This window comes from Leptodactylus fuscus, chromosome 2 (genome assembly GCF_031893055.1).
Source record: "Leptodactylus fuscus isolate aLepFus1 chromosome 2, aLepFus1.hap2, whole genome shotgun sequence".
NCBI lineage: Eukaryota > Metazoa > Chordata > Amphibia > Anura > Leptodactylidae > Leptodactylus > Leptodactylus fuscus.
In genome coordinates, this window is record NC_134266.1 from 220,464,159 (window position 1) to 220,536,247 (window position 72,089).

General features: G+C 42.8%; 1 protein-coding gene across 1 annotated transcript; it reads right to left on the minus strand.

Moving 5' to 3' along the window:
• Window positions 1–4,274: 4,274 nt before the first annotated feature.
• STAT2 (signal transducer and activator of transcription 2) lies at window positions 4,275–58,230 on the minus strand. Its single transcript, XM_075265706.1, has 23 exons — window positions 58,064–58,230; window positions 44,941–45,085; window positions 40,158–40,253; window positions 38,665–38,757; window positions 30,405–30,483; window positions 28,123–28,208; window positions 25,820–25,968; window positions 24,383–24,541; window positions 23,246–23,338; window positions 23,044–23,103; window positions 22,311–22,331; window positions 22,132–22,219; window positions 21,695–21,754; window positions 21,526–21,609; window positions 21,262–21,360; window positions 19,853–19,988; window positions 19,648–19,697; window positions 17,967–18,061; window positions 10,660–10,799; window positions 10,269–10,457; window positions 9,425–9,482; window positions 6,857–6,999; window positions 4,275–4,601 (listed from the first exon to the last, which is right to left on the minus strand). Exons 1-23 carry the CDS (start codon window positions 58,192–58,194, stop codon window positions 4,492–4,494), a joined length of 2,364 nt encoding a protein of 787 aa, XP_075121807.1. The 5' UTR covers window positions 58,195–58,230; the 3' UTR covers window positions 4,275–4,491.
• Between the last annotated feature and the right edge of the window lie 13,859 nt (window positions 58,231–72,089).

Below are 72,089 nucleotides of genomic sequence, written 5' to 3' on the forward strand. Positions count from 1 at the left end.
GTGTATGGAAAATTGCTTTCTACGCTAGGGTAACAAAGGAAAAAAAAAAAGGAGCTGCGAGAACCTACTTTTTACTAGAGATGAGCGAACACTAAAATGTTCGAGGTTCGAAATTCGATTCGAACAGCCGCTCACTGTTCGAGTGTTCGAATGGGTTTCGAACCCCATTATAGTCTATGGGGAACATAAACTCGTTAAGGGGGAAACCCAAATTCGTGTCTGGAGGGTCACCAAGTCCACTATGACACCCCAGGAAATGATACCAACACCCTGGAATGACACTGGGACAGCAGAGGAAGCATGTCTGGGGGCATAAAAGTCACTTTATTTCATGGAAATCCCTGTCAGTTTGCGATTTTCGCAAGCTAACTTTTCCCCATAGAAATGCATTGGCCAGTGCTGATTGGCCAGAGTACGGAACTCGACCAATCAGCGCTGGCTCTGCTGGAGGAGGCAGAGTCTAAGATAGCTCCACACCAGTCTCCATTCAGGTCCGACCTTAGACTCCGCCTCCTCCGGCAGAGCCAGCGCTGATTGGCCGAAGGCTGGCCAATGCATTCCTATGCGAATGCAGACTTAGCAGTGCTGAGTCAGTTTTGCTCAACTACACATCTGATGCACACTCGGCACTGCTACATCAGATGTAGCAATCTGATGTAGCAGAGCCGAGGGTGCACTAGAACCCCTGTGCAAACTCAGTTCACGCTAATAGAATGCATTGGCCAGCGCTGATTGGCCAATGCATTCTATTAGCCCGATGAAGTAGAGCTGAATGTGTGTGCTAAGCACACACATTCAGCACTGCTTCATCAAGCCAATACAATGCATTAGCCAGTGCTGATTGGCCAGAGTACGGAATTCGGCCAATCAGCGCTGGCTCTGCTGGAGGAGGCGGAGTCTAAGGTCGCTCCACACCAGTCTCCATTCAGGTCCGACCTTAGACTCCGCCTCCTCCGGCAGAGCCAGCGCTGATTGGCCGAAGGCTGGCCAATGCATTCCTATGCGAATGCAGACTTAGCAGTGCTGAGTCAGTTTTGCTCAACTACACATCTGATGCACACTCGGCACTGCTACATCAGATGTAGCAATCTGATGTAGCAGAGCCGAGGGTGCACTAGAACCCCTGTGCAAACTCAGTTCACGCTAATAGAATGCATTGGCCAGCGCTGATTGGCCAATGCATTCTATTAGCCCGATGAAGTAGAGCTGAATGTGTGTGCTAAGCACACACATTCAGCACTGCTTCATCAAGCCAATACAATGCATTAGCCAGTGCTGATTGGCCAGAGTACGGAATTCGGCCAATCAGCGCTGGCTCTGCTGGAGGAGGCGGAGTCTAAGGTCGCTCCACACCAGTCTCCATTCAGGTCCGACCTTAGACTCCGCCTCCTCCGGCAGAGCCAGCGCTGATTGGCCGAAGGCTGGCCAATGCATTCCTATGCGAATGCAGACTTAGCAGTGCTGAGTCAGTTTTGCTCAACTACGCATCTGATGCACACTCGGCACTGCTACATCAGATGTAGCAATCTGATGTAGCAGAGCCGAGGGTGCACTAGAACCCCTGTGCAAACTCAGTTCACGCTAATAGAATGCATTGGCCAGCGCTGATTGGCCAATGCATTCTATTAGCCCGATGAAGTAGAGCTGAATGTGTGTGCTAAGCACACACATTCAGCACTGCTTCATCAAGCCAATACAATGCATTAGCCAGTGCTGATTGGCCAGAGTACGGAATTCGGCCAATCAGCGCTGGCTCTGCTGGAGGAGGCGGAGTCTAAGGTCGCTCCACACCAGTCTCCATTCAGGTCCGACCTTAGACTCCGCCTCCTCCGGCAGAGCCAGCGCTGATTGGCCGAAGGCTGGCCAATGCATTCCTATGCGAATGCAGACTTAGCAGTGCTGAGTCAGTTTTGCTCAACTACACATCTGATGCACACTCGGCACTGCTACATCAGATGTAGCAATCTGATGTAGCAGAGCCGAGGGTGCACTAGAACCCCTGTGCAAACTCAGTTCACGCTAATAGAATGCATTGGCCAGCGCTGATTGGCCAATGCATTCTATTAGCCCGATGAAGTAGAGCTGAATGTGTGTGCTAAGCACACACATTCAGCACTGCTTCATCAAGCCAATACAATGCATTAGCCAGTGCTGATTGGCCAGAGTACGGAATTCGGCCAATCAGCGCTGGCTCTGCTGGAGGAGGCGGAGTCTAAGGTCGGACCTGAATGGAGACTGGTGTGGAGCGATCTTAGACTCCGCCTCCTCCAGCAGAGCCAGCGCTGATTGGCCGAATTCCGTACTCTGGCCAATCAGCACTGGCTAATGCATTGTATTGGCGTGATGAAGCAGTGCTGAATGTGTGTGCTTAGCACACACATTCAGCTCTACTTCATCGGGCTAATAGAATGCATTGGCCAGCGCTGATTGGCCGAATTCCGTACTCTGGCCAATCAGTGCTGGCCAATGCATTCTATTAGCTTGATGAAGCAGAGTGTGCACAAGGGTTCAAGCGCACCCTCGGCTCTGATGTAGCAGAGCCGAGGCTGCACAAGGGTTCAAGCGCACCCTCGGCTCTGATGTAGGAGAGCCGAGGGTGCACTTGAACCCTTGTGCAGCCTCGGCTCTGCTACATCAGAGCCGAGGGTGCGCTTGAACCCTTGTGCACACTCTGCTTCATCAAGCTAATAGAATGCATTGGCCAGCGTTGATTGGCCAATGTATTCTATTAGCCTGATGAAGTAGAGCTGAATGTGTGTGCTAAGCACACACATTCAGCTCTACTTCATCGGGCTAATAGAATGCATTGGCCAGCGCTGATTGGCCAGAGTACGGAACTCGACCAATCAGCGCTGGCTCTGCTGGAGGAGGCGGAGTCTAAGATCGCTCCACACCAGTCTCCATTCAGGTCCGACCTTAGACTCCGCCTCCTCCAGCAGAGCCAGCGCTGATTGGCCGAATTCCGTACTCTGGCCAATCAGCACTGGCTAATGCATTGTATTGGCTTGATGAAGCAGTGCTGAATGTGTGTGCTTAGCACACACATTCAGCTCTACTTCATCGGGCTAATAGAATGCATTGGCCAATCAGCGCTGGCCAATGCATTCTATTAGCGTGAACTGAGTTTGCACAGGGGTTCTAGTGCACCCTCGGCTCTGCTACATCAGATTGCTACATCTGATGTAGCAGTGCCGAGTGTGCATCAGATGTGTAGTTGAGCAAAACTGACTCAGCACTGCTAAGTCTCTGCATTCGCATAGGAATGCATTGGCCAGCCTTCGGCCAATCAGCGCTGGCTCTGCCGGAGGAGGCGGAGTCTAAGGTCGGACCTGAATGGAGACTGGTGTGGAGCGATCTTAGACTCCGCCTCCTCCAGCAGAGCCAGCGCTGATTGGTCGAGTTCCGTACTCTGGCCAATCAGCGCTGGCCAATGCATTCTATTAGCCCGATGAAGTAGAGCTGAATGTGTGTGCTTAGCACACACATTCAGCTCTACTTCATCAGGCTAATAGAATACATTGGCCAATCAGCGCTGGCCAATGCATTCTATTAGCTTGATGAAGCAGAGTGTGCACAAGGGTTCAAGCGCACCCTCGGCTCTGATGTAGCAGAGCTGAGGGTGCACAAGGGTTCAAGTGCACCCTCGGCTCTCCTACATCAGAGCCGAGGGTGCGCTTGAACCCTTGTGCAGCCTCGGCTCTGCTACATCAGAGCCGAGGGTGCGCTTGAACCCTTGTGCACACTCTGCTTCATCAAGCTAATAGAATGCATTGGCCAGCACTGATTGGCCAGAGTACGGAATTCGGCCAATCAGCGCTGGCCAATGCATCCCTATGGGAAAAAGTTTATCTCACAAAAATCACAATTACACACCCGATAGAGCCCCAAAAAGTTATTTTTAATAACATTCCCCCCTAAATAAAGGTTATCCCTAGCTATCCCTGCCTGTACAGCTATCCCTGTCTCATAGTCACAAAGTTCACATTCTCATATGACCCGGATTTGAAATCCACTATTCGTCTAAAATGGAGGTCACCTGATTTCGGCAGCCAATGACTTTTTCCAATTTTTTTCAATGCCCCCAGTGTCGTAGTTCCTGTCCCACCTCCCCTGCGCTGTTATTGGTGCAAAAAAGGCGCCAGGGAAGGTGGGAGGGGAATCGAATTTTGGCGCACTTTACCACGTGGTGTTCGATTCGATTCGAACATTGCGAACACCCTGATATCCGATCGAACATGTGTTCGATAGAACACTGTTCGCTCATCTCTACTTTTTACCACTTTGACATACAACCAGCCTCAGTAATAAAAGAGGAGTGCGGTCATGCTTTAATATAAGGGGAAACTTTAAAAAACTTGGAATCTCCTGTTCATAGATGCATGTTGGTACCTGTACTTCCTTCCAAGTAGTATATATCACCGAACAACAAACTTTCTCTTACTCTCCCAAAATAACAAGCAGTTCTTCAGTCATTCTGTACATTATTCATATTTAATGGAAGGTGGTAAAAGAATCCAGGGACCCGTCATTAGAAATTGGGGGAGGAGGTGAAAGCATTGGATCGTTGGCTGGATCTATGAAAAAATTATTCATTGACAACCCTGAAAAATATAAAATATTCCATATTGAGCACATGGCTTCACACAATATCAAAATACACACATTTTATGTTCCTACATACAACAATGACAATCTGACAGCTTAATCTTCACCATTGCCAAATTGCAGTTTTATAATGACTAAAACAATTATCTCATCCAATACTGGACTTCATGGATGCCTTTTGCTTGCTGACCCTACAACAACTTTAAAACTGATCTGTTATCATCTGCTATTGGTCCAATTGCACATAAGTATCAAGGAATATAACGTATTCATAATTGTGTCCTCTGTATATAAGAGGGAAATGCTAGCTTCCCCCTATATCTTTCCTACCTGATACATGTCTGCCAGTAAAGAGGGCAGGGGAGGTGCGGGGTTACACACAGTACATGTAAGGAGCAGTAATGACTACAATATGGTGGAAAGAAAATGTCTATCTACTGGCTGTTACAGTACAAAGGTATACACAACCATTTTTATCTTTTACAATATGGTGAGCAATATAATTCTGCATCAATATTCACAAAAAAGAAAAAAAAATTCAATATCTTAGGTGACTAAAAACAGAATGAAAACGGAAATCTCCCATACCTCGCAACCTGAAGTGGATGAACATATTTAGTTCCTTATCCCTCTATCTGTAGTCACTTATCAGTCAAAGACTGCCGGGGACCAGGAGGAGAAGACAGAAACCGCTTATAACTACTTCAGTCTTCTCCTTGCCACACTACATAGCGCCCAATAAGGGCCATGCAGTGTGAATATTAAAATTAAAACCCTCAGCTAACAACAAGGCAAAACAGTCTGTGTTATTCCTTGATGACGTTTTCACTAACCCAAAATACAGTCTGACTACACCCCAAAGGCCCATTCAGGGGGCCTCAGATTTCTCTTCATTTGAGTGCTTCGGAGACGTGTTCTGGGTGGCTGTGCATGGCAGCATCTACTTAACGTTTTAGGGCAACAGCAAAGCCAATAACCAAAAGTGAAAATGTGCATTAGACTCCAGGCCCTGTGTAAAGTGATCTTTTTTTGAACTAGCAAGCTCCCCGCAACATATTTGCACTTGGGTGCCTCAAAATTACCGTATTTTTCGGACTATAAGACGCACTGGACTATAAGACGCACCTAGGTTTTAGAGGAGGAAAATAGGGAAAAAAAAATTTGAAGCAAAAAATGGTAAAAAGGCCACATTGACAGGTGACCCTGCAGCTGTACGGGGATGCATAGAGTGTTTTTTTTGCGGGGCCAGCTGTACTTTTTAGTTATACCATTTTGGGGAATATCTATTGCTTAGATCACCTTGTATTGAAAAAAAAACCGGTGGTTTATGATATATATATATATATATATATATATATATATATATATATATATATATATATATATATTTATTTATTTTTTTCTAGGGACAGGAGGTGATTTAGAACTTTTATTTATATTTTTAAAGCTTTTTTTTTTTTTTTTTTACTATTTTATTCCCCCCCCCGGGGGCTTGAACCTGCGGTCACTTGATTGCAAGTCCCAAAGACGGCAATACAACTGTATTGCCGTCTATGGGACATTCTGTCTATTAGTATTACGGCTGGTCATAGAGACCAGCCGCAATACTAATACAGCAGTGACAGGCCTGGGAGCCTCATTAGGCTCCCGGCTCTCACCCGAACAGGTCGGCTCCTGCGATATCGCCGCGCAGGAGCCGGCCTGCAACCTCACAGGTACGGGGCCGGTGGGGACCGGCCCCGGGGGAGAAGGGGCCACCGATACTGACCTGGCATCCGCTGTACTAGAGAGGCGGATGCCGGGGAGGGATAGACGCTGGCACAGGTGCCGGGCCTGAGACATCGCTGCGCTCCTCTGCCCTGCATGAAGCCAGCAGTGGGGGGACGGAGGAGCGGAATAGCATCACTCCTGCCGCTGCTGGCTTCATGCAGGGCAGAGGAGCGCAGCGATGTCTCAGGCCCCGGCATCTATCCCTTGCCAACATCCGTCTCTCTAGTACAGCGGATGCCAGGCACCACATTCGGACTATAAGACGCACCATTCTTTTCCCCCCAAATTTGGGGGGGAAAAAGTGCGTCTTATAGTCCGAAAAATACGGTAGTTGCAATCTCAGCGTCCATCAATGAAGTACATGTCAACCTTCTGGAGCTGTTGTGTAGCCTACAAGGCCATAATTGCCTAATTGCCACTAAGAAAAGTACCTCCACCCACAACTCCGAACATAGAGTAGTATTATAAGCTCTCAACTCACGACTTATGTCATCGTCCAGGATTGCTGCATTCTGGGAATATTGAGACTGGTGATGAAAGAACATGTCAAGGCCATTTTGTGAAGTGTCTGGTAAATACTGGGGTGTTCCAGAAGCCACACTGCTTGCAGAGTCATCCATATTCCTAAAATAAAAACACATATGTATGTATGTATGTAATCTCTCTATCTACAAAAGAAAATCCAGACAGCATACCCCTGTGTGAACAGGTGCTAAGCACTATGGCACTATTCAGGTACAAAAACTGCAGCACCACTCTGCACACAGCACAAGGGCATATGGAAATAGAAATCCAAAAGGCATTTTGTTAAATGCGGAGACAGTCTGGATTGTCTGATATGGAGAAGGCAAAGAGACTCCAGCAAAAGCTGGAGTAGCTGGATACCACCACCTCTCAGACCCCGTCGTCCCCCTACCTGAGAGGCCCCAAGTGGGGCAAGACCTTCATGCCAAGAAGGGCTTGGAGAGGAAGGCCTAGAAGACTTAGTGCAGGACCACCAGGCAGGTCTAGGCTTGAAAGAAGACTTCCTGGAACAGGAGACCCAGAAAGGCTGTCTTCAGAGCAAGAGATGGAGCCACGAAAGAAGCAAAAAAACCTGAGAACGGCTGGCAGAAGATGGATGGCACTTAGAACGCATCTGGGGGAGGAAGAGCCTATTACTCCCTGTGGTCCCAGAGATAAGCGTCTTTAGGCCTTTGCCAAAAAGTCAGCCCGGTTCATCCCAAAAAAGCAGAAGGGCCACACCCGCCTTCTTGGAGGCGGACTCAGCATTCCACAAATGAATCCAAAAAGTATGGAGTATAGCCACTGTGTTGGCAGCAGTCTAGCAGATCTAGGAGGCAACGCACAGGTACTTGGAAACCTTCAGGATTTCAGAGACGAGCAGCTGGCTGTCCTTGAAGGAAGCTTCATCAGAATGGTTTGTCTGGAGCAGATTGGCCCAGGAAATGCAGACCTAGCTGACCTCCGAGGCAGCAAAGAAAGGCCGCAGGGTCACCCCGAAGAGGGACTCCACCTTCGTGTCCAAGGGATCACTGAGCAAGGCGGATTCTGCAGAAGACAAAATAGAAGCCTTGGAGAGCTTAGCTATTGTGGGAACCACCACTGGAGGCTCTTAATGATAGAAAGGGACACATGGGTAGTTGGCCGACAAGAGAGCTCAGGTCAGGCTGGCTTGATAGTGCAACGTGTGCTTCCTTGAGCTCCCCCTAGCTGAAAATGATGATCAGTGAAGCTAAAGACATGTAATACATCTTATCCTGACATTATTGCCCCTAAGTTCGCCTTCCCTTGGAAACACACAGGTCAGGGAAAGGGAAAAGATGTACAACTTTCTAGTAGAAGACAGAACACGGTCTTGGTGAAGCCACTGTTCCCTCAAACGCCCAGTGGATAGGAAAGGAAGGCATTCAAGGCTGTAACCTTACTGGCTGAGCCACAGACTGTTTGTTGAGCCCCTTTGATAAATGTGGCAGAAGGAGGTGTCCACTTGAGAGGACAGATCTGGATCCTCAGAGATCTATGGGTATCTCTGATCGCACAGATGAGCTCTCACTTAACAGCAGATATAGATGAGCCCAGCTGATGCTTGGGTTGGAGTCAGAGGCTTTCCTAGGAGAAGCAGACTGAACAGGGGAAGACAGGGAACCACCTGTTGGAGTGGAGCTGCAAGCTGAGGCCCTAACTGGGGAGTGTCAAGAGGAAGGGGAGGAGGACCGTGACCTATAGGAAGACCTCCAGATCTTTATGTGTGGAAGGCTCCTGGAGCTGGAACGAGAACTATGACAGAGTCCAGTGAGATCCCTAGACGCCACCGACCGAGCGGCGATCTAGGAAGGTAGCCGTGGCAGTGCCTGTGGCAGGGTATAGCCTGGAGGTAGAGCCAACAGTTTTTCTTTCCCTAGTGTATGTCTCCAAGTGGCCAGGTCTATACCCATGGTGCTGAGTTTCCCAGTGAAATAAGTGAGAAAAACTCACGTTAATAATAATGGAGGCTGCGGTTCATCCATTAGAGTTAAAACAAAATCCAAAAAAACCCAGTTTACATAGATTGGGGAGCATCTTCCTCTGTGAAACCTCCTCATTAATATTAAATTAGAGATAATACTAATGAACGGCTAGAAAGTGACTACTGACCAGGTGATGAGACCTGGAAAATAGGAAAAGCTCAGGAAACCGCGGTGAGTTGACATGTCTGACCATGACAGATATAGTCTACATACAGATAAACATAAGGACAACCATTCACAATAGATGGGCACAGCTAATATACGCCTCTTCTATGCACCTGCAGACTTCAATGAACATTTGAAGACTCTTGTGTCTATGGTAAAGCACATCTCTACACATTCTAGCAGCTCAGGCAAGATGGCTACCACCATAAAGATGCATCCACCATCAGAAAATAACAACAGATTCAGACCCTACATGAAAGAGTAGTCATCTGGCTGATTTGCAATAGTTATCGATAAGCATGTATATAGCAAAAGCACAATTAATCCATAAAATCTAATGGAAAATCAAAAATCTAATTCTTCTCATTGCTTACCTTTCAGAAACCATGATCAGTCTGCGCTTCATGTACTTCTGGTATTCCTGTAGGTTTACTGTAGGAAGTAAAATAAATATATGGTTTAAGAAACATTTTTGCCTGAAAACAAAGCTAATGAAGATCCAGTTACTCAAGAAGACCACTTGACAGTGTCTGCATTCGACTACAGATGTCCTTGTTGATATATGTACAGTGTAAGAAGAGGGAAGCAGAAGGCTCTGTACACTATGTAGAGGCCGTGCCACACTATTACTGCTTGGCTCCTATTCATTTGACTGGGAACTATGCTGCAATGGTGTGGCACAGCAACTACACAGTCCACAGAGCTGCCTGCTCCTGGCTCTGCACATTGTACAGATATCAGTAGACTGATTTTGGGTGTTGGCTGTTGAACCCCGCTAATCTGACACTGATGACCTGTCCTAAGGATAGGTGATCAACATCCACTTTTTGGACAATACCTTTGACCCACTTTCAAGCTAAAGAGCTTTTTACACAGCCTGATAATCTGGTGATTGCTGGGAACAACCACTCCAAGGAACACTTAGCTAATAGTTCCCTTGTCTAATTGTCCTGCCAGTCAGCTCACCAATAAGAAACCTCCTCTTGTTCGACCAATTTCAGCTTTTATGTGGTATAAAAGTGTCAACACTTTGATGTAAACAAGTGTATCTGAGCTGTACGGTATATACTGTCTATAAGTTATTATAGTCTCTTATTAGAAAAAAGAAAGGAAATATTGTGAAATAAATAAGTTTCCGACCGATTTTCATCTTTCATTTTCCTGCTGAAAAAAAGTTGTTACGCAGATTTGACAGGACTGCAAATATTAGGTGTTCACCTTCACTTTGTTCCTGGTAATACTTCCCAAAAGCTTCATCCTTAGGGATATTGGGATATAGATATTTCAGCGGGTTCTCTGGAATGTTTTCCTCAGCGAGAAGTTGGTAATTTCGGATGATCTCATAAAGGGGAATGTGGGATAACTCCTTTTTGGTGAAAGGCTCAACAGATCGAATTAAGTAGGTTCCTGTGGAGACACATCACCTTTTGATACCGCTGTTATCCATAATGCCACAAATTTCCTTTACATCAGATTGGAATATATGATGTGTCTATTTAACGTTCATCAACTAGAACACTTCACCATGATATACCGTAAATTCTAACTGATGTCACAAACTAGAATAATCCATTCCCCAACATGTTTACTGTATAAAGGTATAGCATACCATTAGGCTCATGGTCCACCCAGGAACATGTAATCCCTCCATCGCTCATGCTTTCGCTAAAGCGCAGGAGGAAAGTGCCCTGCTGCATGGTCTTCAGAAGAGCTTCCTCTGTACTCCGACTCACAAATCCCATCACATAGCTGTCACAATGGGAAAAAAAATGCTGAACAAGGAAAACCATTAAAATTAACTCCCATTTTAATTTTTACTATTGTATTGGGGGTGTTTGATGAGCTTTTTTGCAATATACTTTATTAATCTGTCAAGTCTGAGAACATGAATCAAGATTCTTATACTTTATATTGTAGAAATACTAATTTTTCCTTAATGAGGTTGCATGGATCTGAGACAAAGGATCTTAAAACCAAGATGGAGCTTGGTTGCTCATTGACACACCCTGTAACAGAATTCCACAGACTGGAGCAAGGAGGTGTCTGGCTGGACATTGAAGTTTGGAGCCAATGGGAGATGGACAACAACTCAGGAATGTCAAAGGGGGCAGTAACCCATCCTTTCTTTGTCTCTAAAGTGTGTGTACTTTCAATAAAGAGCCAGTAATGCTGAGGAGGGCAAAGAGCATGGCTGGTTTGATACGGAACTCTGTGTCTGTCTCATTATTGGCGATTTGTGCACAAACATGCTCATTTAATTTGGACTGACTGATTGATCCAAGATATAGTCAATTTGACTTTAAAAGTTGGTGCCGAAACCCGGGACTGCCTTGATGGAAACCTAGGGAGGCCTCTAACTCACGCGGATTATTTACAGTTGAAAGCCCTCATTTTCCGAAGAGAGTCCGGAATCTCAACTGATCACGGTGAGTTTACTTATATTGTATATATGTATTCTCACTTGTGAATCGGAAAATGGTGGTTAGTATCTGTGATAGTTATGATGGGTTATTAGTCTGAACCCCAGAAGGGATGGGGGTTGTCTGGGCCTTTCCTCTGGCAGTTGTATGAACCAGGCATTACTGCTCTGTCCCCATGTGGCTCAATCAGTCAGGGTTCTCAGTAGATGGACTGAATCTAAAAGTTGAGAATGTATATGGTCCATGTTTAAGTCAAAAGAGCCTGTCCCTGCGGGACATGAATAACCCCCATGATTTTATTGTGAAGAGTGCAGGCAAGCAGCATGTTACAGGCAATGAAAAGGTTAACAGCACGTGAAGTTGTAGTCAGTCCCAGAGGCGTAGTGAGAGACAATAGACTGTTCACAGCATGGTTTAGAGGCGTGTCCTATAGCAAGAGAGGGATTTTTGGAAGTTGAATGTGAATCCTTGTAAAACCAGTGACAAGTTCAGCTATAAACGACCTCACTGTATACTACTATTATGATGTTTAGAGGATTATATGTTTAAACTTTGGTTGGGATCTAGTAAAGTAAATTGCAAAAGTATAGTTTAAGAGGTTCTGAACATCTGTGGTGATTATAACGTGGGGTTTGCTATGAAAATATTCAAAAAAGTTGCATGGTGTTCAAAGGAACATGGTTGGGCATACAAAGGGTTAATCTCAGTCAAATGTACTGACTGTGTATACAGGGATATATCCAAGTATATGATGGTTATGTTATATTGTTTGTCTGTTATTGTCTTTAAACTGTTGCATCTACAAAAGAGCATAAAGGTGATGATTAAAAGTTTTGAATCTTTATAGCATGGGTATGGGAGATCACGCAGGGGGAACTGGCCACTCCCCTTTCGTCATCTCCGCAATCCACAAGTTGGGGTTTTCTCCCAAGTTGAAATTTTTGTGCAAGAGTTCAGGGAACAAAGGATATTCTGATTTTGTTTATGTGTCTATGTTCAATGGTTGTGTGTTAAACTTGTGTTGTAACTTTATATTGTGTCCTGTTCTGTTAACTATGCTAATCACACTTTTCTTTGTCTCAGCAGTATATATATATCCATATCTGTGCTGTGTAAACATTCACTGTCCGCCATTAAGGATTTGGTGTCATTGTTCCACAATGGAATGCAGGAGGAAGGGTGTCGCCCTGGTGTTTCGACGCCATCTTTGATTTTAACACTGGACCCTCCCAGACGTCCACAGTATACTCTGCTCTGTTACCTTCTGTGTTATTTTGTGATGAACCATGCTCCTATTAATCAGGATTGTTCCCCATTGTAGGATAACGGTTATGAAAATTTAAAAAAGGTGTCCCAAGTTTTGAAATTTAAAAAACAAGCAACATGTGTGTGTGTATGCTGATTGATAAAAAAGATGTAGCACAGATTATTTTTGTAATGATGTTTTGGTTTTAGAAAGTAAAAAGAGAGGAAATTTATTTTGTTCTATACTAGGTGAATTAGGAGCCTCCCCTATATCTGTTGTGTGATGTCCTTTGTGTGTAATTGTGTTATGTGCTCTGGAGACTGATGTGATCCTTTGTTCAGTGTTTCTGCCTTCTCTGCTAATGAGATTGTATGAATGTGTTTCTGTTCCTTTAAGAAGTATGCCCTGGAGCTTGCTGAATCCTGTAGTCCTCCGCACACACAGATGTCAGAGGGAGGGGGGCCCATAGCCATGTGGGCTGTAACGCTTGCTTGCAGGAGAAGCTGCTGTTAACACAGGAACAGCAGGGGGTCTTAAATCTTGCATTGCAGACTTGAGATAACAGTGGCTGGACAAGCTTAGCTACAGTGTGTTTTTTCTTTATGGTTCCTACAAGTCCTTTCTAACTGGTTAACTATTAGGCCCTGAGTTGTTTCTAAAACGCCCCATCCTGTTTATTATTGTTTGTAGCTGTTAACAATAGGTTCAAGGGGGGAGTAACTGAAATATATAAGTATTTTCTGCTGACAATATAGAATAGAACAACATGATTATGTGTCATAAGAGATTGTTAGTTATTTGAATGATGAACCTATTGTTAACTTAGATTTTTTGAGTTCTTTGCAGATTTGATGTTTCTTGATTTGGGAAAGATGGTGGATCCTGCATCAGATATGCCACAGTCCCCGTATATGAGGTAAATCAAGCGTAAGGAGACCTATTATGGGACTTCACGGGTCTCAGCTGAACTTGAAGCCATCACTTGAACATGGTACAATGTCTGAGGGTAGGTGGTTGATATAGTAGAATTATGGTCCGATCTGGAGGGCAAGAACGTTTTGTGTGATGGAGATTCTGCCGCTGCTCATAGGTGGGTATAGTCAGAAGTCAGGCCACACACCAAGGCTGATAGGAAAGAAAGTAGGATAACATGTGGGCAGATACTGCCATTAGCCCAGCTGCATAAGCCTAGGGGACCCAAACGTTTTTAGCTCTCTTTTCAGGTTTTACGACACTGATGCACCGAAAATGGTCCAGGAGGAAAGGAGACTTGGAAAGAGGATGTACAAGTCCTGGTGTCTGGTGGTAAGAGAGTATGTACTGAGAACATTGTCCCCACTTATGGCATAAGTAGCTTCTTATTAAGTGCACTGTTTAGAAGTAGCCATGTGTGACCTGGTGAGCGGAGGATGGGCAGCTGCAGGATCTAACATCACTATAGTCAGATATATATGTAAGCCCATATAGCATGTGTTAGGCCAAAGAGTCAGGCCTGAAGCCCTTGTACCTGTTCCAGGGATTGCAGGTTAAGTATATGCTGTTGCTAAAGGTGAGATGGTATGAGTACATGCTTGTGTGTAGTTGTCTCTCTTCAGGATGGCTTGGGGCATATCTGGTGAAGAAAATCACCATAAACGAGACTGCAGATAGACGGCTACTGAAGATGTAGTGTAAGTAGTATCCCCGAGAGCATCAAAGTGCTAATGGAACTTACCATATGGGTAATAAGGAAAATACTATGCTATATTATGGGTATATAATAAGTGTTTCACACCCCTATGTAGTTCCCAGAGTATTGGAAAGTATTTATCACTTGTCACTTGTATTTGTTTTTTGTAAGGTACATTCTAGACAGGAGAAATTAGCCTTAGCCCTATATTTGGATTGTGTTTCCAAATTGTCTCAGATGTAATATGATGTGCTGATTGACTATGTGACGAATTATCAAAAACATATGATTAATTTATATTCTTGAGTTTTTCCCTTCCCTCCAGAGTCTGAATCAGTGGAAGGAACTTATGAACTAAACCCAAAGATTGGATGGAGATAAAGAGATGAGATATGAGATCCTGAGAGGAGAAATATCAAGGACTGTTGGATGAATCTGCCTTATGTTCCTGTTATGTTTTATGCAACATAGAGACTGATCCTTTTAGTGATATCAATCTGTGTAGTCCCGTGTCTAGAGGGGATGATAAACGAGGTTGTGGATTTAAACAATGAGACTTGAGGCTGATATGGAGACAATTAAAGTGTATGATGATGTAAGTGAGAAAGTTTAAGTGAAGTGAGATAGTTGGAAGCCGTCTGTTTATTTAGGAAAGGTATTACGTTTCATGTTATAACATATTACTGGACGGGAGTGTTAGTCCGAGGAAGGACAGAAAACAGACGTCCATTGGACTCTTAAAGTCCGTTAAGCCAGTTAGTGGCTTATACATTCCCTGGAGGAGTGTAAAGAGATAGGGGGCAAGGTAGTTTTATAGTCGGGTCAAAGACCGGGCGGCACGATTCTTTAGCCAGACGGGGGAATCTTGTGCGTGACTGTAAAGCCCGACACTGGTGAAGCAGCTGCACTGGTGTCGTATCTCATAGTAATTATGTTATGGTGTTTAAGCGTAAACATACTTTGTCCAGTGAGGCACAGACGGCAGTAAAAGTTGGTCGAGACTAAATAGATGGAAAGAAGCATGTTTATGGTCCAGTTTCCCCTCGAGAATACACGGAGTTGCTTTAGGGACAGTTAGGATCTGACCTTCCTATGTGAAAGCCCTTTAAGTGGGAGCTTATCTACAAGGGATAAGTTGTCATGTAAGAGGTGAAGTGGATCGAAACACATTGGAACAGATCAGGGGGTTCACGAGCTCAGGGAAAAATTAGTATTTAGGGGGGAATGTCAAGTCTGAGAACATGAATCAAGATTCTTATACTTTATATTGTAGAAATACTAATTTTTCCTTAATGAGGTTGCATGGATCTGAGACAAAGGATCTTAAAACCAAGATGGAGCTTGGTTGCTCATTGACACACCATGTAACAGAATTCCACAGACTGGAGCAAGGAGGTGTCTGGCTGGACATTGAAGTTTGGAGCCAATGGGAGATGGACAACAACTCAGGAATGTCAAAGGGGGCAGTAACCCCTCCTTTCTTTGTCTCTAAAGTGTGTGTACTTTCAATAAAGAGCCAGTAATGCTGAGGAGGGCAAAGAGCATGGCTGGTTTGATACGGAACTCTGTGTCTGTCTCATTATTGGCGATTTGTGCACAAACATGCTCATTTAATTTGGACTGACTGATTGATCCAAGATATAGTCAATTTGACTTTAAAAAATCTATCAAGATTCCTTTTTAGTAGAAAACAGGCTGTAAAGTTTCTATTAGCAATGCTCTAAGTATTGACAGGGAGGCTCTGTTCATACACATGTACTCAATGTAGTACATAGAGCTAAAGCATTTACCAAAGAGGGGATGGTCACTTCACATGGCTGTATCTCTGGTTTTATACCACCCAGCTTTCTCAGCTGCCAAGATTTAACTATACTAGCTATAAAAGAATTAGAGACATCACTAGTAAAAAACTAAATTGGGAATGTGATTTTATATGCAGAATGAACTATTGCATATTATGTTGAAATTACCAACTATTTTTAACTAGTGATATCTCAGGTTCTGTTATAGGGAGTACTGCAATCTCAGCTTTCTTGAGAATCATATATCCAAATCATTTTTTTAGGTTGTATAAAACCTGAGATACAGCCATTGGAAGTGACCATCCCACTTGGTAAATGCTTCAGCTCTCTATATTTACAATACAAATGTGTACAGACTTTCTCTATTAACAGCTCAGTTATAGGGTTTCTAAAAAGAATGTTACAGCCGGTTTTATAATAAAAAGGAAGTTAGATAGGAAAACAAATTACGTTATGAAAATGGTCACCAAACACCCCGACAATAGTGAAAAAAAATAAATGGGCGTTACACTTTAATTTATTGAGATGATCAATTTACTAAGTGTGTAAACCAGACACCAATCAGCCATAACATTAAAAACCAATAACCTGATATTACTATGAAAGACCCATACAGAAGAATTAGGGATGCTCTGTGCTCTCATACCTCTCTTCCATAGCAGTAATTGACTTATTATGCAATTTGAGCTACAGTATCTCTTTTGCAGGAACTGACTGATATCTAGCAGGCATGTTCTAATGTTCATCAGTAAGACTCGGGAGCCTATAAACCATGATGTGGGTATACTGGTTGCCCTTAGCAATTGTGACTGCCATAAATCCTTCACCTTCCAGGTCGGTGGATTGAAAGAAGACATCACTATTCTAGGATTTAAAGGTCTCAGAGCAGGCTACGGTATTAGAGGAGAGGGTCAGAGACAGATAGGACAAGTCCATCACTTAAAGCAGTATATGTCCAGTCTCTCTATTCTGGATAGACGATATTGCGCTTCACTGCATGTGCCCCATGGTTTCTTTTGGGTAATTTTAAAATAGTTTTAGACTCCATTCTTGGATCGGCTTACATGGAGGACAGGAAGGCTAATGCTTGGTTCACATCTGCGTTGGTACTCCATCTGGGGAAGTCTTTACGGGGACCCCCTGAATGGAATACCAACTGCAATTGCAAGCACTGTGCAGTAAAAGCACACAGACCCCATAGACTATAATGGGGTCTGTGTGCTTGCCGCTCACTGTCCGCACAAATCATATGGACAGGAAAGTAGATTGTGAACTACTTTCCTGTCCTCATGATCTCTGCGGAGATCTGGTGGCAAGCACACAGACCCCATTATAGTCTATGAGGTCCAAGTGCTTTCACTAGCACACCGCTTTCAGTTGCGTTCAGTATTCCACTCGGGGGGTCCTCATGCGGACTTCCCTGGACGGAATACCAATGCAGATGTGAATGAGGCCTAAGGCTGCGTTCACATGGGATTTTAAGAAGAATAGCAGGTTAACCCCCCCTCCCCTTCCTCTCCAAACCCTAAAAGTCTGTTCTAAAATGTAAATGAATTTAACTCTTTCAATGTCCTCATAACTAAGGTCCTCCATGTCCCATCAGTTTTGTGACTCTACATTTTCTAACTCCCGAGCATCCTTTCTGTGAACTGGTGCCCAGAAGTGAACTGCATATTCCAGATGTGACCACATTAATGCCTGATATAACGGGAGACCAGAAAGAGCAACTTTCACTTAAGATAAAAATAAGTATTTGATGAAAAGCTTCTTAATACTTACCCATCATTCCAGATGTCTTCCAGGTGCAATTTCACAAGAGCCAAAATTGCATCAAACCACTCCCAAAATGTGAAGGAAACTCTAGGCATAGTGTCCTGTAAAAAAAAATTAAGTACATATAGTCGATTTGTTAACTGGTGGTTCCCCTCTAAATTGTGCGCATCATGTGAAATTTATACAGTCTTACCATTCAGCTAAACCAACCTGGTATAAAGAAATGGCAAAAAAAAAGTCTTTAAGATGATCCACCTAATATAGGAGCTGAATGTACATTTCCACAAAGCAGAGCAATGCTATACCTCGCACCACTGGACCATTTTCACATTGTTTTGCAGTTGATGTATTGTAGTTGTCTAGATGTCAAGATGGTTCCCTTAGCTCTTGTCTTGATGTAGTTAGTTATCCTTGTGTCCCAAACACTGTACTTACTTGTGTACTGCCCCACCGGTTCACAGACCACTGATGTGATGTGGCTGTAGCACAATGGACTTCAGTGGTCTCTTGACATGGATGAAGTCCATTGTGCTACAGCCACACCACATCAGTGATACTGTCATAGGGAATCCATGCCAGAGGTTTGCAATTATATGGGCATATAGATGCATGCATTCAGCTCTTCTGTTCATATACATAATATTTAATTCCCAAACTGGATCTGTATAGAGCTTCGCAGAACCTTCATCTTGCCTCACCCAGTCCAAGCATTGGGAGCCTATCCATGTTATATTATAGCTTACATAAGATGAGCAATGTATACACTTACCCTCCCACAAAGAAAAGCAGCTACAGCTTTCAGAATCTGCCAATAGGCTTACTAAAGTGTTAAAGTAGTAAATACATTCAGTATAAAGATTATTGATGATCATGGGTCCGATTTTGAGGTAGCCACCTGGCCTGAGTAAGTCAGACTACAGGAGTGTGTAGATGATGACTTCTATGGGAGAATGTTCTAGGCATGTTCTGTGACATGTGTGGAGGTCACTGTACAGAGTGGGTGAGGAGGTGACCCTCGCCTATTGTCAATGGTGTGCTCTGCCTCCAGCCATATAATATAGGTGTTACCTTTCCTGCTAATCCTGCTGGTGATGATAATGAGGTGACTGCTCACAAGTGATCTCTACAGAACAGGAAGTTTTTGGCTTTAGTTGAGCTCAGTGTTTAGTGAAAACTGCAATACTTAAACGGCTTTTAAATATAGATAGGGATAATATAAATAGAATAAAATTTTAAAAAAGTAAATTTTTTTTTTAAATTAATTGCAAATATTAAAACTATCTTTCAACTATAGTTTTTAGAATTAAGCACCAAGGTTATGTTAAATTTAATTTAATAATTTAATATTAAATTCAAGAGGACCATTTACCACCTACACCAGCTACAACTCTTTGCATTCATCCATAGGTGTCGCTCCACTGATTCTTGAGTTGACATTTCCCTAGCCCGTACTGTTCCTGAGCAATCGGTGCTGTTAATTTTGGCACACAATATGCTTTTTGGGTTCTCTACTGTCTTTATAAAGCTTTAGTAGCATATTAGGTGCTGAAACTAACAGCACCGATTGCTCTGGAACAGCAAGGGCTAGAACAAAATTTCCAACTACGTTGGAATCAGTAGGAGTTGGTGAAAGGTACTCATTTACAGTAAGTGTATTATTACGTTTACAGCTAATATGTATTTTTACCTTTGAAAACTTACTCCAGGTCACAATGCTGTTCTCATTTGGCACCGACCCTTGCAATAAGAAAACAAAATCTGTCAAAGGACCGTTACACACAAGTGTGAATGCACTATAACTTAAGCAACAGATAAAGCAATATGAAATGTGCCTGCACCATTATGAATGAAATAGAACAACAAATTAGAATAAGACTGAAAAAAACCTGTACCACAGAGCTTCTTTCCCAACATTTGCAACTGGTCTTTATTCAGACCCCGACGTGTACAGCATGAGAATTGCCAACTAAGAGCATCTGCTATCAGAATCCATTTTGCAGCAGGAGGTTTGACGAAAAAAGTCACATCCTAAAAACAAAAACCATGAATATACGTTAAGGACGCCCATTTTTGATGTATGACACCCATATAAGAGAGGCTAGGTTCACATCAGCGCCTGTAGAGCCGACTGCTATAACAGTGTTTTCCCGCGGACAACGGCATTCCCCATAGACTATAAGGGGTCCTTCAGGTGTCTGTCGTGTTTATACCGAAACCAGTGGAGAGACTTTTCTCAGTCAATTTCTGGCACAGATGTGAACTTAGCCTTACAATCAAAATTGAGGACTACATTAAATTTCATCTATCTGCAAGTACAAAGTTATTGGTTTTAGGTTTACTGCGACCACGGCATCTGAATGGTTACTTTCACTTTCTATTTGATCTTTTGTAACGGGGTGTCCCACCTGTGGCGCGATCACAGGATGATTCCCGTTATCATAGCAGCTGGGAGCCTTCTGAAGGCTTCCGGACTGCCAAAGTAATGTAACTACTGAAGCTTGTGTGCAGCAGGCTTCAATAGTTCCATAGCAAAGCTGTCATAGACTGCAATACAGTAGTATTGCAATCTATGGCACAGGTGATCTAAAGATCACATTTTTAATCCCCCTGGGGATTGAAGTGAAAAAAAAAGTTTTTAAAAATAGAAAAAAAAAATCCCTCAAAAAACCTAAAAGTTTAAACCACCCCCTTTCCCTAAATCACATATAAATATAAATCAGCAGGAAGTCTTGAGCCACAGTTTCCTTGGCAAGATCGAGCAACCCCTTATTTTTTTTGTGTCCTGCTGTAATCTATGAAAAAAATGGGAAGCAGAAACACACGGCAAATTTCAACATATCAACATAATTGATATGTTGTAAATGATTATGCCAAGAAACCCCTTTTACACTGTTAAAATCAACCTATTCACCACTTATCAGACATCACTAAATTAGCCCCACAGCCCACCCAAAACCTTGGTTGTATATGCTGCATTGTACTCATTTCTTATTGATGCTTCAATCTGCTTCATTATTCCATTCAGAAATAAATCGTATCCCTGATAAAGTGCAGTATAAAAAAAAAAAAAGCCTAAAAGCTGCTCTAAGTTAGCATCTCCACACCACAGGTAGGCCTTCTGACAACCATATGCGCTAATATGGAGACGAGTTCTACTGGTTAGGTAAACCCTAAGGTCCAGAGCCTCCTGATAAGTTTCTATATATCCTACACGCTACAGAAATTCCGTTGTTGAACCCAATGATTCTGTGCGCTGGGGTGTCAATGTGGTATACATATACTAATCCACAGGCCCACTTACCATGGGGTTAGTGCTAAGTAAGTTGAACCACAACACTGATGCCCATGCTCGTACAAACTGAGCAAGGTTGGAGATCACAACAAAAGGCAAAGTAGTAGCCTATAAAAGACATGACAAAGGCATTAATATGGAAAGATGTGTAACGCTATAACAAGGGATGGTAAAAAGTGACAACACACGAAATGACAGTCATTCATTCCAAAAACAAAGAACAACACAGTTTAGTTAACTCTTTAGTAACTGAACAGACCGGCCACATTGTACCTCTATGTTTAACGTCACTCCCTCGTGTTTGAATTGAGTCTGAAAGGTAATGCAGTGAAGCTCTTCTACCACACTCAACGAGCCCTAGACACAGAAATTCCAAAAAATTATAAGAAATACAATAAGATGCAAAAAAGTGAGTATAGCATTACTAAGATTTATTACTTACATCATTTGCACCTCTATTTCCCTTTCCTCCTCCTCCTCCAGCTCTTTGCTCTTTTAGTGTCTAAAAAAACCCAAACATGCATATCTTAGCTATAGTGAAGCTGAAGAACTGTTCACATGCTGTACATTCAGTGTATATGCCAGGAATTCTCTGAATGTATCAATAGGGCCATATATAACTGCTGGATACTAAATGCTGTTGACAATCTTTTACAGCCTGCCATTTAATGTAAACTTCAGTGTATACACGTAACTTCTAAGTGCAATGCAAGGCAAAACCTTATTGTTCCATCATCAGTATAAACATCATTACTGGCACCCAGAACTACAAGGCTACATATGGCAATATTTTCCGTGCCTCCATGACAAAGTACAAGTAAAAACAAAAGCAAATAAACAAACAAACAAAAAAAAGAATGCCAACGTAAATGAACATACCAAATGTTTAAGCTCTAGCGCCAGCCCCTCCCCAGATACATATTCTAAACTCTTGTCTTGTGGACCCAATAAATTAAATCTGCGATATCTATAAAAAAAAGAGAGAGAAAAAAAAAAGACTGTATAACAGATAATGTGGCAATAACAGGGTGTGATGATGTGTGATAAGAGGGTCTTACCCTTTGATGTCCGGTGGACTCCTGTTAAAATAAATAACATCAAATTTAGGGAACGTTCACAGGTATGTCGCTACGCCATGTTGGCATGAGAAGTTGTGTAACACTACTTCTAACTGCCAGAAAATTAGTGTAAATGATGATAAATCTGGAAGAGCCAACAGTCCCACCCACTGCATACCCCCTTTTCAGAAAACAGCGAGGATGGTATAAAAATGCCACTTCTGTGCCAATGGTGCTTAAAAAGTTGCAATCCTGTAGTTTGGTGTAGGTAGATGATAAATTCCTCCAATATCTTATAGACTGCAACACGTTCAGTATTGTAATCTTTTTTTGCTACCAACTGTGAAAAGGTTATAAAGGTCTAAAAGGAAGACAGCTTCTACCTACTGCCAAGAACAAAGCATCATTCATGGAGACTCAGAAGACCCAGATACATATTAAATAGCTGACTGATCACACCCTGTTTTCGTCTAATGTGTATGGGCGCAATAACAATTTTGTTATTTGAGTCTCACAACATACAGACAATTTTCTTGAGAAATAGCCTAAACTATGAACAGTCGCCAACCCCTCTAAAGTTGTTCATGTTAGCGCCAGTGCGCTTGTGTGCCCGGCACTCCTTTCAATCAAATCATCATCAAAACATGAACAATCTAAGGAAAATAAAATCATAAAAAAACTTGTGTAACAGAGCAAAAGAATTCTGAAGGCTGTGATTTTAACAGTGACGTACTTATCTATTTTATAAGAGACCTTCATTTTCTGTGTGAGCTCCTGAAAATTTACAAGAAATCTAAGAGGAAAAACAAAGATAATTCATATTAACAGGAAATTCTTTTTCTTTTCTACGTCTAATTAATTCAATTCATTAGGCCAGACATTTCCATTTTTGTATCGCCACTCAGCATCTCGAAACCATTAATATCTAAACTCACCTGACCCCCACAGAGAATTGCGTACTGGTTTTTAGTACCAAGGGTCTCTTGCAAGGGTAAACCATAATTGGTTGCTTATTTACAATGAATGACCTGGAAGGAAAAAGGAAAAGGTTAAATAACTGAATAAAAGATACAACATAATTCTCACTTTTAGAAAAGGTACAATTAAAAAAAAAAAAACACTTGTGTCCATCAAGATCAAGAGGACTTGAATATAAGGTTTATTTTCTGTAACTGATACAGGGGACAGTTAAAAACTTAAAAAAAAATATATACATAAGTGTTGTTGATTAGAGATGAGCGAACAGTAAAATGTTTGAGGTTCGATATTCGTTTCGAGTAGCCCCTCAATATTCGACTACTTGAATCGAATATCGAACCCTATTATAGTCTATGGGGGGAAAATGCTCGTTTCAGGGGTAGGCAACATTCGATCAAATTATACTTACCAAGTCCACGAGTGAGGGTCGGGCTGGATCCTCCGAGAAGTCTTCTCCGTGAGGAGTCCCCGCGGCATCTTCCGGCTCTGAATTCACTCTGCCAGGCATCGGGCCTAGGCAGAGCCGACTGCGCATGCTCGCACTACAAGCGGACATGCGCAGTCGGCTCTGCCCAGGCCCGATGCCTGGCAGAGTGAATTCAGAGCCGGAAGACACCGCGGGGAAGCTGCAAGGAGAAGACTTCTAAAAGTAGGAGAAGAACCAGCATCGATTGGCCGACTGTATAGCATTCGGCCAATCAATGCTGGTTCTGCATCGAACCTTTACATTCGAATAGCGAGTGGTACTCGATCGAGTACGATTATTTCGTATACTGTAGTATTCGACTGAATACCTACTCGATCGAGTACTACTCGCTCATCTCTATTGGTGATGTTTTATTCTAAATGTTCGTCTAAGCCCTTTTGAAGGCATTGCCTATGACTATTGTACAGATTCACTGATATGGTAAAGAAGCCTTGTTGCCTCTGGATATTAAAGATCTTTAATTTTTTTAGTTTGATATTACATTAAATGGATTATCACCCTACTGTATGGGCAATTTCATTTTGTTTTCTTATGCAAGTTAATCCCATCCATTAAAGATACTCATATCAATTATATTAGTATTCCAGTAATGATAGCTTCGACTTACCTCTGTAGAAGACCCAATAGCATTTCGCCAAGTTTTTTCTGTAGTTCTGGAGGGTCAACTTTAAAGGGGTCTCCCATATATGTCAGTTGCCCTGAAAGCTCACTAAGAATACAAAGGATACGCCTTAACTGGAAAAACACTTCCACGGTCTTGGTCACCCTGAATAATAAGTGGTAAGACAGTCACTAAAGTGGGTCAAGTTAACATTAAAAAAAAAAATCTAACATAAACTGTATTAAACCCAAGAAATAAAGATATAACCCAACGATTCTGGGTTAAAGGAATTTTACTCTGCCTTTAACCTTTAATAAATTAGCAGGTCCTAACCACTAACACTTACAAAACGAGTAAGCTGAGAAAGTATAAATACAATAACAGTTACAGGTAACCAAATCCAATGTACAGTCTATAGGCTAATAGTCCTATGATGGCAGAACACAGCAGGTTGGGGTAATTCTTTTAAAAGGATCAGCACAGGGGCTTTATACCAGGAAGAAGTTATGGTCATAGTGACCTGACCACTGTTATAAGATTTGCCTCTATGCACCTTTGACACAGGATAAATTTATTCCAGGAAATATTGAATCTGACTATGTGGACCACCAATGCTGGTGGTCTCAGGTGATGGGAAGACATTTTAGTCCATCAGCGAGGCCCAGATCTGTCCTGATACTAGTATTATTTTTACCAGTTTATAATAATATATTCCGCAATGCTTTACAGATATTGTCAGTCACTGTCCCGTGCAAATACAGAGAGAACATACAAACATCTTGCAGTTGTTGTCCTTGTGTTAACCACTGAGCCACCATGCTGTCCATAGACCCAGGGTCATATGAGGAGGAAGATAAGCATGAGTAAGCTCGGACATCATGGATGTAAGGATTTCTATACGTTGTCCAGACCTTTGTGACCACTCTGGTTGTGGTCACCCTCTCATTGTTTTTATGCTTTCTTGGCTTACTCCATTTGGAACCATTACTGGTTAGTACTGGTATTAAGGCTGGTCAGGTTTTGGTTTTTTTTTTTACTTTTGATGAAGATGGTATATCATTGTGTGTGTGTAACATTGGGGTTTATTTTTTCTTCTTCCTGGTACCTCCTTTGCAGATAATGACAACTGGAGCAAAACAGACAACATGCAAATGCAAAACTTTGGTAATATATACTCTCTTCTAATGAATAAGGGCCAATAAATGTATATTTTGCAAATTGAATAATAGGTACAATTTTCTTTTAGATTTCTTCCCCTTTCATATTCAAGGGGAATTGGTATTTAGTCATTACAGAAAACTTTATGCTAGCCAATCTTGATTATTAGATTAATGATGATTAATAACCCTGTCTACTCAAAACAGAGATACTCAAAGCATAAATGTGTCGTACAGAAACCAAACTGATAGAAATGCAAAGAAAACCAAAAAGTCTTCTACTTGCCAGATTTCCAGCTGGTTGAGAGAGGTGTTTGTGCCAGCGCCAATGCAAGATAATCTTTGCCTTTGAATCCACTCATTCAATTCTTCCAGTAAAAAGCCAAGAAGGGTCTCACACAGTCCTAGGAGTTGTTTTACCTGGTCAAGTATCTCCTTTTGTTAAAAAATAAATTAATAATATTATATAATCATATATTAGTTAAAAAATGGCAGCACTCCAATTTAATTTCAATGTTTTACCATCTTGTATGTGAGTGGCCAGCTCTCTCTTTTGCACCAACTTTTTAACTAAGATGAGCTCCTTTGGATTTTACATACATACAGTATATTATACTTAAAATGGGGTTATCCAAAAAATATTGATTACCTCTCCTAAAGACAGTACAACAATATGAGATTCGTGGGGATCGGACACCCGCCACCCCCATCAGTTTTCAGCAACTGATACACCGAGAATGGAGCAGAAAGTTGATGGTTCTCTGTTCCAAGTAGTGGCTAATCTGTGTCACTGCAGCTCTTGACTTGGGTTCCATCGCAATGAAGGGGAACGGACCTGCAGTACTTGGCTTAACCACTTCAGTACCGGGCCAATTTGTGGTCCAGGACCAGACACATTTTAGGTTTATTTTGTATGTGCGGTTTTGAGGGCTGTAACATTTTTCTCATATGTCTCAGTCAACTAATTTTTGCATCTTTTTTCGGGGACACATAGGGCTTTATTTTTATGTTGTTTTTATTTTCGAATGCGTTTTAATTTTTTTTTTATATCCGGGAAAATATAAACATAATAGGAGGGAAATTGTGTCTGGTTTACAATTTATCTTTTTTTTTTTTTTTTAATTTAATAACACAAAGCGCCACTGAAAAACTTTATAAAATAGTTTTTCCTCTCCGTTCCGGTAATCTTTATTTTGTATGGTGTCGTCGGGGGTGGGGCTATAACCTTTAATAACAGCGTTTTATTAGCGTATTATTATTTTTTATTATTATTTTATTTACTTTTTTTTTTTAAAACTTTTTTATTTTTTATTTTTTTTTCAGATTGTGTCCCCATAAGGCGAGAAGAGACCTTTGGGGACATCTGATCACTTTTTTTTTTGTATTGGAGGCTGATTTTCCCTGCAACTGAGGCTGGTACATTTAGCCTCAGTTGCAGGAGGAATACAGCTTCCTGCATGCTGTATACACAGTATACAGAGCTGATCTGGGTCCTACAGGACCCAGCAGCTCTTGCAAGACGCTGCTCCCGGCAGATCACGTGACCGCCGGGCCAGAGGGTGGCCTCATCATGGCGGCGCCCATAGCCATGTATACAGCGCTCATTGAGCGCTGTATACACAGCGATCGAGATGGCAGGGAAGGGAATAAACCTTCCCTGCCATCTCTCTGGGAGCTCCGGCTGAAGTTACAGCCGGCTCCCAGCTTCAGTAGCTGCACGATCTCCGTGCAGCTGCTGTGTTCTGACTGGACGTACCAGTACACAAGGCAACCACTTCCCAGACGTTTATAATCTATGGGCGGTCCGGAAGTGGTTAAAACTACTCAGAGAACAAAGCTGACTGCTTCCTGCTTCATTCTCTGAGAACACCTGATCAATGGGGGTGACAGGCGTCAACATTTTTAGTCCCTTTTACACCTGGTAAGAGCATATATGCATTAGTTTTATTATAAACAGACTAAAGTATAGGTTTACACACAGCAGTTATGTAGCATACCTTTCTAGGACAGTTCTATACCTCTGAATGAGGCTTGCAGAAATTCATGCACATGTTGCAGAACCATCCTAACTCAGATGCACGGAACAAATTATTAATCTCAAGACATTCTTAAATCTGCCATGTGTGAAAATATAAAACTGCTGCATTTCAACATATAGCAAGTATTATACCTAGTGCAAAGAAAACATACACGTATTACATACAGTATCTGTAGTAGGGCTGGACAATAAACTGGAAAAATAACCAAAATCAAACGTATTAATTGATTTGTCATCCTGTCTCAAGCAACCACTGGCTAAAGTTTATTTAACTAACTGTACTCTATCCTATCAGGATTGCCGATATGGAATACCTGAAAGCAATAGTGGTGTGGCACATAAATAGGAGGCGAGGTGAGGAGTGTCCTAAAATAATTGTGCATTAATCATAACTGAGGTACAATATTCAATTAATTACGATTTGGGTCATAATTATCCAGCCCTAAACTGCAGCAAAAACCTGGCAGCCATACCAGACAGCCATACGGCTTACTAGACGTTTTCTAGACAGACATTGTAAATAACCTGCAGACATCCACGACTTTTCTTACCCTGCGTTTTTTGTCTAGCTCATTCATCTGTAACTGAATTTCAGCGAACCTCTTCTTGAGGCCTGGATCTGTAGAATTTGCAGCGGCTGTAAGTAACAAAGCAGATGTATTAATGCATAGATTACTTACATTACCACACATGAAGGCGCCAATGCTGGCAAATCCTTCTGATTGGTTCACAACAGCATACCGTGCTCACATAATATTGCCATTGAATACCCAAATAATACTGGCACACTGCTCACTTATTACAAGTGTTTTTCAATACCTTTAAAGGTATGTTCACATGGAGTTTCTTTTCACATGGTTTCTGCCTCTAAAAACATCTTACTCTCCCTCTAATTCATTTCAATGTAGGTTAATAATGAAGAGGGGTGGGGGGAGCATCACATCTTAGGGAGGGTTCACACGGAGTTACGTGCCGCGTGATGTGCTATTTTGCACGTAACTCCGTGTGAATCCTCCCTTAGTCTTCAAGTGGAATCCACCAAAAACTCCTAAAAAAATTAATGGGAAGCAAAAAAAAAACAAAACACAAAAAACTCTGAAGAGGTATTTGAGTCAGTTGTTGCAAAGACAAATGCTTAACCACTTCAGTACCGGGCCAATTTGTGGTGCAGGACCAGACACATTTTCGTTTTTTTTTTTTTGTATGTGCGGTTTTGAAGGCTGTAACATTTTGTACATAGGGCTTTATTTTTATGTTGTTTTTATTTTCGAATGTGTTTTTTTTTTTTTTTTTTTTTTTTATATCCGGGAAAATATAAACAAAATAGTAGGGAAACTGTTTCTGGTTTTCAATTTATTATTATTTTTTTATTTAATAACACAAAGTGTCACTGAAAAACTTTATAATATAGTTTTTCCTCTCCGTTACGGTAATTTTTATTTTGTATGGTGTCGTCGGGGGTGGGGCTATAACCTTTAATAACAGCGTTTTATTAGCGTATTATTATTATTTTTTATTATTTATTATTATTTTATTTACATTTTTTAAAACTTTTTAATTATATTTTTATTTTATTTTTTCAGATTGTGTCCCCATAAGATCATAAGAGACCTTTGGGGACATCTGATCACTTTTCTTTTTTTTGTTACAGAGGCTGATTTCCCCTGTAACTGAGGCTGGTACATTTAGCCTCAGTTGCAGGAGGAATACAACTTCCTGCACGCTGTATATGCAGTATACAGAGCTGATCTAGGTCCTGTAGGACCCAGCAGCTCTTGCAAGACGCTGCTCCCGGCGGATCACGTGACCGCCGGGTCAGAGGGCGGCCGCATCATGTATCGCTGTATACACAGCGATCGAGATGGCAGGGAAGGGAATAAACCTTCCCTGTCTTCTCTCTGGGAGCTCCGGCTGAAGTTACAGCTGGCTCCCAGCTTCAGTAGCTGCACGATCTCTGTGCAGCGACTGTGTTCTGACTGGACGTACCGGTACGTCCTGTCACAACAAGGCAACCACTATCCGGACGTATATTGTCTATGGGCGGTCCAGAAGTGGTTAAATAAATGCTAGAATTTTTAGGAAACAGAACCCAGTGCAAGGCAAACACCTCTTCAAAAATTGCTTACAAAAAAGCATTAGGCTGCGTTCACACAGAGTTCTTTGGTCAAGAAACTCAAATTCCTCCTCCAAAAAAACGCCTTCAGAACCATACAGTCCTATGGTGAGACGTTTTTAGGAGGAGGAATTTGAGTCAGTTTCCTGACCAAATTCCTGAGCCAAACAACTCCGTGTGAATGCACAAGTCTTCAAGCAGATTTTATCCTGCCTGACAAAAAGCTCAGTGTGAACATTCCCTTATATCCACCTCAACATTTTTTTTTGAAACGTCAACAGATAGAGGATGTCACTACGGATATGGGCGGGTTCACACCAGCGCTGGATCTCCGTTATGCAGGTTTCCGTTTTCTGTCGGCAGAAGACAGAAATCGCCATTTACTGTCCGACAGTGAGTGTCTTCTGCTCTCCGCGGTGAAACTGTTTTTTTTTTATTTTTAATCGGACACAAAGTTTTCAAATGAATGGGTTTGAAAACTGGCTGTCGGTTTCCGTCTCCTGCCCAGTTTCTCGGGCAGGAAACGGAAACCTGCATAATGGAGATCGGGCACTGGTGTGAACCCGCCCTAACTTGTTTTTTTTTGTGCAGTCATTTTTTTTTCTGTACAGTTTTCTAAGCAGCACATCCTAACTGCATATTTGCCTATCCCTTAACATAACCCTTATATGATATCATTTGTTTACTTACAAGATAAAAAAAAATCAGAAAATTACTCACTCTGCATTCTGTAAGTATTAAATTTGAAGTTGAAGATTTCCTGCTGCTCTTCCAAAAACTTAACTTCTTGATAGAGAGACTTAAAAAAACAAAAAAACAAAAAAAACCCTGAAAATCTACGGTCAGGCCACAATGCAATTAATATGGCAGTAATAAGATCAACAAACTGCAAAGTGAACTCATTTACACATTGATCACAAGAATGTTTTTTATGCTATAAACAACAAGTATTTTCTATACACTGTGTACAAGCCTAAATATTCAAAACTGAGGAACGAATGTACTATGTATTTAGATCTATTATCTTTCACGAGCAGTACAAAACATATCTCCTATAAAATGGATTTTTGAACATTTTGCATGCTTTCTACGTAAGCTGTAGCTAAGCAATTAAAGGAGTTTGCCCATGAGAAAAACCTGAACCCCATCTACAGGTTAAAAAATTGTAGATTGGTTGGATCTCCAACAATCATGAGAGTTGTGCCTTGCACTCCCAGTTAAATGCAGTGGCAATGGTGCAGGTTTGCCGCTTCTACATTAATTTGTCAGAGAGGCAAAGGGTATAGCGGTTCTTGCCACTTAGCAAAAAGCTTACACGGTCACTAACTTTTCAGACATGCGATTCTGGACAAAAACTAAATGCAGTGTGAATATAAATTTTGCTACTTTCTGCCTGAAAAACTCTCTAAAGTTCCTGCCACGGGGGCGTGGCCTGGCCATGGAGGAGTGAGGACGTGTGACCGCTCTGCTCCGTCCCTGGCCTCCGACAGAACGCCGAATATCTGCCGACCGGCTCTCCTGTCACTCACCTGAAGATGGGGAAGAACCGCAAGTCTTCCCAGCGCTCCTCTTCTACCCCTCCGGGGGCCTCCGGGATTGCTTCTCTGGCCCGCTTCTCCAGGACGCCGCTGAGTGACAGCTCTGCTGCCAGACCCAAGATGGCGCCCGCGGCTGAAGCTGCCCCACGCGGGCGGCCGTCTCTCCCTCGCAGCTCCGGGCGGCTTCCGACGCTGCGTGCAGCCGTTCCCCGTCCTCCTGCTCCGCTGTGACTGAGGGAAACCTGCGGCTGCCTTCTTCCTCGCCTGATGTGCCGGACCGCATCCCCGCCGGAGACCTGCAGCCACCGCCACGTGTTCCCTGCAGTCCAGTTCCCCTGCACGCCTCTCAGGACTCGCCTGAGCAGGTAGGCCGCAACTCCCTCGTGCCTGCTGACGGTACTTGGCCATCCCTGCCTCCTTCTCCTGCGGCCCCCCTATTGTCCCCCTCCCTGGGGCCCATGTCTGTCTCTCCTGTCGGCCTGACCTGGGGGGAGGGCAGGCCCTCATGGTCTCCTGCTGGGTCCTCTCCTCCCTGGTTGGCCCCGTCATCCTCCCCGTGTCCTGGTGGGGGGGCCCAGGCCTCAGGCTCTGTTTCCCCTGGTCCTCCTGTGACTGACTGTGGCCCTCCTGGCGCTCGTGGACTGTCGCCCCCCCTTGGTGCTCCAGGGGGAACTGACTCCCCTCCTGCTACCTCCTCACCACCCCTCCTGGCCGGTTCCTTTGATACAGCTACTTTGTTGGATTCTTCTGGATTGCGAACTGTTTCTGACTCTGCTGGGGTTGGCGAGCCCGCTACTTCTGCCTCTGATACTTTTGCCGAACTCCGTCGCCTCAGTGCCCACTTGGCGGCGGTTCCCACTAAATCTGACATGGAGGCATATGTGGCTCGGTTGGAGCAGTCCTACAAATCGGAACTTTCTGCTGTCCGCTCATCTGTTCAACATTTGGAGACCAGGGTGGATTCCTTAGAGACGGCCTCCTCCTCACATACCTCCCAGCTTTCTGTCCACGAAGCGACAATTGCTTCTCATACTCAACAGCTGCGGTTCTTGTCTGATGTACTGGATGATCTGGAGAATCGCAATCGACGTAATAACATTAGAGTGCGAGGGCTTCCTGAATCTGTCGGTCCGCAGCAACTGGACTCTACCCTGCGTTCTATCTTTAATTCTGTTTTGGGGGTCCCCCTGGATTCGCCTATTGAACTTGACCGGGCGCATCGCTCCTTGGGCGTCCGCCCGCCTGACGACGCTAGACCCCGGGATGTTATCTGTAGGGTCCACAGGTACCAGTTGAAGGAGGCGATTATGCGCAAAGTACGTGAGGCTCCAAAGGTTGTGTTTCAGGACTCTGAGCTCCAGCTGCTCCCGGATTTGTCCCGCCTCACCCTCGCTAAGCGGAGGGCGCTGAAGCCTCTGTTGGATGTCCTCACCCAGCATCAAGTGCCCTATACGTGGGGTTTTCCTTTCCGCCTTCAGGTCCGTCATGGCGGTCGTGTTGTCTCCATGTCCCATCCGGATGAACTCTTCCATTTTGCCTCTTCCTTGGGCCTCCCTTCCGTCCCGGCCCTCTCGTGGCCCCCGTTTCCTGGTGATCTCCTGTCGGCTCCTCTTCTCCGCCCCCAGAGGCGTCCTAGGAGGCGTCGTAAGACCCGTTCTTCCGAGGAGGCAGGCCCATCCCAGGATGCTCCTAGTGCTTCTACTTGAATACTTTGTTTCGAGCTAGTGGGCCTGTCTCTGCTGTTTGGACATTTTTTTTTGGGACGTTGGGACTCGCGGGAGGGACTGGGGTATACTGTGCTTTTTTTTCTGTGCAGCATTCTAGTGTTCTCCCTGGGTTGGTTCCGTTGTATTTCCCATTCTCTTCAGTTGATTTGTTTTTCTTGTTCTGTTTTGTTGGTCGGCATTTTATTTTATTTTGTGTCAGATGTTATATTTTCTATTTCGGTGTTTTTGCCTGGGGGCCCGGGGGGGAGGGGGTGTCTGCTTCCCCCTTTTTTTTTTGAAAAGCCCGCTTCCCACCGGGGTCTCCACGCTTTGTTAGCGTGGTTTTTGGCAACTTTCTTTCTTTGCCTTCTCCCCACTCTCTCTGTGTAGAGTTGTTTACTCCACCCCACTTAGTTGGTTTTTGTTTTGTTGGTTTTCTTTTTCTTTGTGTTTTTTATTTTTTTTTTATTTTTATTTTTTCATTACTATTTCTTCCTTTTCTCCCCTCTCTTCTTTGTGCCTCTGTTGGTCATTATTTGTTTGTCCTTTTTGTGAGTCCGTCCCTCCACCTTATTTAACTGGTCTTGTTTTTCTTGTTTTCCTTTCTTTTGTGTCTCCCTTTAGTTTGTTTTTCTTCTCCTTTCTCTTCTCGTTTGTCCTCCTTGATTGTTCTCTGTTTGTCTTCCGGTTGTCTCGTCCCTTTCTTCTCTCTTTTCTTTTCCTTCGGCCATGTCCTCTGTTAACTTTTGCACCCTCAATGTTAGGGGCCTGAATGTCCCTCAAAAGCGTAACCAGATTTTGTATCAGTTGCATAAACAGCGTTCGCATGTCCTTATTTTACAGGAAACCCATTTTAAGAAGGACCACGTCCCGGACATTCGCAGCCGTCACTTCCCTAAGTGGTTCCACAGCGTCAACCCAGTTGCTAAGTCCAAGGGAGTCTCGATTGCTATCCATCGTTCCTTGCAGCATGAGGTTCTGGACACCTGTATCGACCCCGAGGGTAGGTTCCTCTTCTTGAAATTGCGCACGGGAGGTACGGTTCTCACCGTGGCCGGTTGCTACCTCCCGAATCAGGGTCAGTTGGCATACTGTAGGTCCCTTATCCGCAGATTGGCAGACTTCAGTGAGGGGGTTGTGGTTTTGGGTGGTGATTTTAACTTCGTTCTGGACCCTCTTGTTGACTCCTCCCCCCCGCGTCCCTGCCACGCTCCCTCGCAATTGCGCCGCTTGTTGTCGGCCCTTCATAATTCACAATTGGTTGATGTCTGGCGTATTCTACACCCTCAGGGTCGGGATTATACTTATTTCTCCCCGGCTCATAACTCGCATAGTCGCATTGACTTTTTCTTGACCAGCCACCATGCCCTGTCTTGGTCCCCGGTAGTCCGTATCGACTCGGCTCTTTGGTCGGACCATGCCCCTGTCCATTTGTCCTTGGACATTCCTGGTTTGTCGCGTCGCCCTTTTAACTGGCGCTTGAACGAGGGCCTATTGAAAGACCTCTCCTGTAAGGAGGCTGTCGGGGAGACCATCCGGAATTTTTGGCTTGATCATGCTCTTGATCCTACTTCCCTCCCTATGCAATGGGAGGCTCTGAAATGCGTGGTGAGGGGGGTTCTTATCCAGCATGGCGCTCGTCTTAAGAGAGAGCGAGCCATTGGGGTTACTGCCCTTCTGAACCGGATCCACGACCTGGAGCTGTCCCATAAACAGACTGGCTCCCGCTCAACCTTCACAGAACTTATTAATGCTAGGGAGGAACTTCGCACCCTCTTGGACGGGAAATATCTGCGCTTCCGGGACCGCGTTAAAAAACATTATTATGAGTTTGCTGATAACTGTGGCCGTTCGTTGGCTCGTCGTCTCCATCCGCAAGACTCCCCTGCGTATGTTCCGCGTCTGCGTACGGGGTCGGGTGTTCTTGTTCATAATCCCACTGACATTGCCTCGGAGTTCCGCTCGTTTTATTCAAACTTGTACGATATTCGCGGTCATTACGCGGATTTGGATCCATCGGTGCTCGGAGGCAAGATCCGTCAGTATGTCTCGGACACTGCTCTTCCCTCCCTTTCTTGTCCTGATGCGGAAGCCCTTGAGACGCCATTCTCGTTAGAGGAAGTCGCCGCGGTTATTCAGTCTACACCTGCAGGTAAAGCGCCGGGACCAGATGGGTTCTCCGCTCGTTTTTATAAGTGTTTTAGCTCTCTCCTTTCCCCGGATCTGGCGAGGGTGTTCAATAGTGTGGGGGATTCGTCTCCGTTCGCTTCACAATCTTTGTCTGCTCTGATCACTGTGATTCCTAAACCTGGTAAGGATCCTGTGTGTCCGGGGAGTTACCGGCCTATTTCCTTAATTAATATTGATGTGAAATTGTATGCGAAATTGTTGGCGAATCGCCTTTCTCCCTTCATGCCCGCTTTGGTTCATAGTGATCAGGTCGGCTTTATCCCGGGTCGGGAAGCGCGTGATAATGTTTGCAAAACTGTTCTTGCCATCTCTGTAGCCCGCTCCACTAAGGTTCCTCTTTGTTTGCTTTCGATTGATGCCGAAAAGGCGTTCGATCGCATCCATTGGGGATTCCTTCGGGAGACCCTTGCACAGATTGGTATTGGCTCAGGATTTTTGGGCAAGATCTTAGCTCTCTATGGGAATGCGTCGGCACGGGTTCGGGCGAACGGAGTGATTTCGGATTCCTTCCCGGTCCGTAACGGGACCCGCCAAGGTTGCCCCCTCTCGCCGTTGCTCTTTGCTTTGGTGATGGAGCATCTGGCGGTGGCACTGCGTCGTTGTCCCGATGTCCACGGTATACAGTTAGGATCCCGTACGGTTAAAGCGGCGCTATATGCTGACGACCTGCTGCTGTATGTCTCCGAACCGAGGGTATCGTTTCCGGCTGTCTTACGCGAATTTTCCCGCTTTGGTGCCCTTAGTAATTTTAAGGTCAATTTGTCTAAGAGTGAGGCCCTTAATGTCTCGCTTCCCTCTTCCGAGGCTGATTTCCTGGCGCGGTCTTTCCCTTTTAGGTGGCAACCTTCCTCCTTCAAATACTTGGGGATCCGCATTTCCCCTGATCCTGCCTCCCTGTTCCAACTTAACTATCTTCCACTTTTGGATACCATCGCTACTGATCTACGTTCTTATGGTGTTCGTCTCCCCTCTTGGTTTGGCCGAATTCATGCCCTTAAGATGGATGTCCTCCCCCGGTTCCTGTATTTTTTCCAGGCCCTTCCCATCCCTCTTCCACGCGCTTTTTTATCTCGGGTACAGTCCTTGTTTGGGAGGTTTGTGTGGGGCTCCTCTCAGAGTAGACTTGGGTTCAGTACTCTTGTCCGGCGTAAGTATAGGGGAGGCGTTGGCCTTCCGGATGTGCGCCTTTACTATCGCGCCTCGGTTCTGCTTCGTCTGTTTGATTGGCAATTCCGTCACCATGATAAGCAGTGGGTTTCCATCGAATTCGATCTGATATCGTCCTCACTATCCTCTTGGCCATGGATTCCACCGCACTTCCGCCCCAAATCCCCTGGCCTTTACGTTCTCCCTTCGCATTTCCTGAAAGTGTGGGATCTGGTTTGTTCTTCTGGCCGCTTGGCCCGTGTCCCGGGCCCTTTGACTCCCCTCTTCGACAATCCTATGTTCCCCCCTGGCTGTTCTGTTGATCGGTTCCTCTGTTGGGACAGAGCGGATTGTACTCGTCTTCAGGAGGTGGCGGGTGATTCTCCACTTCTTCCTTTTGCCCAGCTCTGTAGCTCTCACCCTGACCTACGCCTCTCGTGGTTGGAGTACGCCCAACTTCAGTCACTTTTTGAAGCAGTTCTCGCTCTCCTCTTGCCTCTCTTCTCCATCCTTAGCTTTAGAATCCTATTTCGGGCGACGGACTCCCCCTCCTCGTGCTCTTTCGCTATTGTACGATGTTCTCCTTTCGGATGTCACGGCGGAACTCCCCCCCTACGTCGCCGCCTGGGCTGCCGACCTCCCTGTGAGTCTGTCATCTGCGGATTGGGACAGGTCCTTCCTGCTTTCTCACAAGATGGCCCTCCCGTGTAGCGCTCAGGAGAGGAATTATAAGATTCTGTCCCGGTGGTATAGGTGTCCTGTGCTTCTTCATAGGATTTTTCCTGCTGTTTCGGACTTATGCTGGCGTTGTGGCTCCGCTAGGGGCACCATGTTGCACATTTGGTGGGATTGTGACGTTCTGCGCCCCTTCTGGGACGCGGTGTTCTCTTTGTATTCCAGGGTCAGTGGGCGCTCGGTGACTGTTTCTCCTCAGCTGGCACTCCTGTCAGTCATCCCTGGCAAGCTGTCGGAGATTAAGAAGGACCTCCTGGGGCACTTTCTCACGGCCGCCAGGGCTGTTATTCCAAGACACTGGCGCAGCTCTACCCCTCCCTCCCTGCTTGAGTTCCTCCAGGAGTTCCTTCTTATTCAGCGGATGGAGACTTTGGTGGCGGAAGACTCTCCCGCTTATTCCAGGTTTGAACTTCGATGGCGTCCCTGGGTTATGTTCCAGGAATCGTCTGCCTTCTCTACTGCCTTCGTATGAGTGTATCATGGCCGTCTGTTGTTTTCGTCTCTCTTTTTTCCTTGTTTCTTGCGTCTTCTTGGTGGTTTCTTCGTCCTTGTCTTGTGTTTGTTTGATGGTTTTGTGTCCTCTTCTTATTCCCTTTTCTTCTTCCTGTTGGGCTGTATTTGGTTTATGAGGAGGGGGGTCTTTTTGGCTTCCCAGCCTGCTGACTTTTATGCTCCTTCATTGTTGCTCGACTTATTTCTTTTTGTTCATTTTGTATTTTATTGAAAAATCTTTAATAAAACCCGTTTAAGCATAAAGTTCCTGCCACTAAGAATCTTACTTCTAGCAAATTTGCAGTTCACTCCCCGTTACTAGGGAATTCCCGTCCATAGATATATTGGACAAGCAAGAAGACATCACAGGGAGTTGTAGGAGGAGGGTCTAATCTGTTCACACAGTGAATGCAGACGAGAGGACCTGATTCTCCTCACAGCCACCACGCGATGGCAGAGCCGACTGCGCATGCGTGCCATTTAAAGCCAGAAGAAGCCATCGGAAGAAGACGTCACGGAGAGGGCGTTCCAGAGGAAGAAGAGACCGTCACTGGAGAATTTTCTCGCAGCACTTGGGACGCCTCCAGCGCTGAAACAGCAGTGCTGTGAGAAAACTCATTTGCATACTGATGAAAACTGGGATATCTATGGAACGGCAGCGCAGAGAAGACATCTAAAGGTAGGAGAAGAATAGCATTTCTTAAGGCTATTCCTACGCGTTAGGGAGAAAAATTCAGTATTAATGATTGAATCCCTTTAAGTCAGTTCTGCCCATGTTACAAAGTATCTATCCATTCTGACCCACTAAAGGAGGTCTCAAGCAGACAATTCCCTCTATTCCAACCATATGGTCAGGAGCAGTTAAGGTGCAACAATCATCATAATAGAAAACTTTTGCCATTCTCCTTATGCTGGTCATATTGTAACAAATTCCACACAGTGCAATACAATATGTGTTCCCAGAAAAGCTAATGGTAATTTTAACCTGTAGAAATTTGCATCTCATATGTACACAAACATGTAGTTTCACAGCAGTTACATGTAAATGGATTTTTTTTTACACTGTATTGTTCAGGGATTTAGAATCTGAGTGCAGAAAATCTGCAGTGTCTGAATATGACTTGATAACATTTGAAATGCCTTGATTTGAGATGGTATAAGTCTCCTTCTTACCATAACCCGTTCCTTTGCATCATTAACACGCTGTTCTACTTCCCTTTGCTGGGCTGTCTCCATTGATTCCTGTATTTGCTGCTCAAGCTGTGACTGTGGAGATAGTAGAAGGTTATATAACATTTAATAAACAAAGGAAGTGTCTCATGTGTTGCATCATTATTATACAGTATACTTTCCCTAATATTAGATCAATGTGTTTGTTGCTTTATTTTATACTAAGCCACTTCTAAAAAATGAATCAAGGGCACACGGACTCGCATGTCCAGTAACTCTGCTATAGGAGAGTCAAAAAAGACACACTGGAGGTGGTTATATTAGCACTTGAAGAGGACCTTTTGCCACCTCCATCAACTCAAGTTTTTAGCATGTGTAGATAGGCGCTGCTCCACCAGCTGCACTACATCTGGAAAATTCTCTCTAGCACTCACCTATGATCAGCTACTTATGTTCTGTACTGTCAGGTGGGCAATGTCAGGCAGGAGCAGGCAAATGGGATTGATTCAGAGCTCCAGAGGTGGACAGTGTCAGAGCTCAGATTTACACTCCCCTTCCTCCCTCCTTCTTGCCTGCTTCTTCCTGACACCACCTACTTGACAGTACAGAGCCTAAACAGAATATCAAGCACCAGGATACAGTACAAACTGCTTGGGAATGGTGGGGGCTAGAGAAAAGAAATTCCACAAGTACCAGAATCAGCATTCCTTCTCTCAGTTATCTCCTGCACTTTGCTCACTGGGAGGTATGTCAGCTATTAGGTGAGCTAATAGCAATTTGCTGATACATTGATAAGGGCTCAGACAGTAGGGTTGCTCACTGCCTGTGTATCCGCTGCTAAGAACAGTTGATCGGTGGGGGTGCCGAGTGTCAGATTCTCAAAGATCTGAAATGAGTAATCTATGCTTAGGATAGGTCATCAATATTTTTAGCATGATAAACCCCACTAAACTACAAGTTTAAATATGATCCTGTAAATGCAACACATCAGGTGGATGTACTGAGAAGTGAATCGCAAGAGTACCAGGGGGCACCATGATATTTATGTAACAGTAAGGTCTAGACAAAAGAGCATGCTTTTAATTCATTCCATCGATATGATCCCATCTAAGAGATAAAGTTGCATTGTCATATATAATTCATACACAATTATAATTTATACTTATACACAAAAGATGTATAGTTCACTATATACAGTACAGTATGTATTGGTAATAGAGATGAGTGAGTACTGTTCGGATCAGCCGATTCGAACAGCACGCTCCATAGAAATGAATGGATGCACCTGGTACTTCCGCTTTGACGGCGGCCGGCCGCTTAACCCCCCGCATGCCGGCTACGTCCATTCATTTCTATGCGAGCGTGCTGTTCGGATCGGCTGATCCGAACAGTACTCGCTCATCTCTAATTGGTAACATTGTGCTATAACAGATGTTTGAGATCTAGTGCCTTTTCCTTTCCACAAATGCTTCAGATGTAAATTCAATAAAACCTACCTGTGTATTTTGAAATTCTAAAAGAATCTGTTTCTCCTTTACTAGAAGATTCAGGATCAATTCTGCCAGGAGCTGTGGCTCTTCCTGGTATTGACTCTGCAAGAAGTAAATGGTCAAGTTACCAAACATTCTCCAAATTATTTACCAATCATATTTGTAACATATTGGCCTAAATAATAAAGAAAAAAGGAGAACAGTGTCACAGTTTCTGTAGCTGAAGTTTATTCACAGACTAGATTTTGTTGCAGTCATTTTTGAGACTACAAATTGCTGGTTGACTTAACCTGTCAAAATCAGTAGGTTCAGCCATTACAAATCTAATGTGTATGGACTACATAAAGGTGAACTTGTACAAAGCAGATTCATTACATAAATTTATGAGACTAGAAAACGTGTTTAAGGCTGGGGCCTCACATGGCGAAAATGACTAAGGGACTCAACAGAACTAAAACGCATAGGCTAATCTTTTTTTTTCCTTTTCTGGTTTGTTTTCCCTTTTGCTTTTAATGTTCCATTAAAAGTTATTTTGTATTTTAATATGACGTCATAGATGTGCCAGTTTTTACTATTTTTTGACATTTGTTGCTGTGCTCTCGTTGGTCCTGGAGTTTCTCTGTGCACCCTGTCATCTATTGTTGTGAATTGGACTTTTAGTTACACATGGTGAGCTGAAATATGATTTTTTTACATGGTGAAAATGCTGCAGCTAGTCCAGGGCAGAAACGCCATGGTGTTTTACAGTCACGGCAAAGTAGATAGGAATCTAGCGGAGACCGGCGTGGTTTTGGAAATCGCAACATGACAATTATACCTACGGAAACTCTGGCGGTTTCTGTATAGGTATTATTGAAGCAGAAAGTCAGCAGAGGAAATCTTGCCACTTCATTTTTTTTCTGCAGCACTTTTTCACTGTAGGACCCCAGATGGGGCCTTTGCCTAGAGAGGATTTCTGGCCCAAATTGATTTTTCCATACAGATGACTTATCCAAAGGACTGGTCATCAATATGTGATCTGTGGGGTTCCGAATGTTCCAGAATACTCCGGGTGCTGGAAGCTGTCCGAATGACACGGAGCACATGCAACAGCTTCCTGAAACCTCCTTTACACAATGGATAGGGCTGCTGGCTGTTCCTAATACTCGAGTAGGAGATGCTTGCACAATCTCCCTATCTACTGGAAGCTTCCAGCTCCTGGAGGCTGCTGGAACAGATTATCTGTGCACAGACCAAGTGTCGGACCCCAACAGTTCACATAGCGAGGACCTATCCTGTGGATAAGTTATCAGTACAAAAAAAAACAATTTGGGGCCAAAAAAAACCCCTTTAAATAGGGTATGTAGAAATCCATGCACATGCTGCAGAAACAATGGCTTTTCAGTTGCAGAAATTTCTGTAACAAACATGCTGTGTATGAATAAACTAACAAGTCATGCACCTGTGTCATCTTTACATGACCTGGTCAACTTTCAACCCGCTGAAAGCAAACAATGAAGATTGTTATTGAAAGACGGCAAACAGATGTGGAAAACTGTGACTAAGTATACAGAAAGTATATTAGAAATATAAATTACTCATTAGAATGAATAACCTTAAAATTGGTCAGAAACATAATACCATTTTAACACTCTCTAGTTACTGATAGTAGCAAAAAAGACATACTAATAGAGAATATAGACTGAGCCCTACTTGGGACTGTGAGTGATGGTGATGCCTGTGAAAGCGCTGAGGAATATGTTACCGCTATATAAGCAAGAAAAGTAAATAATGTAACTGTGTGAAAAATGACAAGTCTGTTCTCTGTAATTCAGATAAAATAACTTATTTTAGTTTCAATACTTAAAGGGTGTTGTCCAAACCACTTAAAGGGGTATTCCCATGACGCTTGTTCACTAACCTGCAGGCTGTTGTGCTCTCTTCACTTCCTGCTTTTCTCGGCACATAGGTGGGCGGGGTTTCACTTGCACAGGATTGGTTGTAAATGAATTACCACAGTGTGAAGCTGATGTAGCAGAGCTGGATTTGAGTCAGTTTACATTACATACAGAGGTAACGGACTCCTTATCTCAGCCCTTATCAGCCAAATTCAATTAAACTGACTGATAAGAGCTCAGAAATCCCGGAGCTCTCTGAGAAGCTCCGCTACTTAAAAGACACAAACAGCTCAGAGCTGCTCCCAGACCTAACTCCCCCTCTGAGAGCAGGCAGCTACATAAGTTGACAAATGAGCAGATAATCCCAAGGGCCATAGAAATGGAGTGTAAACAATGAAGTGAATAAATTAAGATAGCGGCCAATGATCACCAATACAGCTCTCAGATGAAGTGGTTTGTGATAAGGCAACCCCTTTATCTTACCAATATAGTAGTGGACAGCTCCAATTTTTTTTGTATTTTACATCTCAATATCTTATTCAATGAGATATTGATATAAAAAGATAACTTCAACTACAGTATATGGAGACCTGCTTGGATGTTTGGTGTTCCAAAAATTCAGATGGAATCCTCAGAAACCAACCCAAATGGGGGGGGGGGATAAATAATGATTACACTGGTCAACAGCCAAAATGTTTCGGGCATCAAACCAGTTGTTCTTAACTAATTTTGGGGTGCTGAGATTGAAATTGATGCTAAAATTTTAAAATTGGCTTTACTTTTCATGATATAGACGTGCATTTTATATTTCTATTTATATTTGGTTAAGAAAGCCTACCACCTGTATTTTGGCTGCAAAATAGGCGACAAGGACAAGAATCTTTAACCAAAAATAGTAGGTCAGCACTCCTCGGGTTCCATAAAATATAACTTTTAATAAGCCATTAAAAGCTCACACAACATAGAACATTTTGTGAAAAAGTAAGAAAAAGACGCATAGTGCTTAAAACCGCAAGGACAAGAGTTGGGCTCCACACATATGCTGGAATACATGTTCTTCAAATCTCAGACAGTGGTTGAACCGGAAGAGACAGTCTATGCCGTTTGCAGTGCCAATGGTCTGGAGAGAGCCATCTGACCATAGTGACAATTGCTACTTCTGCAAGGTGCCTCCAATTGGGAAAGGAATTTCAAAAAGAAAGAAGTGGACTTTACAGTATCCGAATATTCCATCTGCGATACGCCCAGTAGCTCATTCTGAAGAATTACCAGTTCCAAATGCTCCAGAAACATTCTCGCTCGATTCCACTGACGAGGAAGAAGAAGGAGTTTGTCATGAACCATCTACCTCGTCAGATCCAGACTTTCCTGCATCACTCTCCACTGAACCGCACCTTATATCGCAAAGTGAACTTAACGATCTTGTTAGAGATCTAGACCTGCCCAAGAGTAAGGCCGAGCTCTTAGGTCCCAGACTTCAACAGTGGAATCTGTTGGCAGATGATGTTCGAATTTCTTTCTTTAGGAACCGTCAACAGTCTCTTGTCCAATTCTTCTTCATGGAGGGTCATCTTGTTGTATGCAATAACGTTTGTAGTTTAATGGATGCTCTCAAAATCAGCTATAACCACGATGAGTGGAGGCTATTTACCGATTCATCAAAGCTAAGTCTTAAAGCTGTCTTACTTCACAATGGCAATGCACTACCATCAGTTCCAATTGGTTATGCTGTTCACATGAAGGAAACCTATAACAACATGAAAGAGCTCTTGAGATGCATAAACTATGATCAACATCTGTGGTGCTCTGTGGTGACTTGAAGGTGGTAGCGCTAGTGCTTGGTCTACAGGAAGGATACACCAAGTACTGCTGCTTCCTATGTGAGTGGGACAGTCGTGCAAGATCAGAACACTAAAAGAAAAGAGACTGGCCACTCAGAAAGTCACTGCAGCCAGGGACTAAAAATGTTATGTATCCAGCACTTGTTCAAGCAGGAAAGATTCTGTTACCTCCTTTACATATCAAGTTTGGTCTTACGAAGAATTTTGTAAAGGCAATGGATAGAAATGAAGAGGCATTCAAATATCTCCTCTGTAAGTTTCCAAGGTTGAGTGAAGCGAAGATAAAAGCAGGAGTCTTTATTGGTCCTCAGATTCGTATGCTTCTTCAAGATGACGAGTTTTACCATTTGTTGCATGGCAAAGAAAAGACTGCATGGGAAGCATTCAAGTTAGTCGTGACTAATTTCTTGGGAAACACCAAAGCAGATAATTATGAAGAGTTGGTTGAAAATCTCCTGAAGGCATATAAAAACCAGGGATGTAACATGTCTTTAAAGATTCATTTCTTACACTCTCATCTAGACTTCTTTGCACCAAACTGTGGAGCAGTGAGCGATGAACATGGTGAACGATTTTATCAGGAAATTGCGACTATGGAAAAGAGATATCAGGGTAAATGGAACCCATCAATGCTTGCAGACTACTGCTGGACAATTATCAGAGACAATCCCATGTCTGAATACAAGAGACGTGAGTAAAGGAGCCGAATAGCAATTCAATAAGGATCTACGTTCCAAAGTTCAATAAACATACTTCATTTGTAAAAAATTCTTAGATATGACTATAAATTATAGTTGATTTTAGATAGAACTAAGTTTCCTAAGAATATATTTCCAAAATTTTAAAAACAGTAAACTTGCACCTCTATTATTGCAGAAGTAATAAATATGTATCATATTCTATACAATTCACAAAACAGTAAAATGAGAACTCTTCGATATCATAGAAACTAGAGCCAATTGACAGTTTTCCTTGTGATATTTGAATTCAGCACATAAAAATCATTAGGGAATGACTCATTTCATTTCAGAAACAAACAACTTTTGAAAATTTGTTGACCAGTGTTATTACCTGTACTTTCAGCTTGAAATTGCGGACGCTATTTGCTGGCAACACTTGACGTTCTTCTATAAAGCGACTATACTGCATGTCTAGATGTTCAAATAGATTCTGGCACAGAACAGAGGCCAATGATCGGTTTCTCGCTGCCAGCTTCCTGCGATGTGGATAAAAAAGAATTACATAGTGTCAATGCCCACAGCCATAAATATAATGACACTTCTGTTATGTAAGCAGAAAATACTGTAACATGGCTGTGTCATAGGGAGCAATGAAAAGCCAAATCTCATAATACCATATTGAGCACATTTATTGTTAAATAAGTGAGTAAAATCAGGATGTGCATATAATATATTACACATTAACTTTATAACATACTGCATATTAGCAAAAAGTTATAGTTCTTGTTATGTAGTTACATGACAAGAATCTGCATATCTATTCATATGCAAAACAGATTTAAGTAAAATCTATGTATACAATAGTCAAGATGATTGTCTATAAAATGATGGTAGTCTCATGTTGGAAGCTGTAGTGCGGTGCTTATCAAAGTGGGAAATAACACCCCCTTGTGGGCGCTGGAGGCCTACAGGGGGCGGTAAAGAGCCCAGAGAAAATTGGGGGGCTGTTGAAGAGGTTTAGGTAGGGGGGGGGGGGCAATGGCTGATTTGTGTCTAATATTTTAAATTAAAATTTTAAAAAAAACTACTTACTACACTACATCGGCTATATCGTTCTTATCCCTGCCCTGTTTGATGGTATAAAATAATTTGGATTGTGGTTGATTATTCAACGATTTTTCATAGCGTTCCCATCGTCGTATTTGTGTACATGTGGATTTAGTGCTGTGGCAACGCTGCTAAATAAAAAGAGAAATAGTTTGCATGGGACCAAACTCGGTGACTTACAGCTGTTTTTCAGTAAATTTGAGCCTGATATTAAGAAACTTTTTAAAAATCAGGTTTATCCTTTACATTAGATTAGTTTTAAAATTTAAATTGAAATGTTTGTTTTATTTGAATAAAAGTTTTTCTAAATATTATTTAAAAAGTTGTGTTTTATTGCTCTCATTAGAACTAATTTATAATGTAAATTTGAACTCAGAAACAGGATAAGACTCATAGGACACTCTATAATTAAATTAATGATTGAGATTGTGATTTTTAAGGTGTGGTAAATTTAAAAATTTTTAGGAGGATCTAGAAAATAATTGATTCCCAAGGTGGGCAGTAGACGAAATAAGTTTGAGAACCTCTGCTGTAGTGGATGGTGAGATATCGAGCCTGAAAGTCAAAAGTTCAAAACATTGTTACCATTTTGCTCATCAGTGTATATATGGCTTGTATATAGTAAGTGTTTGTCTTTTTTCCCTCTGGATTCCAAGAAAATCCAGTAATGTAAGAAATATTGCTCAATACTATATAAACAATTCCAAAAAGGAGCAAAATGGGGAGAGAAAAGTATCTAAAACATAACCTTTAATAAAGTCATTTAAAATATCAAACACAGATATAAAAGGTGTAGCATTTAGCAAAAATAGCTGATAAACATCTCCACAATGTGGTAGATAGCCACAAAAAGACAAGTCACTACAATATAAATAATGGACACGGCGGTTCCAAGTCAGGAAAAGAAACCAGTAATAACTTACCCACTGGGTGTGGTTGACATGAAGACGTGGAGACGTGTATCAAATCCAGGGGGTCAGCATAAAACGTGCTAATAAATAGCAAAGTTGCAAAGAGGCAAGGTGTACTATCCCTGAACTGTTACATATCAACAGGGAAGGGACTAATAAGCCCTAATACCTAAACACGGGGTCGCCTCCCTAACTGGCCAGCGCCCCGTCAGGAACCTCACCCTAATACTGGGATCTGTCCCTAATGCGACCCTCCTAGAATAAAATGTGAATAAGAAAAAAGAAGTGTGCGTAGAAATGAAATTACACAATTAGGCATACAATCTCAGCATGCCCAAATAGACATAAATTACTTTAACATACCCGACATGCATGTTTCGTGGTGCCGAAAGCACCCACTCATCAGGGGTAGTAGTCAATGCCAATAGAAACACGTGAGGATACAAGTACAAATTCACACACACATGCTCACCATGGGGGAACAATCTACTTTAGTATGTCTAAAAAGTAGCATGCAAACCAACACTGGTGTAGAGTGGTTAAATAAAGGACAAGCTATGTAGCAGAGAATGCACTAATTGAAAACATTCCCCTCCCACACTCCGGAGTGCCGGACAGTGCGCGTCCTATGTTCCCCTCACGAGAGACGCGCCAAATGCGCACCTTTTAAAAAAGACAGCCACAGTGCGCATGCGCGAGTGACCTAACACCCGCGCATGCGTAAATTACACTGAGATTGGAGCTATAGCGGGCGCATGCGCGATGTACCCTATACGCGCTCGCGTCCCCGATAAGCAACAGAGGAAATAGAAAGTAAGTATCCTCTAAAACAGGCAGCATCTAATCAATCTCTGCTAACCATAGGAGTAAACAGGAACATACTCTCGCCCCAATAGCAGGAGCAGAGAACAAGCCTGAAAGCATAGTGGGATAGTACCCATATGCTAAATGTTTTATACTGTCCACTAGATCTGTATTACAGTAAACCAGACAAGGTAGACAAAAAAGGGAATATTCAAACTGGTCAGATATCCCAGATACAGGAAAAATACTCAACATGCCCAGTGGTCAAACCCCCCCCCCCCCCGTGTTTAGGTATTAGGGCTTATTAGTCCCTTCCCTGTTGATATGTAACAGTTCAGGGATAGTACACCTTGCCTCTTTGCAACTTTGCTATTTATTAGCACGTTTTATGCTGACCCCCTGGATTTGATACACGTCTCCACGTCTTCATGTCAACCACACCCAGTGGGTAAGTTATTACTGGTTTCTTTTCCTGACTTGGGACCGCCGTGTCCATTATTTATATTGTAGTGACTTGTCTTTTTGTGGCTATCTACCACATTGTGGAGATGTTTATCAGCTATTTTGGCTAAATGCTACACCTTTTATATCTGTGTTTGATATTTTAAATGACTTTATTAAAGGTTATGTTTTAGATACTTTTCTCTCCCCATTTTGCTCCTTTTTGGAATTCTTTTTTCCCTCTGCAAGCTCCATCTCTAATTCTTAGTTTTCCCTGAGCTATTGGATAGAAACTAGGAGTAAGATACAAAAATTACTATTAGTTCCAGCACCCTCAGTCTGCCTGTGTCTATTTTTTTCTCTCTCACTTAGCCCATCCTTCCACCTCTCTATAGACACATATATGTTAATACATCATTCAGCTGCAGTCTAATTTCGTAGACAAAGAAAGAATTCAGCAGAGAACCCTGATTGTGTATTAGGATGCTTTATTCACACTGTTGGCTTGTTTTTGGTTATCCATTTTGTCCCTTGATTCTGTCTCTGATGTAACCTCTTGGAACTGAACCTTGGCTTTATATTGGATATCAATTTTGTCTCCTGATTCTTCCTCTGACATGTTCTACTGCTCTCTGTTATCAGCCAGCTGCTGCCATTTTGTGATATTTACTTTTAAAACTCTAACATAACATTGTAGGAGCGCAACAGAAAAAACCCACAACTTTTACAATTCATATAGAACAGGAAAAATGCTGTAGAAAAAATTGATTTTCAGAAATGCAACATGTCAATTTCACTTGTGGAAATGCAAGCGTTTTTTTTTCCCTATAGAATTAATAGTGGATGAAAACCGATGGGGGAAAAAAAGGCTGCTAAATACAATGATATATGTGATGCATTTTATTTTTATTATACAGGGTTGTGTACACATTAGATACATTCGAAGATGTAACTTTTTTAATCAACTCTGACTCGGTAGCCCTGAATGGAGAAAAACAAAGGAAATACTGATCTGAACCTAATCTTAAATTTTCACTGTGCACATTATATAAAATGAAGGGATGACAACTTTCCAGCCTAGTCAGTGCAGGCTTTGACTCCTGGACTTTGCTCCATGCACACACTGATCAGAAGACAGAAGTAGCTGTACAGATAACAGCTTTATGTTCACTCATATACTGTACTTGTGTCAAAGACAACCTAGAAGTTGTACCTGCTATCCTATTTTATTTATTCATTACAGGAGTGCAGTATAATTAATTCTAGACATCATACTGCCTGGGTTGCTTATTAGTTCTTCTATAATGTGTGTATTAGATGAGGATATTAGTATGGACGGGTTCACACCTGCGCCCAGTCTCCGCTTTCGGGTTTACGTCTTCTGCTGAGAGAAACTGGACAGGAGACAGAAACCCAGCGGCCAGTTTCTCTCGGCAGAAGACGGAAACCCGAAAGCGGAGACCAGGCGCAGGTTTGAACCCGCTGTAATCCGTTTTATCACATATTGGCACTCAGCACAACCCATGCTATGAAATCTTATTCAATAATTCAGAATTTTACTATCGTTTTCTACTTTATGTGTAAATACTGTGAAGATCTGGGGTTGCTAGGTGATTGGCATAGACACAGATTCCAAGGTGTCAGTCCAAAATGTAGAGTTTTATTCACTCCAACAGAAAGCGGTACATACAGCAGCAAAGTAAAATCCTACTAATATTAGAAAGTTTGTGTGTTTGGATGTTTGTGAGTTTGGATGTTTGTTCCTCAATCACGCTAAAATGCCTGGACGGATTTGCGTGCAATTTTCCACAAACATAGTTTTCCCTTAGGATTGAGTCACAGGCTACTTTTGGTGCCACTAAACAACATGGCTTCCTAGCAGGAGACTCACAAAAGCAGGACTCCTAACCCCAGCTATAGACTCACACACACTGCCTGGCATTTCCTGTCACAACCTGCCTGCACACTCCTTACTGTCTCCTCAGGAGTAGCCCTCACTCTACTCACTCACATTTACATAGATTTCCACTACACACGGAGGCCAGTTGCTCCTGCCTGCAATTAAAATGGACTGGGATTGTAGGCATTAACACTTGACCCCCCTCCCCCTCAAACACCCCTTCCCCTTACCTTCAACGTTGCAGACCGGCTCCTGCCTGCTGACCTCACAGGAGCCGACCTGTTCCATACTGAATGCTCCCATGCCTGTGTTTACAATACTACTATTGCGGCTGGGCTATGGACAGCCGCGATAGTAAGGCACACAATCTCTCATAGAGGCCAATACACTTGGATTGCTGTCTATGGAGACTTGCAATCAAATGACTGCAGGTTCACACCCCTCAGTGGAATGAAGAAAAAAAAAAGATAATAAAAAAAAATCAAAAAATCATCCAACAACACATATAAAACTCCAAACTACTGTGATGCATATACATATTAGTTACCATTCTGCCCAAAAATGCTCCGTCTTCTAATAAACTATTTGCCCTACACCCTCAACGTCACACTCACAAGTAACAAACCACCATTTTGGTTCACACTTTGGACTATCATTTCAATAAAAGCTCATCTAACCAATACACATTCCCCAGAATGCTATATCTACCGTTAATCTGGACCCGCCATATGTGGTGTATATTGCCAAAATACATGTGTAAAGATACACGTGTCAAAATAAGACTCCCATTCACTTCAATGATATTTTTTACGAGCCTGTAAAATGTCATTGAAGTCAATAGGAGTCTTATTTTTACACGTGTATTTTGCACAAATACACACGCGTTCACTCCGTGTCAAGGCTCCCGTACACTCAGTTCACACCACCGTCTGCTCTCCGTTCATGCGGTTCCCTCTTCTGTTGTCACACAGTTCGCCCCTAAGCGCGGCTGACGCTGGGTTCACACTACCGTTCAGCACTCTGTATTAGGTTTCCATCTTCTGCATGCAGAAGACGGAAACCTGTCAGACTGGGTCCGGCCATGAACGGGGGTGAGTGTTTCATGCTCTCTGCCGCAAAACCGTTTTTTTTTTTTAAATCAGACACAGAATACTGCATGTCCGACTCTGTGTCTGGTTTACAAAAAAAAGTTTGGCAGCGGAGAGCATAAAAATGGTCCAGTATGTACATGTCTACTTTACCATAGACCAGCTGAAAGTAACAAAATAACAATCCTCCGAAAATAACAACAAATTGTCTGTATTACTACATACACACTTTTACAGTTTCACACGTCTGTGTCCGCCCAATTCTCAAATCACCGCAGACGAAGTCGCGGGTAAAAGCTAGTACAAAATAAACACCTGCCCGTCTGGGCTCTAACTATTCAAAGGTTGGTTACCTCATCTATAATAGACTCCAGTTCAAACAGTCAGGAACCTCTCAGGTAGTAACAACCTCCTAGGTGGCTTTCCACCCAAGCTCTGACCCAGTCTGCTAGGACAGCAGATTTCTTATGCCTCACTAACAAGATCAATCTGATACAGCTGGGTTCCTGCAGGAGCGTCCACAAGGTGTGGACTGGAGGGGATGGGAATGACAAGTCCCACTACCAACCTACCTGCCATTCCCTAAGTATCCAGCCCAGTGCACAGCACTAAACAATGCTCAGTAAATAAAGCTGCTTGATGAAAAACAAACTTTCGGGATTTTCACCACCTCATCCATCTAAGCAATCTGGGTAAGAGGTACACCCCCTCCAGGATCACCCCAGCCAACAGCTTACAATAGATAAGTTTTGCATCTGGCCATTATTTTATGAGGAAAAGCAACTTCTGTATAATGCCAATGTATATAACAGGTAGCTCAGTGGTTAGCATTGCTGCCTTGCAGCGCTAAAGAACTGATTTAGAATCTAACCAAAGACAACATATGCATTCGGTTTGTAGGTTTATCCTTGTTTGCACAGATTTCCTCCAAGTACTTCAATGAACCCTATCAATACAATATCTATAAGAGGTCCAGAATATGTTGGCAATATACAAGTAATAATAATAATAATAAATAACTTTGGCCATCTCTGATGCTCCCATTCATTTCATTGCATCATGCCCAGCAAGCCCAACACCTACATTCAGCCTGACAGCATTCCAGCTAAATTCATAACAAGGATAAAACATCCCCGTTCTCAGAATCAGTGAGACTCTCAGGATAAACGTACTTTGTAGCATAAGCCCATTAATAGAAGGCAAGTAGGGGGTTAACGTATCATAGAAATAACAATAATCTTCATTTATATAGCGCTGACATATAGCTGTAGCAAAGTTAACCCAACATCTGCAACTGGTTACACTGCAGCGTGTTATCTTATTACAAAAGACTACAAAAATCAATGAAAAACATTTTTCCAATCTACGAAGAAAAAGAGCAGTATTAGGGTTTACAAAATATGGTCGTACACTTATCAATCTTTTATATGTTTTATTAGTTTAGGATTAATGGATGCAGCCACAGCATGACAAATTTCTATATAGTTTTAGCTTGAAGTAAACAAACAATTTTGATGCATATATTTTAATTTAAAGAGGATCTTTTCATGTAATCTGACGATGGTGGTATTTTATACCACTAGAAGGCTGACAGTGCGCTGAATTTACAGCAAGCACAAGCAACCTACTGGGCTGAGCTAAAAAACAGGAAGGTAAGGAGAGAGGAGACAGAAGGCAGCTGACATCCTGAGAGAGGAAAACTCTGTTAGGCCGGGGCACCACGTGGCATTTTACAGACACTGCAAAGCAGCAAGGATTCTAGTAAATTCCATTCACACATTGCAGAAAAATACACAGTGGAAATGTTGCTATTTAGAAACCGTTGCCGTTTCGGAAATCACAGCATGACAATTATACCTTCGGAAACACTGGAGATTTCCCTGTCAATATAATCAAAACGAGCACAGAGGAGACCTGTGTTGCAGGCTCAGGTCCGCTCAGTTCCGTGCTTCGCAGGACGATGCAAAAGAACAACACGTTGAGCTGGAAACATAGTTTTCTTGTTTGTTTATACAGAGGAAACCTCTATGGACTTTCTGTGAGAAGCACTGCGGGAACAAAAACGTGATGCCACTGCAGTTTTTCCCACAGCGTTTTCTTTGTTGCAGCCCACTATGTGGAGCCTAACGCTGGGTTCACACTAGTGTTCGGGTCTCCGTTCTGTGGTTTCCGTCTTCTGCATGCAGAAGACGGAAAGCTGACAGAGCGGGTCCGGCCGTGAGCGCTGGTGAGCGTTTTATGCTCTCTGCCGCGAAACCGTTTTTTTTAAACCAGACACAGTACTTCATGTCTGACTCTGTGTCCAGTTTTAAAAAAATGGTTTCGCGGCGGAGAGCATAAAACGCTCACGACCGAACATCTTTCAAACCCGTTCAAATGAATGGGTATGAAAGAGTCCTGCAGGTTTCCGTCTCCTGCCTCTGTTTTGTGCAGGAAACGGAAACCAGCAGAACGGAGACCGGGCGCAGATGTGAACGAGCCCTTAGCCTTAAAGCTGAAACCAAGAGTTGAGAAACAGTGGCTATTTTGTATAAAACTGTAATAGAACTGCCATAGAAGTCCACAAGGCCTCGACGGTATTTCTGGAAGCCTTTAATTTAATACATATAGTGTCTTACAAAAAAACATTGTATGCTTCTTATGTGTGCTAAAAAGATGGGACTCAAGCTTGTCTTTTGTACCAGCTATTTTTACACAAGCAGCCAGAAATCAATAGTATTGTCAAAAAAGTGCCTATTTAGTCAAGGATTTATCCCTGTAATCAAGAGGAGTATCTTACCTCTCACACTTAGTCAGACCAATTGCTTCTGTGTTTTGTGTAAATATAAACAGGACAGACAGGGAGGAGAAAGGCCTACACAAGCAGAGGAAACCGACAACCTAGCAGGTAGCATTAAGCAGAACAGGAGACAAACCAACTAACACAAAACAGAATTCACAGCTGCTTTTGCAGTCTTTATCCTTAAGGGGGCATTCACACAGAGTTTTGTGGCGCTGTTTTTGCCACAAAACTCGTGTAAAGAAGAAGCGCTGTAAAACAGAATCCCATTGAGTTCAATGGGTTCCGTCTTACGCGCGCTACACATTGAATTCAATGGGAGGCTTTTTTACCTACTCATTTCAATGTGTTACAGGTATTCAATGTATTCCTATTTCTATTAGAAATATTATTTACTGAAACACACATATCTTAAGAGCTTCTAGACCCTATGAAATGATGAAATGAAAATGCTGTGTAATTTATAAGCAGCATAAGGAGCTAAGCAGACTGATATACAGTTTGGTGGAAAAACATTCAGTATTACTTGTCATGTATTAGTTTATTTCTCTGTCATTTCTATGCTTAGAAGAAGTAAAAGAGTCCAGTGGGCGGTCCAAACAATGATTGACAGCTGTCTCTTATGCACAGTCACTCTTAGCACCACCCACTGGACTATTTTTTTTAAGCATAGATAGAATAGAGAAATAAGTGAAAAAAAATGACAAGTTCAGGTGACAACCGATGTAGTCTATTACTACGTAGCGATGAGGTTTTAATGTATTATTTAATTCATCTTAGGTTACAAGGCTACACTGATCATACATCGCTTCATACCATCGCTCAGCCACAACTGCATGCTGTTTCATGACTTCACCACTTGCACAATTCTTCTGCTGAATGCCAAGTTTCATGTCTGTAGCCACAAACATTCTTTATTCAGCCAAAAAAATGTTTTGCCACAAATAAACTAAGGGCTGTAGTTAACCCCTTCCTAAACAATGTTGTACATGCCATTACAACAGCAGATAACATCCCAAAGTAAGACTACTTTCACGTTGTCTGCATTTTGCATCAGTATTTGTAAGCCAAATCTAGGAAGGGCTTCCAAATACAGAAGAAGGACAAATCTTTCTATTATACTTGTTCTCTATATACATTTAATCTTGGCTCATAAATATTGATGCAATTTACTGACTGTATGAAAGTGGTCTAATGGTGAAGATCATACAAGGCGTGGGGAGAAAGCCGTCAGTGACAGGTGGAAACTGGTTTGCCAGCAGCTCATACAGCTTGAGAACTCAACAGCTAGCATAGATCTCTGCACATACACCAACCTTAATTCTAGCCAATAAACAAACAAAGCTTGCTTTGTTTTTCTGCGAGCGAGAAAAAAACGCTAGCAGAATAAAGAAGTGAACGGCTCCCATTGAAGTCAATGGGAGGCGTTGTTTGGAGCCGGATTCCATGTCAAAATCTGGACCAAAAAACTTTAGATGTGCAGCAAAACAAGTCTGATCCATCGAGTCATACCTGGCACCTTACAGGACTTACAGAGAAATTGTTTCCGTTTTCTTTTTTAAAAATCCACTATACAGGTGAATACAAGAAAATGCAATATGCGGAAAGCCAAAGCTCTGCCCACCTCAAACTCTTCTTCATTTCTGCTGTCTGAACTTAGCCTAAGACTATCAATAAAAAACCTTTTCTGAAGATGTTTTTAAATTTTCCATATTATTATCTAGATTTCAAAATGTTTGAACAATCTAGTAATTTTATCTTGTCACCAAGTCCAAAATAGTCTGTGAAATCCTGTAGATGGATCATGGGCCACAGGCACAATGGTGTGGAGAAGATCCTACTGATTTGACCTGCGCAGAGGTCATTGTGCAGTAGATAAGCTGTGAAATATTCTACTGTGATTGCTGGGCTCTGTGTCTTATCTACATATACATGGTTGCTGCATGTTCAGTGTGCCGATTAGTGATGGGCTGCCGCAAATAAATCTTCTACAGAAATCTCAGCATAACATTTGGCTTAGTGGTCAGAATCAGAACGGAAGCAAATTTAAGAATTTCTTTAAATAATAAACATGGAAAAATAAAAAATAGATTTTTTAAAGAATTTTTGGTGCGCTATCATAAAACTTGATTAAACAAATAAGTCATATTATGGTATCACAGTCCCTTTAAGAGAGGAGGGAAGGATTTTTTCCTGATATCTTACAAAGTGCTGAAAATAAACCAAATATGGCCGGGTTCACACACCAAAAAAATGAAGAGGAATTTAAGGCGATCATCCACCAAAATTCTTCCTTTTCTGCCCCGGTGGTCATCCGCAATATTACATGTACTCTGCCATAGACTCTCTTATGCGGATGTGAGCTTAGCTTAAAGAGGACCTTTCATGTCCTCATGCACATGCGGTTTTAAATACAGTAAGAAAGCTGACAGTACGCTGAATTCATTATGTGCCCCAGGGCTGGAGATATCGGTGCCATTAGTTTCGGCACCTATCTCTCTCCACTGTCAGAAGGGCGCTCCTGACACTCTAGCTGGACTGTGAGGAACGCTTCTCCTGACAGTAGTCTTCCATAGCCCTGTACTGTCAGGGGGGGGGGCGTTCCTTACCACCCTGCAATAACGCTGAGCTGTGAATAACGCCCCGTCCCCCAGTACAAGTCTATGGACAAGTACTGTCAGAGGGTCTTTCCTCACATCCCAGTTAAACTGTCAGGAACGCCCTTCTGACAGTGGAGAGAGATCAGTGCCGAAATTAATGGCACCAATATCACCAGTCCATGGGGCACATAATGGGAAAACAGTGCACTGAATTCAGGGCAATGTTGGCTTTCTAGTGGTATATAAAACTGCATGTGCAGGAGAACCTGCAAGGTCCACTTTAAAGAGGATCTGTCACATCTCCTACCATGCTTGTTTAAGTAAATACTTCCAATGAACAATCTATCCTAGAGTAGCTTTTCTTACAATTCTCAGAATACTCCTGCCCTTCTCTGGTAACATTGCCTAGAAATTTATGAGAGGGATGTGTCTCTACTGTGCTGGCTGACACTGTCAGAACTGATTATACAGTATGGGAGTGTGTGACAACACCCAATTCACTGATAAATTTCTAGTAGGAATAGCAGAGGAATGGCACAATACACAGTTACATGAAAATATGTTCCATACATGTTATATTATAGAGGATACAATTAGGAGAGGTGACAGGAGCTCATCAAGCTCATCAAGAACTCATCTGTATATTGCCAAAAATAAGCAGTATCTTGATTTACGATGGGAAAACACGATTCAGGTGACCCTAACTTATCTATCTGCAGGCTGGCTTGATGTGCAGATCTCCATTACTAACAGTGTTTTTAACTCCAGATTTGTAAGGGACAAGATTCCCATCTTTAAAATTAATCCAAGATCTTCTTGATAGCCCATACAGATCCTGGGAGATTTGTGTTAGTAGCAAGTATGTCCACATACGTCCATAACTACTAAAGTGCCTCCCTGTCAGGACATATGTCATACGTCCATGGCAGGAAAAGGGTTAAAGAGGTTGTCTCAGGTACAGAAAAGAAACATCTGCTTTTTTTCCAGAAATAGCACCAACTGTCCATTAGATGTGTGTTCACACTGCAGCTCAGCCCCATTAACTTCCATAAAATTATTACAATGATTTGTTCTAGTAACACTGCTTGTTTTCTAATATTAGCCAACCACTTTAAAGGGGACTTCCATATCCTCATGAGTGTGTGGTTTTATATACCGCTAGAAAGCCGAAAGCTGAATTCAGTGCACTGTTGGTTTTCCACGTATGTGCCCTGGTGGTCGAGATATCGGTGCCATTAACTTCAGCACCGATATCTACCCACTGTCAGAAGGGTGTTCCTCTGTGCACGGTCGGCTTTCTAGTGGTATATAAAATCGTAGGTTCATAAGGACATGAAATGTCTTTTTTAAGACAGAATAGAGCAGCATGGCGGCTCACTGTTTATCACCATTGCAGTCATATTCTTAAATCTAAGAGGAGCACACTTACATGAAATCTCACAATACTTTAAAGACATTGTTAGATGGGTTAGTGGGTTATGATTTTTAGAGTTATATAAAACTAGAAAGTGTTTGTAATAGAGGGGCTGCAGGTCCCTTAGAAGAGGACAAACTGAGCAAGAAAATAATAAACGGTGTCAAATGTCTATACATCAACTCAGGCTACATTCATATCTGCGTTGGAGTCTCTATTTCGACACTCTGTTGAAGTGTGCCTCAAAAATCACCAGCTAAAACAATACTGCAAGTCACACATGTTTATCTGGTGTTTTCAATGTAAAAGAATGAACATTTGACAGATCCCATTAGAATGTATAGGGACTGTCAGGCTCTAAGTGTCCGCTGTTGTAGCTGTCTGCCTACTCATTGTTCTGGTCTTCCAACGGAGTAGAAAGACGGATAGGCTGACACTAGTTTTGAACCGAGCATTAGCTTCTTTCTTACCAGTCTTGTGATTCGATCCATGTAGCCAGGTACTGCCGCACTTCCACTGGAAGAATTTCTTGGCTGTAAACTGCAAACACTTGCTCTTGGTATACTCCAGTTAGCTTCAAGATTGCTTCCCATTGGCTCATGTTGTGACCAGAAGCTTAGACTTGTAGTCAGCACTAAAGTAGATAGAATGAAACCATGTTTTTTATTTATATATATATATATATATATATATATATATATATATATATATTAGACCGAAATGACTGAATGACTCACAGTTTTCCTAAAAATGCATTTATGTAACATAAACCTAGACAAAAAAATAAGTAATGTTTCTGCACTCAAAGGGATTTTCCAGGGTTTTTGTTTAATTAACTAACAGCAAGAAATAAAATAAAAATTACTCTTTCAATTCCCCAGTGTCTTAGCACCACCGCTCCTGTCGTGATGATGTCACGTACATTATATATGACAGTCGTAGCCAATCACTAACCTCATCAGTTACTTGTGATTGCTCAACAAAAAAACCCCAAAACCTTGATTCTGATTAAAAAGGCTGAAACATGCAGAAAAACATTCAGGTGGTATAAGCAGAAGTTATTTGTATCAAGACTCAGCATTGAATAAGACAGCTGGAAAGAGGGAAGAATCTGCATGTCTTGTCTGGTGTGCGGGTGTGCGGTCTGTAATTCTAGAGCCTAGTCTGGGGTATATAAATATCTTAGGTTGAAGGGGTGTCCTATATAAATGCAGGGAAAAAAACCTTGCTTTCAACAGTCTTAAGAATCTCCTAATATCCCTTCTGAAAGCTGACAAATCTGGCATATAGATCACATCTGTATTTCCCTTTTTCTATTCTATTTATCTTCTGAACAGAAGTCAGAAGATAGTGCTGTGCTGAATCTGTCACATGACGGGTACCAGGGGTGCTTAACAACCCTGTAGAGCATAATGGAGTCTGTCATACTGACACTACAAAGGAAATAACAGCAGTGCCACAACACAGGTGTGAACATGGTCCAGCACTACACTACAGATCTGTGTACTGTCAGTTTACAGCAGGTCGTGAGGTCATGAGGTCGGTTTTTTGTGCCTTGGGGACAACAGGAACTGAAGTCATGTTTGTTGTCACTTGTGGTGTATTTGGCTATTGTCCTATAAGATACAACTCAGTGCAGTCCTGAAGCAAACACTGTAAGAGCTGTTATGTGACTGCACACACACCATAGGGATACACACAGCAAACATGGGCTGGGAAAGAGATGCATAGAGGTGAGCTAGCTCCATAGGTCATACAGAACTTGAGCCCAGTCATTAGCTACAGCACCACAGTGAGATGTCCCCATACTATATTACGTGTATACACCCGGCCATGTGCACACTTCACACTCAGGTAACACATATGCCCCATTCATAGCAGAACACGTCTGAGATCTGGAATAACTTTACCAGTGACATGCAGATTCAGCAGCCGTCCTCCTCTCTCTCCTCACATACAGCAGCTTGCATCGCAACCAGAGTGCACAGCCTAACACAGACTGCCATTGGTGGCCCCGCACATCAATCCTCGGACAGTAACCAATCAGTGTTAAGAAACCGGGAAAGGGGCGGGATAGTTGGAATAAGCCCAGCCTCCCCAGTTGAAAATAGCTAGCGATTGGATACTTGAGAGAAGGCGGGCCTAATATTATGTCAGGGGCGGAGCGTTTGTCGACTTCTCTCCTATTTCCCTGGTTTGACGTCATGAGTTGGGTGTAGCCTGTGCGCTGTCAGCTGTGAGGGCTGTAGGTAGCCGGGAGCTGAGTGTCTGCACTGTCCCTGCATGGCACACAACCTGAGGAGATGATTCATTCACTGCTGATGATTGTATGTTATTGTGCTCATTCTATACCGTGTGAAGCCTGCTCTAAGTCCATAGGCATTCATTTGGAATTGCCCCCTTTACAGTTTACATATACTGAGTTTTCATGAAAAGTTGAACTATGTGCAGGGTCTGGTAAGGCTGTTCTATGACTATTGCTAAGTTCACACCTGCGTTTTGTTGTTCAGGGCCACTGAGGCCCAATCACAGGCCCCAACAAAGACCTCTGGGGCACATGGCCTCAGCCGCAAGGCAGAAGAGGACCGAGGAAGGAGCGAGGATGCCCTGGAGATTATTATACTCTGGAGTCTGAGGTGACCCCAGAGTATAATAATAGCACCAGCTCTAGGGGGGCTCTTGGGAACATATAACTGTGTGTGAGGGTCACTCTGGAGCATATAATAGTGTGTGTGTGTGTGGGGGGGGGGTCACTGTGGAGCATATAATACTGTGTGAGGGGGGTCACTGTGGAGCATATAATACTGTGTGGGGTCCATTGTGGAGCATATTCAGATTCAGCAGCCGTCCTCCTCTCTCTCCTCACATACAGCAGCTTGCATCGCAACCAGAGTGCACAGCCTAACACAGACTGCCATTGGTGGCCCCGCACATCAATCCTCCTGTGTGTGGGTCACTGTGGAGCATATAATACTGTGTGGGGGTCACTGTGGAGCGTATAATAGTGTGTGTGGGGGGATCACTGTGGAGCATATAATACTGTGTGTGGGTCACTGTGGAGCATATAATACTGTGTGTGGGGGGGTCACTGTGGAGCATATAATACTGTGTGTGGGTCACTGTGGAGCATATAATACTGTGTGGGGGTCACTGTGGAGCATATAATAGTGTGTGGGGGTCACTGTGGAGCATATAATACTGTGTGGGGTCCATTGTGGAGCATATAATACTGTGTGTGGGTCACTGTGGAGCATATAATACTGTGTGGGGGTCACTGTGGAGCATATAATACTGTGTGAGGGCCACTGCGAAGAATATAATACTGTGTGAGGGCCACTGTGGAGCATATAATAGTGTGTGGCGGTTACTGTGGAGCATATAATAGTGTGTGGGGGTCATTGTGGAGCATATAATACTGTGTGGGGATCACTGTATAGCATATAATACTGTGTGGGGGCCACTGTGGAGCATATAATACTGTGTGGGGGTCACTGTGGAGCATATAATACTGTGTGTGGGTCACTGTGGAGCATATAATACTGTGTGTGGGTCACTGTGGAGCATATAATAGTGTGTGGGGGTCACTGTGGAGCATATAATACTGTGGGGGGTCACTGTGGAGCATATAATACTGTGTGGGGGTCACTGTGGAGCATATAATACTGTGTGAGGGCCACTGCGAAGAATATAATACTGTGTGAGGGCCACTGTGGAGCATATAATAGTGTGTGGCGGTCACTGTGGAGCATATAATAGTGTGTGGGGGTCATTGTGGAGCATATAATACTGTGTGGGGATCACTGTATAGCATATAATACTGTGTGGGGGCCACTGTGGAGCATATAATACTGTGTGGGGGTCACTGTGGAGCATATAATACTGTGTGTGGGTCACTGTGGAGCATATAATACTGTGTGTGGGTCACTGTGGAGCATATAATAGTGTGTGGGGGTCACTGTGGAGCATATAATACTGTGGGGGGTCACTGTGGAGCATATAATACTGTGTGGGGGTCACTGTGGAGCATATAATACTGTGTGAGGGCCACTGCGAAGAATATAATACTGTGTGAGGGCCACTGTGGAGCATATAATAGTGTGTGGCGGTCACTGTGGAGCATATAATACTGGGTGGGGGTCATTGTGGAGCATATAATACTGTGTGGGGGTCACTGTGGAGCATATAATAGTGTGTATGGTCCACTGTGAAGAATATAATACTGTGTGGGGTCCACTGTGGAGCAGATAATACTGTGTGAGGGCCACTGCGAAGAATATAATACTGCATAGGGGCCACTGCGGAGAATATAATACGGTGTATAATAATGTGTGGGAGCCACTGAGGAGAATATAATACTGTGTGGGGGCCACTGTGGAGCATGTAATACTGTGTGGGGCCTACTGTGGAGCATGTAATATTGTATGAGGGCCACTGTGGAGCATGTAATACTGTGTGGGGCTCAATGCGGAGCATATATTACTGTGCCTCCGATGCATCCCCCATACTCTGGAACTCATTACCAAGACACATAAGACTGACCCCCAACAATCACAAGCTTCAAGAAGGCCCTGAAGACTCACCTATTCAGGAAGGCCTACAACATCCTATAACACTACTGTCACCACACAGCCTCTCCCCCCTCTCCTTCTGTCTCTACCCCCCTTCCCTCATAGACTATAAGCCCTTGCGGGCAGGGCCCTCTATACCACTATGCCAGTTGGTCACTGTTAGTATTATATTTTTTTTGTAAATTTTGTGTACCATATGTAAACCCTCAAATGTAAAGCACCACGGAAATAATGGTGCTATATAAATAATAATTTTTTTTTTTTTTTTTTTTTAAAGCGTCCTTGCTCAATCTTGCCACAGATTCTGCAGCTAATTCGGAAGATGCGGCTTGAGACTCCCCACTGGTTAGACTCATTAATTTGAGCCTAATCAGTGGTGGAAAGCAGCAACAGAATGCTGATACTCTGCATCGTCAGCCGGGCGCAGAAAATAAAGAAGAATGCAAGGCAGATGTCCGCCTCAAATTCCTTTTTACTTTCCGATGTCTGAACAGGTTTTATCTACTTGTATGGAATGGACTGTATTACATTAACTTCAGTAGGTCTAACTCAGCAAAAAAAAACCACCCAATTTCAAATTTTGATTTTCTTGCAGTGTGCATGAATTACTCCAATTTGTGCCTACTGAGGCTCTGTTGCCCAAGGGCCCACAGAAACCTGGAGCCAGCCCTGTTCATGAGAAAGACACTCCCCTTCTTCTCACATGAAGTAAATAAGGAATGTGAGACAGGTAGGGTGAAAAATATTGTACTAGTTCTAAACAAAAATGCTTCAAGTAGGGGCATAGCTATAGGGGGGTGCAGTAGTAGCAGTCACTACTGGGCCCTGGATTCTGAGGGGTCACTAAAGGTACCTCTGACACATAAAATATACCACTATTTTCAAGGACACAAGGTAGGTAGGAGCACCATTACATATTTTAGCATTGGGGCTCAGAACTTCAGGTTTTGGCTCTGCCTTCAGACATTGTTATGCCTCACCTTCCTTACAGGGATCCTATCTTTCAAAACCTTTTTTTTTTCTAACATGTCGGAATAGCCTTAAGAAAGGCTATTCGTCTCCTACCTTTTGTTGTCTTCTCCGCACCGCCATTCGCCTAAAATTCTGTTTAGTTGTCGGTATGTAAATGAGTTCTCTCGCAACACTGGCGGCGGGCGCCAGTGCTCAAATAGCACTGGGGGCGTCCCCAATGCTGCCAGAGAACTCTCCAGCACCGCCTCCATCTTCTTCTGGAACGAAGTCTTCACTGCATCTTCTTCCGGTGGTGTCTTCTAACTGCTAGGCCTAGGGCCTAGGGAAAAGTCGACTGCGCATGCTTGCGGCCACAAGAAAAATGGCCGCTTACAGTGTTGTAAGCGGCCATTTTCTCTTGGCCGGCGGGCAAGCGCAGCCGGCTTGCCCTAGGCCTAGCAGTTAGAAAACACCGCCAGAAGAAGACGTGGTGAAGACCTCGTTCCAGACAAAGATGGAGGCGGTGCTGAAGAGTTCTCTCGCAGCATTGGGGCCGCCCCCAGTGTTGCGAAAGAACTTATTTAGATACCAACAAAAAACGGGATTTTAGGTGAACGGCAGCACGGAGAAAACAATGAAAGGTAGGAGACGAATAGCCTTTCTTAAGGCTATTCGACGTGTTAGAATTGACATACTAATCTGTGAGCTCATAACAAAGAAATAAATGCAACATTTACTTGTTAAATCAGTGTTTCCCAACATTTTGGGGTTTTTTTTTTGTTGTTGTTTGGGGAATTTTGTGCAGTTTTTGTAATCTCATATATTATAGCTTTATTATAACCAGCCCAGTACCCAGCAAGGCATTGGTAATCCAGGTTTAACCAAAATGATGGTAACCTCACAGTGCCTGATGAACCATCTCCCCTTGGTTGGTGTATTGTTAGAATTGAGCCTTATAGACAAACTATTACATATTCAAAACAAACAAACTTTATTTCCTAAGGATGGGATGGTGGGGATTCCACTGGTTTGCTTTTGGGTAACTAAACTCCAGAATCTGGTCTTTTCTCACCTATTACATTTTCACTAACCAATCCCTATTCTACTCTTCAAAACACCCTACCCCATTTTTACTATTGATGAACTTCTAACCACACTGACCTCCACTCTAGTACCAAGGATGACATGACCTCTCATTGGTTCTCCCAAGGATTGACCCTATTTTCATGCCTTTGAGAAGCCACATTGTCCTAAAATAGAACCAGCAACAGAGCTATAGCTACACATTACCACCACAGCGCAGGCTGCAGTAAACAGCAACCTTACCCTTTGTTCTGGGCTGTGATGACAATATTCTGAACTCTGAGGAATGCAGTCTTACTTGTTCATTTTGCTGGGAAGGTTTTGTTGTGTCATGAGCTCCACTTAATAGAGAAATGTCTTTGACACCACCACATTTTTTTGACCTGTACATTTTTTGGTGGAGTTTAGTACTTCTAAACTGCAACATATTATGCTGCAGATATGAATATTTTCCTAAAATGGAAAGAGTGAAAAAAATACTTTTGGTCATACATTTGCATACCTTCTTCAGAGCGGACAATAAATGGCGGAAATAGTGGACTACATGGATACCAAAAGGTGCCATTTGGGAGGAGAGGGGAGGGGTACACCAAAACACACACAAATCAATATGCTAAGGATGGGTGCTAGCTACACTCACCGGCCACTTTATTAGGTACACCATGCTAGTAACGGGTTGGACCCCCTTTTGCCTTCAGAACTGCCTCAATTCTTCGTGGCATAGATTCAACAAGGTGCTGGAAGCATTCCTCAGAGATTTTGGTCCATATTGACATGATGGCATGTTGCCGCAGATTTGTCGGCTGCACATCCATGATGCGAATCTCCCGTTCCACCACATCCCAAAGATGCTCTATTGGATTGAGATCTGGTGACTGTGGAGGCCATTGGAGTACAGTGAACTCATTGTCATATTCAAGAAACCAGTCTGAGATGATTCCAGCTTTATGACATGGCGCATTATCCTGCTGAAAGTAGCCATCAGATGTTGGGTACATTGTGGTCATAAAGGGATGGACATGGTCAGCAACAATACTCAGGTAGGCTTTGGCGTTGCAACGATGCTCAATTGGTACCAAGGGGCCCAAAGAGTGCCAAGAAAATATTCCCCATACCATGACACCACCACCACCAGCCTGAACCGTTGATACAAGGCAGGATGGATCCATGCTTTCATGTTGTTGACGCCAAATTCTGACCCTACCATCCGAATGTCGCAGCAGAAATCGAGACTCATCAGACCAGGCAACGTTTTTCCAATCTTCAATTGCCCAATTTCGATGAGCTTGTGCAAATTGTAGCCTCAGTTTCCTGTTCTTAGCTGAAAGGAGTGGCACCCGGTGTGGTCTTCTGCTGCTGTAGCCCATCTGCCTCAAAGTTCGACGTACTGTGCGTTCAGAGATGCTCTTCTGGCTACCTTGGTTGTAATGGGTGGCTATTTGAGTCACTGTTGCCTTTCTATCAGCTCGAACCAGTCTGGCCATTCTCCTCTGACCTCTGGCATCAACAATGCATTTCCGCCCACAGAACTGCCGCTCACTGGATGTTTTTTCTTTTTCGGACCATTCTCTGTAAACCCTAGAGATGGTTGTGCGTGAAAATCCCAGTAGATCAGCAGTTTCTGAAATACTCAGACCAGCCCTTCTGGCACCAACAACCATGCCACGTTCAAAGGCACTCAAATCACCTTTCTTCCCCATACTGATGCTCGGTTTGAACTGCAGGAGATTGTCTTGACCATGTCTACATGCCTAAATGCACTGAGTTGCCGCCATGTGATTGGCTGATTAGAAATTAAGTGTTAACGAGCAGTTGGACAGGTGTACCTAATAAAGTGGCCGTTGAGTGTATACATATAAGATATTTATTTGCGGACCCTGGGCAGAAACAGCTATATATGGTGTAACCCGCGGAGAATCTAATGTCTGTGGTAGTCATAAACAAAAAAAATATGGCCATCCACATTGAAGTGTCGTCAGCCAAAACGGGCAATGATCATGTATGTCAGTGACGCAAATGAACGATGGATGGAAGACTATTATGCTAATAAGCAGATTGGTCGTACTAGATACTTTTGTCTGGATGTCGGCCAAAAATATCAATGTTTGGCATGATTGTCTCACTGTGTATTATTCTTTTTTTTTAACAAATAATCTGGGTTGGTGGAAGGATTGTCCATAACTACCATCTGAAAGCTAATATGTATGGCCAGCCTAAGATTAACTGCAGCGGCTTCTACAAACAGCTGAAGCTGCCAATGACCTACAAATAAATTTCTCATGTATGACCAACTTAAACAATATCAGCAGTGGCGTAACTAGGAATGACGGGGCCCCGTGGCGAACTTTTTACATGCCCCCCCACACACACATTTCTGCGCACAGTATTATCCCCCATAGTGGCCCCTCCACACAGTATTATCCCCCATAGTGGCCCCTGCACACAGTATTATGCCCCACTGTGGACCACCCATGAACACATTATACTGTGGGGTCTTTTCAGACCCCACAGTATAATAATCGGAGACCCAGGGGGATAAAAACAAAAAAAAACACAGTTTTTACCGGCTCCGCTCTATTCTCCACCGCATCTTCAATAACGTCCGGGACATCATGTGACCGGGGGGCCTGTGTCACACCGCATATGGACGCAGGTCCTGGTAATGTGATGTCAGAGACATCACGCAAGTAGACCGGAAGCCTGCCCAGAGAGGTAACACTTTTTTATGTTCCTTACCTCTCCTGGACCTCTGATCATTATACTTGGGGGTCCAAAAAGACCCCGAGTATAATAGTACTTGTGGAGCCCCTGCCAGGATCGGTAAGTAAGTAGGGCCCATTACTGGCTGGAGTAACTCTAGCCGCTAACGGCCTATTAAAAAAAAAAAAAAAAAAAACTGCAGCGGTAGTCGCCGGGCCCCTAATGTCCAAGGCCCTGTGGCAGCCACTACCGCAGCTACTCTGGTAGTTACACTCCTGAATATCAGACACCTAGAACTCAGGAGCCTATCGGCACAAGACTTCAACACTATTCAAGAATTGGAACATCTACTTCATATTTTATTGGTTTTACATAATCAATATTTATTTGTATCTAGATTAATAGTGCAATTAAAAGAAGAAAAAGCATAAAAATCACAATTTTAATGTGTTGTACTAGTAAAATTAAAATTAGGACACCCATCTAGGATCTCAGATCTTAGATTGGGGACATCTTGTCTAAACAGTATACAAATTCTTATACAGGCCACATGCACTTGACTATATATTTATTACAGCTTTGTTTGCTAAAGTGTAGTGCATAGTACTGTACCTTCATATGCTTGTGATTTCATACAGAGACAAACCGTCATCTTTGCTTATTCTAGTTGCTGAAGCCCATTAGGCAGATGTGCTCAGGGACTGACAGCTTTTTCTGTATGTACATTAATACTCTACATGGAAGGCTGTCAGTCATTGAGACAGGACAGTATGTTCAACCTGACCATGCCCCTTTAAAGTAGTCTATAGCTGATTTTACACCCTCTTTTATTGCAGGTTTTGCAACAATGCCCACACCTGCACCTACTACTCCAGAAACACCCCCTGTAGCAACAAATAGAGCATCATAGCCTAGATGAACAGAAGCTTCAATGGCTCTGTCTTCTGCATAATCAGTGCACCCTTGTGTGGCATAATAAATAGCACTACCAGCATTGTAATAACCACTGACCCCTGGAATCCATCGCATGACCTTATGAATTTGCAATTCCTTTTCACTATGGCATTCAGGATCAGTAGAACGCCTCTTCAGGTGCTCACCAATGCAGTGGTGTAACCATAACTTTGATCCAGCTTGTGGTATGATATACCCACCATTCCTTGCCACACTCTTAAATTGCCCCATGGTATCAGAAGAAATACCAGCACACACTGGCCCTAACCTATCACACTGGGACTTTGCGTGCTGTAAGGATGAATGAAACCCAAGAACAAAACCTTTCAAGTCAACATTCTGCTCCTCTTGGTGGATGCCAGAGCAATGTTTGTGATGTGATGTAGACAAGGCACTTATATGAAGAGACTCTAAATTGAATCTCAGCAAGTCAAGTTTCTGACTATGTTGTTGGTTGTTTGCACTTTGGTGCACAGAGTTATTTAATTGCTTAGCAATGATATCAAACAATTTACTTGCAGCTTCATCGCTAATTAAATCCAGAAAGAAAGGATCCTGTTCGGTTAAGCATCCAACCTGCAATAAGCCTTCCGCCATAGCAGGTTTTAGAAGCCAAGACGAAGAAGGTGATATCAGACCAAGAAACTCTTTGCAATCCTTCAAGAGCTGGTTACATGTCTGGTTTCCTCTTTCCAAGGAGAAGTCTTTCTTCAAGGCACTATGAGGAGGTCTTTCTACTGTCTCGGGGGATCCAGTAGCATTTTTTAACAAGCCACCAATGTTATAAGGTTTGCTGTACAGATATGGATGTAACAGCAAAAAAAAATCACACAACGCAGCAAGAGAGCCATGTCTGAAAAAAACATGAAAACAGCAAAATATAAAACAAATCACTGAACCTACAGTATCAAGAAATGCACGTATAGCAAGACTTAAATAAATAGGTTAAATAACATTTACCACCGTACCTGCTGCAGCCGTCCGTTTTTTAGATCTGAGCTACAACGTGGAATTTAAGAACAAAATGTGGATAGGTTAAAAGGGTTGTCTCATGAAGACAGCCCCTTGTCTAATACCTGCCAATATTAAGATCATCTGACTGCTATAGACACAGGTACTGGTGACCCTAACATCAGATGCCATCAGCAGGGGCATTGTCATCTGGCCACACATTGAATGGCAATTGTGTAACACTTAGTGACACTGAACTCTCAGTTGTGCCTTATAAAAAGGGGGTCCCAAGCAGGTACCCCTCTATAATGTCCATATATATATAAATATATATATTATTATATGTTTTACAATAATAATAAAACGAGAATAAATACAAACAAAACATCAACACGGCATACTGTGAGCAAGTTAACACTGTGAGACATCTGGTACTATTCCAGCACAAATAGGGAGAGAATATGCAATAGTAATGTGCTGAGGCACCAGGTCCTCTTCTGAAAAAGGATCAAGAACACGGGCGCTATAGGGGGGAGAGCTATGTGCAGCCAGGAGAATTTCAATTCATCAAGAGCCACAGCTCACATTCACCACCGGGTTCAGTTAGTATTTAGGATTCAGGGTCCCCGCAAGGTGGTCATATTTCATTGTATAAAGTGTAATGAGCAATATTTTTTCTGAATAGTAAGGCTCTATTGCAGGGATACTGTCCAGACCCCTGCCTCTTTCATTAGGACAGCGACCAGGAGAAACCTTCATCTCCAACCCACAGTCTCCAAACCCTGATCCCATGCACTTGCAGCAGAAGAGTAATAGGTAATCATCCCTTCACACATGAGAGCTCTTGTACAGGCAGCGGGGACGAGTGTCGATCCTTCCTGTTGCTTAGTGTAAGACATCATAGTTTGAGAATTGTGGGTGGGAGATGTTTTTCCTGGGCCACTGTTAATATTTACTATGTGTGGGGACACTAATGGCCAATTATACTGGTGGAGGGGGTGGGGAAACCAATGAGCATTATACATTGGGTGGGGGCAGTAATGGCCAATTATACTGTATATTATGATAAACTTGTATCAAGAGCCTCTTGACTTACGGCAGGAACACCAGATGTGGAGCATATCTCCTGCAAGAGCTCACACTCTGTAACAGTTAATAGGGTAAGTCAGTACTACCGTATGTGAGTCTAGTGGGCACTAAGTACATTGTATAAGCGGAATAATACTTTAGGATACCTCAACCATAAGTTTATTTAGGTTCTTTTAAAGATCGCTTGCCAGATCTGAGACCACTGCTCATTGGTGAGAGTGAATACCAGGGTCTGATTCCCGTCTTAGGACATAGGAAAGTGGAATGCCATAGGAGTGGACCAAGTTGGTATAAATTTTTGTGATAAAGTCTCTGGTATGGGGATATTTCAAACAATAAATCTCAAAAACAGTGAGATTTAAGGGGGAGGTAGTAGAAAGTGGAAATTGATTGATGTAGTTTCACATATCTGAAGAATGTCGAAGGAAGTAGATTACAGCAGTGTTAGAGGTAAGCAAAGGGGAGGAGATGCCTTCTAAAGGAAAGGAGATGGTAGATTTCAGACCATGAATGCTCTGTAAAATAGAGTTAGTAATGGTGAGATGAGACACTGGAGGAGTGTACAGAATTGAGTCAAGGGAGGCCAGGGTTGTATCGAAAATCTCCAAAGCAAGCCCCAATGGGGCATCCTCTCCGGAGTGCAAAAGAACTAATTGATCTAGTTGGGCATTTGGTATTATTTGACAATGTTAATATGTCATCCGTGAACACATGTAATGTATAGTGAAAGGAAGTGATCTCAATACTTCAAAAGTCAGCCTACTAATGTGTTACAACGGCCCTATTCGTGCTGCAAACTGTTTAGAACAAAATGAAAGCAAGTACTCAACATCTACATTTTGGGTAAAGTATTTCTTTACCCAAACTATTTACATCACAAAAAAAAAACCAAAAACAAAACACTAAAAAATAGGCCAATTCATGTACAAAGCAACAACCAATTGATATAAGTTTCATTTCCCTTTGATGACTCTGTCAAAAGGAATCGAAACAAATATCTGGGAAGGCAGTGACCCTGAGGGCACGCAGCTCCTGACTGGTACTAGTTAGTTGGATTTTCCAATGTAAACTTTACTTTCACCATTTCTGGACAAGACCATTAAGAAGTTAACATTGAAGAATGATTGTATTTACTGCAGATTTTACTCTACTTGCTCTGTGTGTAAGTATACAGTCAGTGCTTCTTACATGAACTGGTTTTGACCTTTTTTTGTCATATAATTGTAAACATGAGACATTAGTAAGATATATATTAGGAATCTTATGTTTTGTCTTATATTTGCAAGTTTTATTGATTTGAATAGTAAGACATGCCATGTATATAAATACAGTATTTGACTTACTTTCAGCCCGGAGTGTACAAGCCTTCTGGGTGGGAGATCCTGGATGTCACTCTGAGGCCTGCTGATAGTGACCAGTGAACCGCTGTGATCAAGTGTCCACCCATGGGTTAAAGTCCCAGCAGGATCCCTTTGGTAAACATGTACCAATGTCAGCATTGCTAGTCGTACATAAAAATTTGCTCAAAATTTGTTAGCTGGCAAGATTTTCTGGACCTGCTATTTTTGTAGAACACATAATGGGCTGCTATTTTGGGGTTTTTAATGGGTTTACCTGTTTAGCCATTTTAACCCCTTCCCATCGATGCCACTTTTTGACTTCCTGACCAAGCTCGATTTTTCAAAACTGACATGTGTCACTATGTGGCAATAACTTTGGAATGCTTTAACTTACCAAAGTGATTTTGAGATTGTTTTTTCGTAACACATTGTACTTCATGTTAATAGTAAATTTTGGTTGATATGTTTTGTGTTTAATAATTACGAAAAAATATGAAATTTGGTGGAAATTTTGAAAAATATGCATTTTATAAAGTTTGAAATGATGTGCATTGCATACAGATAGTCAGACCGCCAAAATTATATCATAAATGTCATGTCCCAGATCTCTGCTTTATGTCGCATCAAACTAAGGTTTACAAGTGAAACAACAATATTCAAAATTTATAAGAATTTCCAAAACCCATTTTTTTTTAAATGGACTAATCCAGTTATGAAGGGGTTTTGAAAGACCCTTGTATTAAACCCCCCCCCATAAATCACCCCATTTTAAAAACTGCACCCCTTAAATAAGCCAAAACAACATATACCTAGTATTTCAACCCTATAAGTGCTTAACAGGAATTAAGACAAAATGGGGG

What these genes read in the sequence shown, in the direction of transcription:
- STAT2 (XM_075265706.1), bottom strand. Translation starts at nt 58,194, where the DNA reads ATGAGCCAATGGGAAGCAATCTTGAAGCTAACTGGAGTATACCAAGAG. An exon ending in CTCAACCAGCTGGAAATCTG is followed by an intron (nt 24,542 to 25,819) that starts GCAAGTAGAAGA and finishes CTTATTATTCAG; the next exon opens with GGTGACCAAGACCGTGGAAG. An exon ending in GAAGACATCTGGAATGATGG is followed by an intron (nt 10,800 to 17,966) that starts GTAAGTATTAAG and finishes CCATTGTGACAG; the next exon opens with CTATGTGATGGGATTTGTGA.